Here is a 72,089-nt window from a genome sequence, read left to right as displayed (position 1 = left end):
GTCCGTCCTTATTTTTCTCGGGCACATGGACCAGGCAAATCGTCTACTTGTAGTATTTATACGGACCAAACTCGTGTTGAATTCAGGAAGACTGCTAGTTCAAGAGGAATGGTACATGTGTATAGCTCGTGCCTCGCGAGACTTGTGTTTTGTCTGATCTTCACCAAACTTCTCCTCTCCATTAATCATTGGTCATACGTGCGTATGCAGCACGCATCAGTCCAAGTTCAACTGGAAGTATACAAATAGTCATCGATGGATGTGGCCATTTCCGCGAGGGCAGCGATCATGTGGAGCTAGTTGCGTGCAAGTCCTCAAATATCAATCCATCGAAGCTGGCCAGAACCATTGCTTTCAACCAAGCTGTCTATCACTTGCAGGCTGCAGCGCATGTATATATGGAGCACATTCTTCGGTATGCCGCCACTTGCATTCACCTCCGTGTCGGCACGATCATCAGATCACCAATTAAACAGATTTTCTACACATCTCGCCCCATGTTATGGGTTGATATTTGTATGTCTTGTATGCATATTACGCAATTTTTGGCGGTGTTCAATCAATGAAAGCGAATCTAATCGCAATTTTTGAGTACATGGATCTCCATGAGTATCTATCTAGCAATCTAAATATGAACCAAATACTGGTGGGTGTAAATAAGAAGACCACCACCACAACACCGTTGTCATTGTCAACCATCTTGGAGAATAGGTCGTAGATGTACATCGAATTCATAGACGAAATAGTCCTCTCCAAAAATCTAACTAACCCTCTCCGGTGCTAAATCTTAAGGAAAAAAGAATTAGAGGCATGTTCTTCCGAAGGCTGTGCACGCGATCACCGTGAAGGGGGGCCCTTGAAGTAGCACAACAACAAAAAATGGCAAACGCGAAAGAGGCAAAGAGCGATTGCTCGAAGTCGTGGACCAGTCTGTTTCGTTCTCTCTGATGCATGACGACATACGAGAACAAACGTGGTGCAATAAGAGGGCACGTGTCAAGGATTCACATGCCTATTTGACACGCGCACAAGCGCACCAAACAAAGAAAAAAACATTTAATCTTCAACACAAAGTAGGTTGTAATTTGAACTCGATTGACGAAGCTCGATCCTCATGCGATGCGTCGCAAGATGGGGCGACTGGGAGTGTTCATGAACTTGCTACTTTTTTTTAATTCACTTGGTAAATGTAGAAGACATGCCTTTATAAACTCTTTCTCCGTTAACTGAATGTATTAGCTCTTAGATTTTCTAGGATTCATTAGACTAAATGAGCTTCAACCCATATGTATTAGCTATCCATTAACCGATCATGGTGAATGATGCAGTGATAAAACCACGTGGGCACCGGGCACGTGGCATGCGAGCTCGCTCCGATCTAGCACCAGTGCGGTGCATATGCACCGTCCCATGACCTCACCTACCCCGCCGGCCGAAGGTGCTGTTGGCCTGTGATCCGTGAAGCTACTGTTGCTGTTGCTGTTCTGCGGTTTATGCCCAAGATTCGGAACTTGGACTGCGTTGCAACGGGGACGCCGCGTCAGCTCCAAATAGACTATAGTCTCTGCAAACCTGATTTTTTTTTTCCTACCTTGACAATTGGATCTAGTACTGTCAATGGCCAGATGTCACGCTTCTCCACGCCAGCGCACACAATATACGCAGAAAACGCCCTGGAGGCCAGATACAATTTACGAAGTCCGATGAAGAACAAGTCGCACTGATTGTCAAAAAAAAAAAGAACAAGTCGCACTGAGCAATGATAATTCGTACGGAAATCCCCACTGATTTTGACTATTTCGAGCAGGCACATGCATCGAATCCGATGAACAAGCAAACAGTGAACTTTCTTTTTTTATATAATCACCAACAAAAATTACATCGTTTTTAAACATAAGGCATTACGCCCAGCCTTAAATTAATAAAGCCACACACGGCTAGAATTACATGGTGTTGAGAAGAACAACAACAACAAAAAACCAGAACCATTACAGGGTACCATAAAAAGAAACAAGATACACAGCCTGCAAACGCCTAGCTCTTCAGATGTCGAAACAAACGCTGATCAAGGTAGAGGAAGCGAAGCGAAGGAGGAGGACGCCACACCAACGGAAGAGAATGCCTTCATCTGCTCCAAACACGGACACATTGCATCACGGGAAAACCCGTCCATTGCCGAAGAGGGCCCCTGCCCCCTCGCCCAGGTTCGAGGGCGCCGTACTGTCAGATGATGGAACGCTCACCCTAGAGCTCGAGTTGTAGCCGATAGCCAGGCAACCGAGAAAGAAGAGATTCCGAGCCTTCTCTCCATGGGGGAGACCGCCATTCCGAAAGCCACTCAGTCGAATCCAAAGAACCACACCGCAACCACCGAGTTGACATGGACCGGTGGCTCCAAGGCAGCGCCTTCAAGAAGGAAGCGAGCGCCAAGGCGTCGTCGCCGCTACTGTCCGGCGAACCGGACTAAGGATTTTCACCCGGAGCCAATGGTGGAGGAGCACCATCCTCAATGACGCCTCCAAGGAGGGCCTCGGCGCTCAAGAGCGTCGACGTCACCGGCACCGACATCGTCGGGCGGGGCTTTCGCCCGAATAGCGACCACCGTCCCACGGAATACGCCAAGATCTGGGAAGGAGCAAGAGAAGCTCCTGCACCACGAAAGCCTCCCACGCGAACCATCCCGCTGCCCACATAGCCGAGACTGCCGACCAACACCCGCACAAAGGCACCCACCGCAGGCGCCGCCGTGCCCACCATAAGGAGCCGCCGCTCGGAATTCCAAAGAGCCAACCTAGCCCGTCTCCCTCTGGAGAACGAACCGCACAAGCGCAGTCGGCCGACCCCACTGCCGCACAAACGCACCACCGGCACCTGCCGCCCCCAACACCACCCTCCAAACTTTAGCGAGTCGAGCTCCGCACAGATCTGCATGAACAAGAGAGTCCACGCCCAACAAACTAGCTCGGAGGTCAAGAATCATGGCCGCAGATCGACCCCCTGGTCAGATCTGGCCGCGGAGCTGACCCGAGGTCGAGAACCGGCGGCTTGCCGCCTACCGAGGCCCAAGCCAACGAGAGGAAGGCCCAACTCACGGGCTCCGGCGTCGGAGATGGCACCACCGGGACGAATCCCGACCTCCAGCACCACCATGGAGCACGGATTGAAGGTCGATTCGGCTGCAGTTGGGAGGAGAGGTGAGGAGAGGGGAAGCAGGCTGGAGGCTGAAGGAGGCGAAGGAGGCCCGCCGCCACCGCAGGCCGGCCGCCGCCGGCGGCGGCGAGGAAGGGGCGCAGGGAGGAGGCGGCGCTGGTGAGGGAACCCTAATCGCCTCCCGTGTCGCCCGAGCGAGGACGACGCGGGGGCGTGCGAAACTTTTTTTTGACACTGTTTTCACAAAAATTACATCGTTCACCAGAGTGTTTAATAAAAAAAAACTAGGGGATACAACCTCCTAACTACAAGAACTCTCAAACTCAAAACTATCTTTTATCTAACCATGGGCTACGTGATTTGTTTCCATCTGAACAAAAAAATACTTTCTATCCCTATAAGCGAATTAAGACATATCCATGCAGTCTGCAAAAATCACCGCTGATTTATTATTCCACTAGATCGTTTCGCCCGTGCATGCCTGAATAGTCTCTGAAAATTCCAATTAAGCAACGTTCTTTTCACGTAAAACGGGATGTATCTCTTATTCAAGATGAAGGGTTGATTGAAGGCCATGAGCAACTCAAATCTTACATTACAAATTATTATAAAGGCTTGTTTGGTCCTCCGGATGAAAGTTCATTTTCTCTAAATGAGGACTTAACAGCCGACATACCCCAAGTTTCTATAGAAGAAAATGGCTTACTAACTGCACCTTATTCCGAGGAAGAAGTGCAGAAGGCTGTTTTCCAAATGGAATGCAACAAAGCACCGGGTCCTGATGGTTTTCCAGCGGAGTTTTATCAAACTTTCTGGGATACTATTAAAGTGGATCTTCTAGATTTGTTCAGTGCTCTGCATATGGGACAACTAGAATTATTTCGTCTAAATTTTGGTGAAGTAATCTTGTTACCGAAAGTTAATGAGGCGAGAAAGGATTCAACAATATAGACCTATTTGCCTTTTAAACGTAAGTTTCAAGATTTTCACGAAAGTGGCCACCATTAGACTTAATACGGTTGCGGATCATGTCGTTCAGCCATCACAAACCGCTTTCATGCAAGGAAGAAATATTCTTGATGGAGTGGCGGTTTTGCATGAGACGGTACATGAGATGCATACTAAGAAATTAAATGGGGTTATTTTGAAATTAGATTTTGAAAAGGCTTATGACAAGGTCAAATGGTCTTTCCTACAACAGACACTCAGGATGAAAGGTTTTTCTCCGGAATGGTGCGCTTTAATAAATGATTTTGTGTATGGAGGTAGTGTGGCAATTCGGGTTAATGATGACACCGGCCATTATTTCCAAACACGAAAAGGGTTACGCCAAGGGGATCCGTTATCACCTATGTTATTCAACATTGTGGCGGATATGCTGGCTATACTCATAGAGCGGGCCAAGTCTGATGGTCAAATTGAAGGAGTGATTCCACATCTGGTTGATGGTGGTCTATCTATCCTTCAATATGCCGATGACACAATTCTATTTATGGATCATGATCTCGAAAAAGCTCATAACCTGAAATTAATTTTGGTGGCTTTTGAGCAGTTGTCGGGATTGAAAATCAATTTCCATAAAAGTGAATTGTTCTGTTTCGGTGATGCCCAAGATGATACAGCTCTCTATACGAGTTGTTTGGTTGTGGGCAAGGCCAATTTCCTATTCGCTATTTGGGGATTCCGATTCATTACCGGAGACTCACGATTCTTGAATGGAAATTAGTAGAAGAAAGATTACGAAACGCCTTAGTAGTTGGAAAGGCAAATTGCTTGTCCCTGGGAGGAAGATTGGTACTCATTAATTCGGTGTCGACAAATATGGTGCTTGTATATGTTATCATTCTTCCTTTTGCCAAAAGGAATTCTGCATAAACTCGATTATTATCGATCCAGATTCTTTTGGCAAGGGGATAGCGAGAAAAAGAAATATCGACTGGTTAAATGGAGTGTAGTTTGTAGTCCCAAAGATCAAGGTGGGCTTGGAGTTCATGACCTGGAGGTCAAGAATTCAGCTCTGCTGGGTAAATGGCTTTTTAAGCTCCTTACCGAGGATGGGATTTGGCAAACTATTCTTCGGAGAAAGTATATCGGCTCCAAGACATTATCTCAAGTGGTTTGGAAACACGGGGATTCACACTTACGGGCTGGTCTAATGGCGACAAAAAATGTCTTTTTTCGTCATGGTACTTTCTCAATTAAGAATGGAACACGGATACGGTTACGGGAAGATGCTTGGTTAGACAATGCACCTCTAAGTGAGCGGTATCCTGCGTTGTATAGTATCGTTCGTCGCAAAGGAGTTACCATTGCCACAGTAATGGCTACCTCTCCACCGAATGTGACGTTCCGACGAGTTTTGCTAGGACAAAGGCTAGTGGCATGGAATGCTCTAATTCATAGGTTGGGGGATGTTAACCTATCACCTGAACCAGATGAATTTAGGTGGAATTTACATGTAGATGGCTCTTTCTCGGTAAAATCTTTATACAGTGCCATACTTCATTCTGATTTACCGGTTGATAATAATAGGAAAATTTGGAAGATGAAGATACCATTAAAAATTAAAATATTTGGATGGTATCTTCGTCGAGGAGTCATCCTCACCAAAGACAATCTTGTTAAGCGGAATTGGCACGGAAGTACTCGATGTGTTTTTTGTCATCATGATGAAACTATTAAACACCTATTCTTCGGTGCCGGTTTGCGAGATCTATTTGATCTGTCATCCAAGTAGCGTCTACCTTGTATCCTCCGACTAGTGTGGCCAATATCTTTGGTAATTGGCTTCATGGTATAGATTCAAGGTTCAAGTTGCTTCTTAGGGTGGGGGCGCTAGCAGTTATCTGGGCGCTTTGGCTAAGTAGAAACGACAAGATTTTTAATGACAAAAATTCCTCTTTGTTGCGGAGTTATCTACGGATGTACGGGGATTCTTCGTTCGTGGTTACCTCTTCGAGCGCATGGAGAACCGAGACCTATTTACGGAGGTCTGTACACGGTTGGAGGCTACGGCGAGGGATACTTTTTCCCTACATGGGTGGCAGCATAGTCTACGGATTGAAGCCCCACCCACATCTTAGGCGTTATATGATTCATCGTTCCGATATGTATTTCGCCTAGTTATTTTTTAGTTTGGCATCTTTTTTGGACTTGGGACTCGTAAACGGCTGTGTGCATCCTGGTTATGCAGAGGCTGGATGTAATTGCTTTCTCAAAAAGTAATAAAGCATCCTTTATCGAAAAATTAAGCAGAAATGGTTACATGGCGGTCTAGGTCAAACGACTGCAGAACACAATAAGGTTCCGAACCTAGCCAAACAAAAGTTTGAGCTTCTGGCTCCCGTAAAATTTGCAAGACAATGACTATTAACCTGCGAGCGTTCTGCTATTATAAATAAGGGATTTCTATTTTCGTGCCCCTGCTTCGTTAGTTGTACTCAGTTTTCCCCAGCCGCTTAACTTTTTCTCAGTTTTCTCCTCCCTCTAGTTTGAAACCCCTCGAAGGCGCTCGGACGGGAGGGTTGCCGTCTGGTCAGAGGCCTTGACCGTTACCGGTGACGGATAGGGAGCCGTGAATTTACCGTTGCTTTCGAACTGTGTTGACTGTTGACTGGAGGAGCTAACACACCGCCCCTCCGCCCGAGACCTGGAGGAGCTCACACACCGCCCCTCCGCCGCCACGCCGTCTCGCCCACCTAACTTATGGCGTCGTCCGCCGCCGAGCCGCCCCCTCCCCCACCACCACCCCCGGGAGGCGGAGAGGGATCCGCCTCCACCAGATCTAGATCTACCCCTGTCGCGGTAGAGTTTGTATATCCGTCTGGTGTGCCGCCTCTTCCCGTCAGCCACGGAGAAGATTGGGAATCGGAGGGATCTAACGCATGGATTCCATGCGGGTAAGCATCGTACGCCTTGTGAATTAACGAGTAGGCGGTTTTTGAGCGCGAATCGTTGTTGCTCAACTAACTGCGTTGCTTTTCGAATAGGATTGATCCAGCGCTGGCTTTTCGGCTGGTGGTTAGGCTGGATTCTAGCTTTACGCATGATTCTAAACGCAATATCAATGGGTTTAACTTCCCTGCGGTGGTTGCAACCACCATCTCGTTGAGGGATTTGAAAGCTAACATCTGCGATAAGTACCCCTGGAGCCCTCGCGAAGCAGTTCATTCCGAATATTTCAACAGCACGGAGCGAAGATTTGTTCCACTAATTTCCGATGACGATCTGGGAATTCTTTTTGCTTTGAATGCTTCTTGCCATTTCGGTAAAATTCGTATCCATGTGGACAGGGGCCAGACATCATGTGGTGTTGGGGCATCATCAGGTGGTCGGGCATCATGTCTCTCTACTGCTGCTGCCTCTGCTAATAGTGTGCGCCACGGCGCTCCTTGTAGGTCCACAGCAGCACCATCTGTCCCCAGTGCGAGTGGTAGCTAGATCGTTTCTGTGGTCAATGTGGAGGACGATGCGAGAGATTGGGGATCAATCTCTCGAAGATGATGAGGATGAGTTAATGTTTCCTGAATTGGTAGATCGATGCGAAGCGGGCAATGGAGGATCAATACATGGAAGATATTGCTTTTGGTGCCGGATTTGATGAGGCTGATGATGAAGAGAAGAATGAGAACGATGACAGACCTCGTTTTAGCCGATTACGAAGGTGAACACTTGCCAACAATTGAGTGGAACGGGGAGGATCCTCGGCTTGCAAAAGGCATCGTGTTTCAAACGATGATGGACTTGCCGTAATGCAATTACTACATATCACATTCTCACTAAGAATAATTATGAGGTTATTAAAAGTGAGCCGGGTAGGTTCACAATTAAATGCCCATACCCAAGGTGTAGGTTTAGGCTGCATGCATCCACAATGCGCGAAGCGGCTTGGTTCAGGTACTACGCCAACCAGTTGTGTATTTAGATCACGGTGTAAAATTTGTTATCTATTACTGACATCCCTTATCATTATGTTTCAGATAAAGAATAATAAGGAGATCCATAGGTGTCCACCTCTAGGGGGAGAGCCAGAGCTGAAAACAAAGCTAGCCAAGACTAGGTGGTTGGCAGATATAATCCTAGATTGGCTGAGAGAAACTCCTTCACTTGGTCCAACAGCACTCCGGAAAAAGGTGGCTGAGAAGTATAAAGGGATGAAAGTACCTTACATGAGGATGTTCTATGCAAAGGAAATGGCTCTTGACAAGATCAATGGTCCATGGAATGAAAGCTTTCGGTTGCTTTACACTTTCAAAGCTGAAGTGGAGATGGCTAGTCCGAGCAGGTGTTGTAGCAATAGACAAGCATACGAGTTCCCTACAAATTGAAAAGCGGGAAGGTAATGCACAAGGAATGTTTTAGAAGGGCTTTTGTTTGTTTCAAAGCTTGCTTGGAAAGGCTTTTTGGACGGTTGCGAGGCCTTATTTGGCCGTGGATGCATCAGCTCTTCATGGCAGGTTTAAAGGACAGCTAGTTCTTGCTCTGCAGATTGATGGACATAATTGGATGTTCCACTGTTGCTTATGGAGTTTTGGAGGTTGAGTCGGAGGAAAGTTGGACTTGGTTTCGCAGAATTTGCGCGACCTTATAGGTCATCCACCGGGACTTGTTATCCACACAAACGCTTGCAAAGGTTTGGAGAGTGCGGTAGAAGCGGTATTCCCCGGAGTGGAGCATAGGGAATGTATGCGACACTTGGTACGAGAATTTTACAAAGAAATTCAAGGGTAAAGTTTTACTCGACAACCTATGGCCAGCTTCATACACATGCAGCTCTAGGAAGCATATGTTTCATTTGGATGTGTTGTATAAACAAAAACCTGGGGTGAAGGAGTACTTGGATGAACATCATGGTAGGGTGTGGTCAAGAAGCCAATTCAATGAAATTTGCAAGGTAGACTATGTAACAAGTAACCTTGCGGAGAGTTTCAACTCAAAGGTCAAGTCATTGAAAGGGCTTATGCTTTGTGGCAAATATTTGATAAGATTAGAGCGAGATGATCATGATAAAGATCGATGCTGCGTCAAAGAATTGCATCCACAAAATATGTTGGCCATCTCATGCTCCCATCTTTGATTAAGTCTTTGCATGACAGGGCAAAACAATTGAGGATGCAATGCGTCGGAAAAGGAATGGAGGTTGAGGTAACCTACAGCGACGGTAAAAACATGCGGTGGAGGTATCCGGTGAGTTTGGTTGATAGGAAATGCCATTGTAGGGGATGGCGGATCCGTGGGATACCCTGCATACACGCATTGTTTTTCATGAGTGTTATAGGGGTGAAGATGGTGAAGTTGATCGGTATGTGTCGAGTATTTCTCTGTTGCCAAATTTAGGGCTGCATATGCTATGAATGTTCCTACCTTGTTGGGAAAAGACCAATGGATGAAAGTCGATCCGGGCTTCAAACTGTACTCTCCGAGTATTGACTAGATCGGCGAGGTAGGCCGAGGAAGAATAGGATCGGAGCTAGTGCGAGAGGGTGGTGCACCGATTCGAAAACGTAAGTGCAAACGTTGTGGAATCCCTGAACACATTGCTAGGCTTTGTAAAAATGATGTTGACCCAGCTTTTGGAATGGAAGATCAGGCGGGAGCAGCAAATGCAGAGGAGAATGAAGCAGCAATTCAACTTGAGGAGATTGAAGCAGCAGTTCAACATGAGGATATTGAAGCAGCAGTTCAACATGAGGAGATTGAAGCAGCAGTTCAACATGAGGAGATTGAAGCAGCAATTGAACATGAGGAGATTGAAGCAGCAATTGAACATGAGGAGATTGAACCGATGGATCGAGAGCAGAGGGAACAGATGGATGTAGAATGGCTTCGACCGATGAGTCCAGAGGAGAAGGAACAGTATGATCGAGATTGCTACGACAGTACCTTTGCCCAGATTGCTGCTAACTTCGAAGAGCATATTCAAGAAGAAAAAGCACAAGCTTCGCAGAAGAAGAAGAAGAACAAGAAAGAGGGCAAAAGGAAGGTAGACACCGGTAATATCCCTGGTAGGGTTACCCAGAGTAAGGTGGTGGCCCCAGCAAGTCACACCAGGAGCAAGAGAAAGATTTTATTCTGAACAACTAATTTGTATTTGTATGAACAATTTGTATTGGGGTTCCCTTTGTATTGGGGTTCCCTTTGTGTTGAACAATTTGTATTGGGGTTCCCTTTGTATTGGGGATGCCTTTGTGTTGAAAAATTTGAATCTGTATGAACAATTTGAATTTGAATAAGGGTTCCCTTTGTATTGGGGATGCCTTTGTGTTCAACAATTTGAATTTGTATGAACAATTTGTATGCCACATTTAAGCCAAATTTATCATTTTCTCTAGGGTTTAGGGTTTTAGGGTTTAAGGGTTTTAGGGTTTAGGGTTTTATTCAAAATAATTCAAAACATGGTGGAACCTTCCCATGGAGTCTTGTTATGTTACCTACAACCTAGAGAAATAATAATGGAAAAGGAAATATAGAGATATGAAGTTTTTATGCCAAAAGCTTCAAAACCACTTCCTAGTCCATGAGCTACTAGCTATGAAGATGTAGGGCTTTCTGCTTAATACACCTCCCAAATACCCACTATGCTTACAAACTTCGTCCAAATGAGTCCAAATTCGTCACACTTGTGTATCTTTGTATTGCAAACAATATCACGTCGGCCAAAATGTAATATATTGTTCAAATAACACAATTTTACAATTTTTATGCCAAAAGCTTCAATTTCCCTTAGTCCCTTTATTATTTGGGTGCCCTTTTTTTACTTAGTGTTACTCAGTTTTCCCCCTCCGGGCCCACTTGTTTTACTCAGTCCTACTCAGTTTTGCCCTTCCGATAAACATTTCCTCACTTTTCCCCCTCTTAGTTCTACTCGGTTTTCCTCACTTGTACTCACTTTGGATGATCTCCGATTGGTCGAGATGTATGTCACACGGATCTTGGTTGGTTGAAAGCTCAACGAACGCTTGCACCGTTCGATCATTTATGATCGGACGGCTCGTATATCTCTCTCTACCACGATGGACGCATACGGAGAGAAGAGCAGAGCACATACCTACCAACCCTGGCAGTCGCATATTCCAGTCGCATCTTCCTCTCTCCTATTTCCTCTCTTACTCCGGCGGTCGCGGCGGCGCGGATCTAACCGTGCGTGCGGCGGCGTGCGGCGGCGCGGATCTAACCGTGCGGCGGCGTGGATCTAAGAGTGCCGGTGAGGATCTAACCCTCAGAAATAGTTGAAATGTCTCTCTCTGTCTCACTTTCGTTTCTCTTCTCGAGATCCGTTGAATGATGAAGAGCACCAAGACGGCGGCGGATCATTGAAGCCATCTCCTACAACATCGCTTCGACGGCGCGGATCCAGCATTCAATGTCGGAGCTCGTTGATGTCTCACTTCTGTTGCCCTCCTCAGATCCGTTGCTGATGAAGGACACCAAGACGGCGGTGGTGCCGACAGTGGTCATCGATGCCACGAACATTGAAGCCATCGCCTACAACATCGCTTTGACGGCGCAGATCCAGCATTCAATGTCGGAGCCTGTTGATGTCTCACTTCCGTTGCCCTCCTCGGATCCGTTGCTGATGAAGGACACCAAGACACCGGCGGTTCCGAGAGTGCGAATCGATGCCAAGACGATTGAAGCCATCGTCTACAACCGCGCTGCAAAGCCGCCGATCCAGCCCTCCGCGGATCCGTCGCTGATGAAGTACACCAAGACAGCGGCGGTTCCGACAGTGGTCATCGATGCCACGAACATTGAAGCCATCGCCTACAACATCGCTTCAACGGCGGATGGCGCAGATGAACACCCCTCAGCCGCCCGTCGTCTCGGCCTTTCTTGCCCATCGGTGCGCGGCCGTGTTCGACGCCGCAAATTGGGATAAATTATGATAAATTTGTATTTTTCAATTTCCAATTGGGATAAAATTGTTCGAACTACTACGTCCGTCTCAAAAAGAGCTTCTCCACGTTCTTGATGTGTCCATGTACATCAGTATGTATGATTTGAATTCTATCCCAACTTGATTGGGAAGATTTTGATATGTATTTGATTCGAGAAGCTGGTACATGCTTTCACTTTTGGGATTGTACGCCAAAATACAGTGGTTAGAGCCATCTACATGATTTGAATTGTACGCCAAAATACAGTGCTTAGAGCCACAACAAAATACAGTGGTTAGAGCCACAACAAAATATAGTGGTTAGAGCCATCTACTGAATAACAATTCTATACTAAATCGTCTACCAGAACCACATAACTGCTAGGACAGGGATGACACCTAATAAAACTGCCCAGATGAATCTACTTTTCTCCTCTCCCATCACTTGAAGTTCATGTTCTAGATTTTCTACCACTTGATCAAATACGGCAAGATCTGTCTCAACTCTCAACTTCTCCTTGCGAATAAGCTCTGAATTCTTCTTTTCTTCCTCCACAGTACGCTTCAGCTCGAATATCATCAGGTTTTTACGGGCCAATTCATCACCTAAATTGGCCACCTTCTCCTCCAAATACATCCTCTGGCTACACCACTGGGTTGATTCATCTTGGTATGTGATGTCTACGGGTGCTTCTATTCTTGTAGACAGTGTTGGGTCTCCAAGAGCAGAGGTTTGTAGAACAGCAGCAAGTTTTCCCTTAAGTGGATCACCCAAGGTTTATCGAACTCAGGGAGGAAGAGGTCAAAGATATCCCTCTCAAGCAACCACTGCAATCACGATACAAGAAGTCTCTTGTGTCCCCAACACACCTAATACACTTGTCGGATGTATAGGTGCACTAGTTCGGCGAAGAGATAGTGAAATACAAGTAGTATGGATGTATATGAGTGGTAATAGTAATCTGAATAAAATATGGCAGCGAGTAAACATGCAACAAAACAGTAAATAAACGGAGATTCGATGTGTGGAAATAAGGCCTAGGGATCATACTTTCACTAGTGGACACTCTCAACATTGATCACATAATAAATAATAACTTCTCTCATTTGTGCTACATACACTCTTGTTTGATAATGAACACCATTCATTGCGTAGGATTACACGAACCCTCAATGCCGGAGTTAACAAGCTCCACAACATTCGATATACATGTTTAAGTAACCTTAGAGCATAATAGATCTTTGCAAAATAAACCGAGTACTAACATAGCATACACACTGTCACCTTTACACTATGAAGGGGGAATAAATCACATCAATACTATCATAGCGATAATCAACTCCATAACCTACAAGAGATTATGATCATAATCTACGACAAGAACTACACGATGCACACACTTGTCACCATTACACCATGCGGGAGGAATAGACTACTTTAATAACATCACATGAGTAGCACATAGACTAGTAGCGATACAAAGCACATTGCAATCATAAAGGGATATAAATAAGCACTTCACTATGCCATTCATAACGGTGAATAAGTATTCTGTGAAATATAGCCTAAGAGACCCACACGGTGCACACACTCGTCACCTTTACACACGTGGGACAAGGAGTCTCCGGAGATCACATAAGTAAAATCCACTTGACTAGCATAATGACATCTAGATTACAAGCATCATCATATGAATCTCAATCATGTAAGGCAGCTCATGAGATTATTGTATTGGAGTACATAGGAGAGAGATGAACCACATAGCTACCGGTACAGCCCCGAGCCTCGATGGAGAACTACTCCCTCCTCATGGGAGACAGCAGAGGTGATGAAGATGGCGGTGGTGTCGATGGAGGAGCCTTCCGGGGGCACTTCCCCGTCCCGGCGGCGTGCCGGAACAGAGACTCCTGTCCCCCAGATCTTGGCTTCGTGATGGCGGCGGCTCTGGAACTTTTCTCGTACCGTGGCTTATTCGTCTCGGGGTTTTAGGTCAGGGAGCTTATATAGGCGAACGGGGAGCCTCGGAGGGGCCCTGGTGGGGCCAGACAACAGGCCGGCGCCCCCCCTCAGGCCGCGCCGCCTTAATGTGTGGGGCCCCTGTGGCCCCCCTCTGGTCCCTCTCGGGTGTTCTGGAAGCTTCCGGTGAAAATAGGGTACTGGGCGTTGATTTCGTCCGATTCCGAGAATATTTCCTTACTAGGATTTACTGAAACCAAAAACAGCGAGAAAACGAGAGCCGACACTTCGGCATCTCGTCAATAGGTTACTTCCGGAAAACGCATCAAAACGATATAAAGCGTGAACAAAACATGTAGGTATTGTCATAAAACAAGCATGAAACATCAGAAATTATAGATACGTTGGAGACGTATTAGCATCCCCAAGCTTAGTTCCTACTCGTCCTCGAGTAGGTAAACGATAACACAAATAATTTATGAGGTGACATACTACCATCATAATCTTGATCAACATTATTGTAAAGCATATGACATGAATGGTATGATTCAAAGCAATGATCTATAGTTTGCTAACAAATAGATAACATATAGCAAAACTTTTCATGAATAATACTTTCAAGACAAGCATCAATAAGACTTGCATAACAGTTAACTCATAAAGCAATAAATTCAAAGTAAAGGCATCGAAGCAACACAAAGGAAGATATAAGTTTCAGCAGTTGCTTTCAACTTTCAACATGCATATCTCATGGATAATTGTCTGATGGCGTGTAACTCACACGTTCGTTGGGAACCCCAAGAGGAAGGTATGATGCGCACAGTAGCAAGTTTTCCCTCAGAAAGAAACCAAGGTTTAATCGAACCAGGAGGAGCCAAGAAGCACGTTGAAGGTTGATGGTGGCGAAATATGATGCGGCGCAACAACAGGGATTCCGGCGCCAACGTGGAATCTGCACAACAAAACCAAAGTACTTTGCCCCAACGAAACAGTGAGGTTGTCAATCTCACCGGCTTGCTGTAACAAAGGATTAAACGTATCGAGTGGAAGATGATTGTTTGCAAGAAAACGAGTAAAACACAATTGCGGTAGATTGTATGCTATGTAAAGAATAGGACCGGGGTCCACGGTTCACTAGAGGTGTCTCTCCCATAAGATAAAAGCATGTTGGGTGAACAAATTACAGTCGGGCAATTGACAAAATAGAGAAAGGCATAACAATGCATATACATGATATGATAAATATAGTGAGATTTAATCCGGGCATTACGACAAAGTACATAGACCGCCATCCAACTGCATCTATGCCTAAAAAGTCCACCTTCAGGTTATCATCCGAACCCCATTCGGTATTAAGTTGCAAAGCAACGAGACAATTGCATTAAGTATGGTGCGTAATGTAATCGACAACTACATCCTTAGACATAGAATCAATGTTTTATCCCTAGTGGCAACGAGCACATCACAACCTTAGAACTTTACGTCCATTGTCCCGGGTGTCAATGAAGGCATGAACCCACTATCGAGCATAAATACTCTCTCTTGGAGTTAAGAGTACAAACTTGGCCGAGCCTCTACTAATAACGGAGGGCATGCAAGATCATAAACAACACATAAACAATAGATTGATAATCACCATAACATAGTATTCTCTATCCATCGGATCCCGACAAACACAACATATAGAATTACATATAGATGATCTTGATCATGTTAGGCTGCTCACAAGATCCAACAATGAAGCACAACAAGGAGAAGACGACCATCTAGCTATCGCTATGGACCCATGGTCCGGGGGTGAACTACTCACTCATCACTCCGGAGGCGATCATGGCGATGAAGAGTCCTCCGGGAGATGAATCCCCTCTCCGGCGGGGGTGCCGGAGGCGATCTCCTGAATCCCCAGAGATGGGATTCGCGGCGGCGGCGTCTGCGGAAGGTTTTCCGTAGCGTGGCTCTCGGTGCTGGGGTTTTCGCGACGGAGGCTTTAAGTAGGCGGAAGGGTAGGTCGGGGGCTGACGAGGGCCCACACCATAGGGCGGCGCGGGCCCCCTCCGGCCGCGCGGCCCTATGGTGGCGGCGCCTCGTCGCCCCACTTCGTTATCTCTTCGGTCTTCGGAAGCTCCGTGCAAAAATAGGACCACAGGCGTTGATTTCGTCCAATTTCGAGAATATTTCCTTACTAGGATTTACGAAACCAAAAACAGCGAAAACGACAAGCGGCTCTTCGGCATCTTGTTAATAGGTTAGTTCCAGAAAATGCATAAATATGACATATAATGTGCATAAAACATGTAGGTATCATCAATAAAGTAGCATGGAACATAAGAAATTATCGATACGTTGGAGACGTATCATTGTCAACATAGAGTAATATGATGAATGCAAATAAGCAAGTATGTAAGAATCAATGCACAGTTGACACAAGTGTTTGCTTCTAAGATGGAAGGAAGTAGGTAAACTGACTCAACATAAAGTAAAAGATAGGCCCTTCGCGAGAGGAAGCGGGGATTAAATCATGTGCTAGAGCTTTTCAAGTTTTTAAATCATATAGAGAGCATAAAAGTAAAATTATGAGAGGTGTTTGTTGTTGTCAACGAATGGTAATGGGCACTCTAACTACCTTATCAACCAGACTTTCAAGAGCGGCTCCCATGAAGGACGTTATCTCTACCAGCAAGGTAGATCATCCCTCTTCTCTTTTGTTTACACATGTACTTTAGTTTTATTTATTAGATGACACTCCCCCAACCTTTTCTTACACAAGCCATGGCTAACCGAATCCTCGGGTGCCTTCCAACATTCACATACCATGGAGGAGTGTCTATTTGCAAAATTAAGTTGCTTACTGATAGATCGAGCAAAACATGTGAAGAGAATTATTAATGCAAGTTAATTAATTGGGACTGGGAACCCCATTGCCAGCTCTTTTTGCAAAATTATTGGATAAGCGGATGAGCCACTAGTCCATTGTGAAAGTCACGTCGAAGTAAATGACAAGATCGAAAGATAAAACACCACATACTTCCTCATGAGCTATAAAACATTGACACAAATAAGAGATAATAACTTTTGAATTGTTTAAAGGTAGCACATGAAGTATTTACTTGGAATGGCAGGAAATACCACATAGTAGGTAGATATGGTGGACACAAATGGCATGGGTTTTGGCTCAAGGTTTTGGATGCACGAGAAGTATTTCCTCTCAGTACAAGGCTTTGGCTAGCAAGGTTGTTTGAAGCAAACACAAGTATGAACCGGTACAGCAAAACTTACATAAGAAAATATTGCAAGCATTATAAAACTCTACACTGTCTTCCTTGTTGCTCAAACACTCTTACCAGAAAATATCTAGACCTTAGAGAGACCAATCATGCAAACCAAATTTCAACAAGCTCTACGGTAGTTCTCCACTACTAGATTTAACTACATGATGCAAGAGCTTAAACATGATATATGAGAGCTCAAAACAATTGCCAAGTATCAAATTATTCAAGACCATATGAAGCATTTTCTGATTCCAACAAAATATCAACAAGTGAAGCGATCAACTTTCGCCCTTGAACATTAAAAGCATGAATGAAGAACACTAGTGTTCACATGAAAAAGCGGAGCGTGTCTCTCTCCCACACAAGGATGAATTTATTCAGAGAACTAAGATAACAAAACAAAAATAAAAGCACATAGACGCTCCAAGTAAAGTACATAAGATGTGATCGAATAAAAATATAGTTTCAATAGAAGAAACCTGATAAGTTGATGAAGAAGGGGATGCCTTGGGCATCCCCAAGCTTAGACGCTTGAGTCTTCTTGAAATATGCGAGGATGAACCACGAGGGCATCCCCAAGCTTAGACTTTTCACTCTTCTTGATCATATATCATCCTCCTCTCTTGACCCTTGAAAACTTCTGCCATACCAAACTTCAAGCAAACTCATTAGAGGGTTAGTGCATAATCAAAATTCACATGTTCAGAGGTGACACAATCATTCTTAACACTTCTGGACATTGCACAAAACTTCTGAAAGTTAATGGAACAAAGAAACCCATTCAACATAGCAAAAGCGGCAATGCGAAATAAAAGGCAGAATCTGTCAAAAACAGAACAGTCCGTAAAGACGAATCTGGAAGGGGCACTTAACTTGCTCAAACGGAAAAACTCAAAAATAATGAAAGTTGCGTACATATCTGAGGATCACACACGTAAATTTGCAGATTTTTTTGATTTTTTGACAGAGATTTCTGCTCAAATTCGTGACAGACAGCAAATCTGTTTCTGCGCAGCAATCCAAATCTAGCATCAACTTTACCATAGAGACTTTACTTGGCACAAAAACATGATAAGGAGAGCTTGCTACAGTGGTAAACAACTTCCAAGACTCAACAAAACAAAAATTGCTGTAGTAAAATAAACACATGGGTTATCTCCCAAGAAGTTCTTTCGTTATAGCCATTAAGATGGGCTCATCAATTTTAATGATACTCTCGCAAGAAATAAGAGTTGAAGCAAAAGAGAGCATAAAGAAGCAAATTCAAAATACATTTAAGCCTAACCCACTTCCTATGAAAAGGAATCTTGTACACAAATAAATTCATGAAGAACAAAGTGGCAAGCATAGAAAAGCAACACAAGCGCAATTTCAAGATTCTCAACATAAAGAGGGAAACTTAATATTATTAAGATGCATATAACCATGTTTCCCTCTCTCATAATAACTTTCAGTAGCATCATGAACAAACTCAACAATATAACTATCACATACAACATTCTTGTCATGAGCCACATGCATAAAATTATTACTCTCCACATAAGCATAATCAATTTTATTAGTTGTAGTGGGAGCAAATTCAACAAAGTAGCTATCATTATTATTCTCATCAAGTGGAGGAGGCATAGTATAATCATAATAAAATTTACTCTCCATAGTAGGCGGCACCAAAAGACCACTATCATTATAATCATCATAAATAGGAGGCAAAGTATCATCAAAGAAAATTTTCTCCTCAATGCTTGGGGGACTAAAAATATCATGCTCATCAAAACCAGCTTCCCCAAGCTTAGAATTTTCCATATCATTAACAACAATGGTGTTCAAAGCGTTCATACTAATATCATTGCTACTAGCATGCAAATAAGATTCCATAGGTTTTTTAATTTTCGCAGCAAACAATCCATGTCTTAACTCGGGAAATAGAATAAGAAGCTCATTGTTACTTTCCATTATGCCTAACTAGTGTAAACAAGAAACCAAAAGATGCAATTGCGGGATCTAAAGGAAATAGCTTCGAGTACTTACAACGGCGCCGGAAAATAGCTTAGTAGCCGAGATCCGGAGTGTGAGTACCTTTTACCTTTCCTCCCCGACAACGGCGCCGGAAAATAGCTTGATGTCTACGGGTGCTTCTATTCTTGTAGACAGTGTTGGGCCTCCAAGAGCGAGAGGTTTGTAGAACAGCAGCAAGTTTTCCCTTAAGTGGATCACCCAAGGTTTATCGAACTCGGGGAGGAAGAGGTCAAAGATATCCCTCTCAAGCAACCCCGCAATCACGATACAAGAAGTCTCTTGTGTCCCCAACACACCTAATACACTTGTCAGATGTATAGGTGCACTAGTTCGGCGAAGAGATAGTGAAATACAAGTAGTATGGATGTATATGAGTGGTAATAGTAATCTGAATAAAATATGGCAGCGAGTAAACATGCAACAAAACAGTAAATAAACGGAGATTCGATGTGTGGAAATAAGGCCTAGGGATCATACTTTCACTAGTGGACACTCTCAACATTGATCGCATAATAAATAATAACTTCTCTCATTTGTGCTACATACACTCTTGTTTGATAATGAACACCATTCGTTGCGTAGGATTACACGAACCCTCAATGCCGAAGTTAACAAGCTCCACAACATTCGATATTCATGTTTAAGTAACCTTAGAGCATAATAGATCTTTGCAAAATACCGAGTACTAACATAGCATACACACTGTCACCTTTACACTATGAAGGGGGAATAAATCACATCAATACTATCATAGCGATAATCAACTCCATAACCTACAAGAGATTATGATCATAATCTACGACAAGAACTACACGATGCACACACTTGTCACCATTACACCATGCAGGAGGAATAGACTACTTTAATAACATCACATGAGTAGCACATAGACTAGTAGCGATACAAAGCACATTGCAATCATAAAGGGATATAAATAAGCACTTCACTATGCCATTCATAACGAGTGAATAAGTATTCTGTGAAATATAGCCTAAGAGACCCACACGGTGCACACACTTGTCACCTTTACACACGTGGGACAAGGAGTCTCCGGAGATCACATAAGTAAAATCCACTTGACTAGCATAATGACATCTAGATTACAAGCATCATCATATGAATCTCAATCATGTAAGGCAGCTCATGAGATTATTGTATTGAAGTACATAGGAGAGAGATGAACCACATAGCTACCGAGTACAGCCCCGAGCCTCGATGGAGAACTACTCCCTCCTCATGGGAGACAACGAGCGGTGCTGAAGATGGCGGTGGTGTCGATGGAGGAGCCTTCCGGGGCACTTCCCCGTCCCGGCGGCGTGCCGGAACGAGACTCCTGCCCCCGGATCTTGGCTTCGCGATGGCGGCGGCTCGGAACTTTTCTCGTACCGTGGCTTATTCGTCTCGGGGTTTTAGGTCGGGGAGCTTATATAGGCGAAAGGGGAGCCTCGGAGGGGCCCCGGTGGGGCCGGACAACAGGCGGCGCGCCCCCTCGGGCCGCGCCGCCTTAATGTGTGGGGCCCCGTGGCCCCCTCTCGGTCCCTCTCGGGTGTTCCGGAAGCTTCGGTGAAAATAGGGTACTGGGCGTTGATTTCGTCCGATTCCGAGAATATTTCCTTACTAGGATTTCGAAACCAAAAACAGCGAGAAAACGAGAACCGGCACTTCGGCATCTCGTCAATAGGTTAGTTCCGGAAAACGCATCAAAACGATATAAAGTGTGAACAAAACATGTAGGTATTGTCATAAAACAAGCATGGAACATCAGAAATTATAGATACGTTGGAGACGTATCAGTATGCAATGTACCATGGATCATCTGCTTGCCTGGCTAACTGTAACAATAATGGAAAAAAGAACAACTGAAATCACTCCAACAGGCCATGGCGGCACTTCAAAATCAATGTTAGTACAGAGAGCTGAAGCTAGATACCTGCACTTCGACGAGGTAGGAGAAGCGAGAACGTGGCCACGACATGGTCGAATCCCCACCCTCGCCGGTGTACCCGCTACGACCGGACATTGAGGACTATTTCGCACCTGCAAACTCCAATAAATTACGGGAACCGAATCGATTAGGGGCGGGGAGGCGAAGCGGAGAGTCTTACCAAGCTATACTACCAATTGGTGCGCGGAACAAATCCCGGTCGTCGTGGGCGGCGGATCTGCTTGCGGCGGACTTTCCTGCGGTGGGTACAATGCGTGCGGACGAAACAAGTGCTGGAGCCTTGGTTGACTTGCGGCGTCGCAGTCCGTCCGACGCTGCCGGGGGACAGAGCCGGCGGGGCGACGAGGCGCCGGCGATGGCTGCTCCGTCCGACGGTGGGGAACGAGCTCCGGCGATGGCTGCTCCGTCCGACGGTGGGGAACGCGCTGCCAGCGGTTCTCCGGTGACTAATGATGGGTCTAGCTTATAAGAATAATTAATTAGCGAACTTGTTGCTTCTCTCTATGATATTCTCTAAATAAATAGACGACCCCACTGGTCATTGGCTGCGGCAGCCCACGAGCGGCAATATATGTCTTTTCCTGAAAAATAGACGACCCCACCGGTCATTGGCTGCGGAGGCCCCACCGAGCGGCAATATATGATTTTCTCTAAATAAATAGATGACCCCACTGGTCATTGGCTGCGGCAGCCCTACGGAGCGGCAATATATGTCTTTTCTCGAAAAATAGACGACCCCACCGGTCATTGGCTGCGGAGGCCCCACCGAGCTGCAATATATGCTTTTCTCTAAATAAATAGACGACCCCACTTGGTCATTGGCTGCGGCAGCCCACGAAGCGGCAATATATGTATTTTCCTGAAAAATAGACGACCCCACTGGTCATTGGCTGCGGAGGCCCCACCGAGCTACAATATATGATTTTCTCTAAATAAATAGACGACCCCACTGGTCATTGGCTGCGACAGCCCCACAGAGCGGCAATATATGTCTTTTCCTGAAAAATATACGACCCCACCGGTCATTGGCTGCGGCAGCCCTATAGAGCGGCCCCATTTGTCATTGGCAGCACCGCGTATAAAATCATGAAATAAAACGGCCCACACGTCAGCGATAGATGGATGGCTGCTCTGACGTGTCTCCTGACCCTACCGGTCAGCACGAGACGGTCAGGGAGGAGCTGCCCCTCTGCGGCCCCACCCGGTCAGACTAACGGTCAAGGCCTCTGACCTGACGGCTACCGGCCGTTCCAGCACTTGTGCGTCTTCCAAACTAGAGGAGGGGAAAACTGAGGAAAAACTAAGGGGCTGGGGAAAACTGAGTACAACTAAGGACTTGAGGGCACGAAAATAGAAATCCCTATAAATAAAATAATCCTATTACCATTAAACATCGACTTAATAATCTCCTTTGAAAGATGCATGATGGGGCTACTCGATTGTAGCTCTCACCTCTACTAGTTCCCCTAGGAGATGCAATGGGAGATTTGATAGTGTTTAAGTTATCACCTTCCACGGGTTTCGTAGAGGAGGGTAATGCCGAAGTACCTCCCTCTTCTAACACACCCGTGTCCTTTACCTCTAAGGCGGGAGCCCTAGGAGGGACCGGAGTCAAAAGCTCGGAAATCAATTTTCTCATGCTTTCCATTTGAGCATCCATGGAGGATCTCAACGAATTGATGTCCTCCATGGTGACCATCTTACCGGCCTCTTCCAAAGACCCCTCGTCCGAGCATACTCTTAGGCGGTTAAGCCCGAAATAAGAGCCGAGGCTCGATACCAATTGAAAGGATCGTATGCCGCACCTAGAGGGGGGTGAATAGGTGCTAACCAATTTTTAGTTCTTTTTCAATTTAGGTTTGACACAAAGGTAAATTCTCTAGATATGCAACTAAGTGAATTTACCTATATGACAAGGTTATCAACTAAGCAAGATATAGCTACGCAATATATAGGAGATAGAGTGGGTAGAGGTAACCGAGAGTGGAGCACGCGATGACACGGAGATGATTCCCGTAGTTCCCTTCCTTTGCAAGAAGGTACGTCTACGTTTGGAGGAGTGTGGTTGCTACGCAAGCCAAACCAACAGCCACGAAGGCTTCACGCAGATCTCCTGTGAGCAACGCCACGAAGGCCTACCCCACTTCCACGAAGGGATTTCCTCGAGGCGGAAACCGGGCCTTTACAAGGTTCTTGGGGCACACATCCACAACCGAATTGGAGGCTCCCAAATCTGTAACAATACAACAATCAACAACAACACATCAACACAAATCAACTAGGGAACCAAATAGGAACACTAGCATGAGATCCCTCAAACAAATGAGGGGGAAATGAAAACGCTTCGGTGAGGATGTAGATCTGTGGCTTCTCCTTCGAATCTCCAAAGATCAAGAGCTTTGGTTGGGGGAGGAAGGAGATCTTGCAAATCTTGTGTTTCTTGAGGTGGCTCTAATGGTGGTGAAGCTTGGCAGATTTCTTGTGCAATGATTGAGCAACTTGTCCCTTTGGAGGAGAGAGCTATTTATATGATTGGAGCTCTCAGATCTGACCGTTTGAACCATTTCTCGTAACACCGGAAGTTCCGGCCAGGAGGGTCGGAAGTTCCGGCGGGCACCGGAAGTACCGGCCAAGAGAGCCGGAACTTCCGCCAGGAAAATTCTTCGTCAGGCAACCTGTCAGAAAAGATTGGGGCGGAACTTCCGGCGACCGGAAGTTCCGGCCAAGTTCCGGCCAAGTTTCGAAATAGCGCGAAAACCATACTGGATGTTACTGAGCCACAATCGCTGACTTTCGGAACTTGTCCGGAAGTTGGGCGGAAGTTCCGCTGACCGGAACTTCCGGCCAGCTTCACCGGAACTTCCGGCCAGAGATGAAAAACTGCAATCAGAACAATGCTGAAGGGCTACTGCAGGAAGTGCCAGGGCGGAACTTCCGCCTGCTGGGGCCGGAACTTCCGCCAGAACCAAAAAGGCCTTCAGAACTCCAGAACTGCCATACCATTTCACCGATCGAATATGTTTATCGAAAACTTGTACCTGTCTACATCAACACACATAAATATATAACTAGTGTTGACATCAAACACGCAAAACCCAAAAGGGCGGAAAATGTTCTTTCAATCTCCCCCTTTTTGGTGTTTGATGACAACACAAGTATTTGCAAGGAATGAAAAATGTAAACCAACAATGTGGAAGATATAGAGGAGCTCCCCCTAGATATGAGCATTGGTACATACGAAGCTCCCCCTAAATCTTGCACACGTCTTCCATGGGTTAGCAATATAACATAGTGATAATCATATGGATAAAAGGATCATGCACACATAGATAACCATGGAAGACTCACATACGGAGTTTACCATCCACATAGATAAGGTTCCAAACACATAGATAGAGTTTACAAGCCAAATAAACTAAGAACATAGTTCAACCACATAGATAAATGACGACACCACAAGGATAAATGAAGTCACAAGCGATAAAAATCAAAGCCAACACGAGCTTGTGACTTCCCCATGCAAATACCCAACGGAGAGCAACCTAATAAGGTCTCACTCTCCCCCTTTGGAACCAAGGCACCAAAAAGGGATAGGAGAAACTACACGCCCCAAGGGTCGGCGTTAGCCCAGCCGGGAGGAAGATCCGATGGAGCGTCGGGGTAGGGTTGAGTGTGAGGAGGAGACTCGATCTCAAGCCCATCCGGAGGAAGAGGAACACCATGCTGAGAAATCCATTCAGCCTCCGGAGTGATATTCTCCTCGGATCCGGGAGGAGACACTTCCACCGCAAGAGCCCTCATGATGCTCTTTTGACGAACCCGAGACTTCTTGGCTTCTGCATGCTGCTGATACTGACGGTGGTTGACTGCAGCGGTGAGGCAAAAAATCTGTCTCATGCGGCGAGCAAGCTTAGAAGCCCAGCTAGGTGGCTTCTCATCCATGGGGGGAACATCTTCTATGGGGGAGTTGTGGCGCTTGGTCCTCAGAACCTTCACTTCATGCATTGTGATGTTGAGAGGAATAGAGTGAATAAGGGAGGTCTTACAAGAATCAATCCAAGTGTCCTCAATGAGCTTCATAATGTACGGAGCATACGAGGGAAGCTTCTTCTCCATCACACATGACCACATCTCATTGTAGATGTAGTCCATCACATCAAGCTTCTCACCGGTGCCCTTCTTAGCAAAGGAGTTTGCCATAAGATCGACTTCATATAAATGCAACTCATCAAGGTTGCCACCCTTTGGTCCAATGGTTTCCCGGTAGACTCTAAGCATAATGTCCCAAGTAGGGAGAAGATCAGCACTCTTGCCCGGGACACCCCAACCTTTGATGTAGAGGTTCTCCAAGACTTCCCTTGGTTGAGAAAATGACCTATATATCATGGCACCTCCAACCATTTTCATCTACGCCCGGGAGGCGAGGGTATCCAAGGGCACTTCCAAACTTTGCCAAGTTAGACTCAAGGAGTCTTTCATGAGACATCCACCGGAAAGTTTTAGCTTCATCTGAATCAAAGTGGACGGTGGCATAGAATTGGTGGATCAACCCGACATCATAATCCTTGTTGAGCTCCATAATGGGATAGAGCCCAAACTCACCACCCATAGCATAGGCCTCTGCAAAGTACCTAGAAGCGGCCATCTTGCCGGTGTCAATAGCATGTTGAGGGGCTACCCCCTTCTTGAATGGCACATACACCTCATAGAAGTTCTCCTATTGAGTCTTGTTGTGGAAGCGCTTATCCGTAACCCGATTGTTCCGAGGAGTGAGGTAAGGGTTCAAGTCACGGATCTCCTTGTACTCAAGATACTGCATGTTCTTCACGGATACATGGATATTCTTGCCACGAACATCGGGTGTCTTTTGCCTTTGAGAAGATTGCTGACGAGCGGTGAGCTTGGAAGGCCTAGTTTGCTCAAGTTCTTCCTCAATCTCGTCCACCGGAGTTTTGTTCCTCTTCTTGGAAGTACCTGGGATGGAATCAACAGGATAGGAATGATAAATGAGTGCACACAAGAAAGGAAGCCAAGAACCAGAGCCTACACAGGATATAGAGTAACAGCAGAAAAATTTGCCAGGCCGGAAGTTCCGGTGAGAACCGGCGGAAGTTCCGCCCCGGGGTGGAAGTTCCGGCGTGTAGGGCCGGAACTTCCGGCTGTTCGAAAACAGCGGCAGTTTCTCACCAGATCTGCGGCAATGGCTCGTTTAACCGCAATACCACAACATCCTATGAAAGATCTAGTAAGGGAAAGGCATCTAGAGATGTTCTACCATAGCTTTGCCTAGAGTATGCCCTATAGTTCATCTAGTGAGGTCTACCCACACATAGAGAGGGAGAGGGCACAAACCGGGGGGAGCCATGGAGGAGAAGAAGGAGGGGATGCCGATTCACGGAGCCGATCCGGTGGGGGTCGCCGGAGAAGAGAGATCCGACCGGAGGAAGCTGCAGTCGCCTTACGGGAGAGAGAGAGAGAAACTAGATCTTGGATGGAGAGAAGTGGGAGGCAGAAACTGCCCCCTCCCCGTCCCCGGAAAGATAAGGGAAAAAGTCGTAAGGGCGGAAGTTCCGCTCGTTGGAGCCGGAACTTCCGGGCCCCCAAAATTTTCACCAAAAGGAACAGCGATAGCAGACAGGTGCTGGCCAGAAGGATCGGGCCGGAACTTCTGGTCGGAACGGCCGGAACTTCCGATCGGACTGAAAACAGGGCCAGAACACAATTTTTGACAGAGAATGTGGTGCACTTGGAGAGGGAAGAGGATATGGCTTAGATGAGATAGGCTTAGGACAGATGCGCCAAACTGTGAGATGGTACATGATCACTCATTTTTGCAAAAAATGCAAATGAAGGCCTAAAATGAGTGATTTCCCATAAAAACAAGGAGATGACAAATAAAATCATTTAAGATCCAAATACCTCCAACTCTTCACAAAGAAGAGTGTGGTGGCCTAGGCCACCATATATGAGTGTTATGGCATGGCACCGCGAAGATATATCTTGGGCCCAAAACCACTACTCATCATTGAAGCTCACATATCATTATATGATATAAAGAGAATGATTTCTTTTAATGTTGGCATTATGGGGGGAGTGATAGCTCAATAGTTTAAACCGCACTCCCCTATCTCCATGCCCACATCTAAACCAAGCAAAGTTTTGAGACAAAAGGTGTGTTTGCAAGATGGTCAAGCTATACTCCTTGAATCAATGATATTTAGCTCATTCCTCAAATAAGAGAACCTTGCTTCATCAAGAGGCTTCGTGAATATATCGGCAAGTTGATCTTTGGTAGGAACATAGATAAGCTCAATATCACCACGGGCAACATGATCCCTAATGAAATGATTCCGGATCTCAATATGCTTCGTTCTTGAATGTTGCACCGGATTATAGGCAATCTTGATAGCACTTTCATTGTCACATAATAGAGGCACTTTGTCACAAATGACACCGTATTCCTTTAAAGTTTGCCTCATCCATAACAATTGAGTGCATCCACTTGCGGCGGCAACATATTCGGCTTCGGCGGTGGAGAGAGATATACAATTTTGCTTCTTAGAAGACCAACACACCAAGGACCTACCAAGAAATTGGCAAGCCCCGGAAGTTGATTTCCTATCATCCTTGTCCCCCGCCCAATCCGCATCGGTGTATCCATTGAGAATAAAACTTGAGCCTTTGGGGTACCAAATACCATATCTTGGGGTATCAACCAAATATCGAAAGATTCTTTTGAGAGCCATCATGTGACTCTCTTTAGGAGATGCTTGATACCTTGCACACACACCAACACTCAACACTATGTCCGGTCTAGATGCACAAAGGTAAAGCAAGGATCCAATCATGGAGCGATATACCTTTTGATCCACCTCTTTACCATTGGGATCTAGTGCAAGATGACATTTGGTAACCATAGGAGTGGCTACACCCTTCAACTCGGTCATCTTGAACCTCTTGAGCATGTCTTGGAGATATTTTGCTTGATTGATGAAGGTTCCTTCTCTCAATTGCTTGATCTCAAAACCAAGGAAGAACTTCATCTCTCCCATCATAGACATCTCAAACCTAACGGTCATAAGCTTTGAAAATTCATCATTGAAAGCTTTGTTAGTAGAGCCAAAGATAATATCATCAACATATAATTGGCAAACGAAAAGCTCCCCATTAACCCTCTGAGTAAAAAGAGTGGGATCGATTAGCCCAACATCAAACCCACGGTCTACCAACAATTCTTTAAGGTGCTCGTACCAAGCTCTAGGAGCTTGTTTGAGACCATAAAGTGCTTTATCAAGCTTGTAGACATGGTTAGGAAAGTTGAGATCCTCAAACCCCGGGGGTTGCTTAACATAAACCTCTTCATGAAAAGGACCATTAAGAAATGCACTTTTAACATCCATTTGTTGTAACTTAAAGTTATGATGCGATGCATAAGCAAGAAGGATACGGATGGACTCAAGACGAGCCACGGGAGCATAGGTCTCTCCAAAGTCAATTCCTTCAACTTGAGAGAAACCTTGAGCCACCAATCTTGCCTTGTTCCTCACAATATTTACAAACTCATCTTGCTTGTTCTTGAATATCCATTTAGTGCCTATAACATTGCGGCACTCCTTTGGCTTCTCTACTAAGGTCCACACTTTGTTGCGCTTGAAGTTGTTGAGTTCCTCGTGCATGGCTTCCACCCAATCCGAATCTTCAAGGGCTTCAAATACTTTCTTGGGTTCCACTACGGATATATAAGCATGATGATTGTTAAAGTTAGCCAATTGCCTTCTTGTGGAGACCTTTGCTCGAACATCACCAAGGACCTTGTCATGAGTGTGTCCATGAATTTCAAGGATCCTATCTCTTCTTGCTAGACGACGGGCCTCGATCTCCTCCTTGGTTCTTTTAGGCCTTGGAGGTGTCACTTGATCAACTTGATCATTTGGGTCCCCGTCTTGACCTTCAATTTGAGCTTCCTCAATTTCTTGAGAATGCTCATCCTCATGTGCTTGATCTTGGACAATATTTGGTGAAGCGCAAATATCAAATGGATACTCATCGGAGCAATCATGAATTCTTGGTTGATCTTGTCCTTGATCTTGTTCATGAGAGGGAGGGTTTTCTTCATGTTCTTGGGTTGGTGCATCATTAGCTTCAAGGAATGGGGTTTGTTGATGTTGAGAGGGTGAGGGCTCCACCGTGGTAGAGCATAGTTCTTCCCGAGACGCCACACCGTGTCCCTCAATGGGGTGGAAAAATCCCACACCCATTCTTACTATGGCATCTTGAGGTATTTCATCACCTGCACATACATCAACTTGCCCCACTTGGGAGCTATCATTTTCTTCGAACCTCACACTACAAGATTCGATGATAATCCCGGAGGCTATATCAAAGACTCTATAAGTGTGAGATTCGGCACCGTAACCAACAAATATACCCTCCAAAGCTTTAGGAGCGAATTTAGACAAACGAACTCCTTTGATTTTGTAGAAACACTTACAACCGAACACCTTGAAGTATGAGATATTAGGCTTGTTGCCGGTGAGTATTTCATATGGAGTCTTGTTCAATCCCTTGCGGAGATAGAGCCGGTTAGAAGAGTGGCAAGCGGTGGAGATGGCTTCGGCCCAAAAGTAATAGCGGGATTTATACTCCGCCATCATAGATCTTGCCATATCCATAAGAGTTCGGTTCTTCCTCTCCGCAACACCATTTTGTTGAGGGGTGTAAGCAGCGGAATATTGATGACGAATCCCCTCATCACTAAGAAAATCATTGAGTGTATAGTTCTTGAACTCGGAGCCGTTGTCACTTCTTATTGCCATAATGAGGAGGTTGTGTTGGCGTTGCACCTCGGTAGCAAAGTCAATGAATATTTGTTGAGTCTCATCTTTCGTCTCTAGAAAGTAGACCCAAGTGTATCTTGAGTAACCATCAACAATCACCAAGCAATGTTTCTTCGCACCAAGACTTGCATGAGTAACGGGACCAAAGAGATCCACATGAAGGAGCTCCAATATCCTCTTGGAAGAGATGATAGTCTTGCTTGGATGCGGAGAGTCATGCATTTTGCCTTCAACACAAGCCCTACAAACATGATCTTTGGCAAAAGAAACATTTTCCATTAGTCCTACAATATGGTTCCCCTTGTGAAGACTTTGCAAAGTTCTCATGTTGACATGGGCTAAGCGGCGATGCCACAACCAACCCACACCCGCCTTTCCGAATAGGCACATCGCACTTGAAGTGGTGGTCCCCGAAAATTCCACCACATACAAGTTATGTTCGCGATACCCAACGAAAGCGACTTTTAGAGTCTTGCTCCACAAGAGGACCACAATATCATTATCAATAAAGACGGCGAAACCCATCTTGCCAAGGGCGGAAACGGAAAGCAAATTGTAACCAAGGGTTTTGACAAGCATGACATCCACAAGTGTTATGTTGTGTGCAACCACAACCTTGCCAAAACCCAATACCTCGGATGTAGAATTATCGCCAAAGGAGACGGTGATATCATGTATATTGGGCCTCAACTCCTTGACGAGGTTCTTGCCGCCGGTCATATGACTTGTACATCCACTATCAAGTACCCATTTTGAACCTCCGGCGGCATAGTCCTACACGAGATCAATTCTTGGATTTAGGTACCCATTTCTCAATGGATCCTCTTTAGTTAGCAACAAGGGTCTTTGGGACCCAAATAGACCAAGCAACATAACCATCATAAGGGCCAACATATTTAGCATAAACATCACCATAATAATCTTTAAATAGAACATAGTTAGGGTTAGCATTTCCCGCATCATCATTATTAATGGTGTTTCCCTTAGGAGCTTCACCATTGGTGATAGCTTTCTTCTTCTCTTGTGCGGGCTTGGCTTTTTTGCTTGTTTGCCTTCTTTGCCTTGGCATTATAACCTAGGCCCTCCTTCCCATTGTTTGATCTTTGCTTACTCAAAAGATCATTCAAAGAAAGTTTACTTTGGGGAGAGGAGGCCTTAGCAAGTCCATCCTTCAACCTAGCATTTTCCTCAATAATATTTGCATGATCACATGAAGGGGTAGAGGAACTAGGCACATCATATGAAGCAAGCCTAATTTGAAGTTGCTCATTTGACTTGGATAGGAGAGTGTATTCACTCTTCAAAGCTTTGTGAGCTTTGTCTAGTTCATCTAGATCCTTCACAAGTTTCTCATGATCAACACCAAATTGGGCCATTTCCTTTTTAAGCAATTTAGTCTTAGCCCTAGCATGATCTCTAGCTTTAGTGAGCTTGTTAATTTCATCTTGAGGCTCTTCAAGATTTTCTAGCCTCTCCTCAAGAGAAGCTATGGTTTCTTGACTTTCCTCAAGAGCATTTTTAAGAGCATGGATTTCAAGAGAGTCTTCTCTCTCTATTTGACCCTTTTTCACAAGAGTATCATTTTGTTGAGCTAAACGAGCCATGAGATTTGAAACATGCTTTTTGTTGTTACCTTGTAGGTTAAAAATGAATTCATCAAACTCTAGCATTTCTTGTTTCACTTTTAGACTAGCATCATCAACCCCTAGATCACTTGATATGTTAGGCATAGAGGGGCTAGGAGATGATACCTCGGAGGATTTGGCCATGAGACAACTTTCTTCCTCCACATGAATGATCTCATTGGGGGATTCACTTGGTGATGAAGAGTTAGTGGAGAGGGAGGCAAGAGCGACCAATCCATTAGAGGTTGCATCTTCTTCATCATCAACATCATCATCTCCGGAGGTATATTCTTCTTGAGTTGATAGCACAATAGATGTGTCCAAGGAGGATTTTGCCATGAAGCAATGTGCATTCTTGATATGAGGATTCTCATTGGGGGATTCAAAGAGAGATGAAGAGGGAATGTTGGTAGTGACAATGGCGGCCACTTCCTTTGAGCTTTCTCCTTCATTATCACTAGAGCTTTCAACTTCATCGGTAGAATACTCTTCCCTAGTCACTAGCACAACTCTTGGAGGCCTCTTGCCCTTCTTGGTCTTGTTGTTGTAGAATTTCTTGTTGGGGGCTTTTGAATATTTGCCCTTTGTGTCTTTGCTCTTGTCCTTGGGAATGAGCCTTCCATTATGAAGCTCTCTATTCTCATAGGGGCATTCGGCAATGAAGTGGCGCTTGTCATCACAATTGTAGCATGACCTTGTCTTTGGACCAAAGCTAGTGAACCCACTTTTGTGGTTTCTCTTGATGTTGTCTTCCTTGGCCTTGGAGGGATCAACCCAAAATGACTTAGCATGGAAGGCCATGTGATCATGATAGTGGCATTCCAAATCTTCCGGATAGGACATACTCCAAGATGCCCTATATTGTTCTTGAGGGTACACTTCTTCTACGGGGTTGACCATCAAGGCAAGATTGTTCCCTTTTGACATACCAATGGCACGATTGCGAGAATCATGAGAGTTTTGCTCGAGCACCTTGAGGGCTTGCATCTCGTGCACGACATCTTGAGATGAGAGAGGGGAATAGCATTCTCTCCCAACAAGGGTCTTGACATCAATGGGTACAAACGGCATCATGCATTCAATGTACTTCTCCTTGATCCAAGAGTCATTGATGTGGGTGGCACCACTAAGCCGGAAGGCATCGGCAACGATGAGAAGTCTTCCATACATGACTTGATGATTTTCATCCGGTAGCCTCATGAATCCTTCGGCTTGATTCCGAAGAGCATTATACTTGTTCCTTCTCGTGCTCTCACTTCCAATGCAACTAGCGGCCAACCCATCCCAAGCTTCCTTGGCGGTGGTGTAGTTCCGAACACGAGGCAACTCTTGTGTCCCCACACTAGTTTGAATCATGTGCAAGGCGGTGTTGTTGAGTTGACTATCAACCGCTTCTCTTCTAGTCAACTTGTCGGGGTTGTAGGGCTTGAAGCCTTCCAAGATGATTGTCCAAAGTTCATTGGAGGCACTGCAAACATGAGAGCGAAACTCAAATTGCCAAGTATCGAAATTATCAACGGAAAACTTAGGTGGGTCGCCTCGGATGTTCAAATGGGGATGGGGAACCGGTATATCGGGAGATAGAAAAGGTGGGGCTAGTCGATTGTAGCTCTCACCTCCACTAGTTCCCCTAGGAGATGCAATGGGAGATTTGATAGTGTTTAAGTTATCACCTTCCACGGGTTTCGTAGAGGAGGGTAATGCCGAAGTACCTCCCTCTTCTAACACACCCGTGTCCTTTACCTCTAAGGCGGGAGCCCTAGGAGGGACCGGAGTCAAAAGCTCGGAAATCAATTTTCTCATGCTTTCCATTTGAGCGTCCATGGAGGATCTCAACGAATTGATGTCCTCCATGGTGACCATCTTACCGGCCTCTTCCAAAGACCCCTCGTCCGGCATACTCTTAGGCGGTTAAGCCCGAAATAAGAGCCGAGGCTCTGATACCAATTGAAAGGATCGTATGCCGCACCTAGAGGGGGGGTGAATAGGTGCTAACCAATTTTTAGTTCTTTTTCAATTTAGGTTTGACACAAAGGTAAATTCTCTAGATATGCAACTAAGTGAATTTACCTATATGACAAGGTTATCAACTAAGCAAGATATAGCTATGCAATATATAGGAGATAGAGTGGGATAGAGGTAACCGAGAGTGGAGCACGCGATGACACGGAGATGATTCCCGTAGTTCCCTTCCTTTGCAAGAAGGTACGTCTACGTTTGGAGGAGTGTGGTTGCTACGCAAGCCAAACCAACAGCCACGAAGGCTTCACCTAGATCTCCTATGAGCAACGCCACGAAGGCCTAGCCCACTTCCACTAAGGGATTTCCTCGAGGCGGAAACCGGGCCTTTACAAGGTTCTTGGGGCACACATCCACAACCGAATTGGAGGCTCCCAAATCTGTAACAATACAACAATCAACAACAACACATCAACACAAATCAACTAGGGAACCAAATAGGAACACTAGCATGAGATCCCTCAAACAAATGAGGGGGAAATGAAAAGCGCTTCGGTGAGGATGTAGATCGGTGGCTTCTCCTTCGAATCTCCAAAGATCAAGAGCTTTGGTTGGGGGAGGAAGGAGATCTTGCAAATCTTGTGTTTCTTGAGGTGGCTCTAATGGTGGTGAAGCTTGGCAGATTTCTTGTGCAATGATTGAGCAACTTGTCCCTTTGGAGGAGAGAGCTATTTATATGATTGGAGCTCTCAGATCTGACCGTTTGAACCATTTCTCGTAACACCGGAAGTTCCGGCCAGGAGGGCCGGAAGTTCCGGCTGGCACCGGAAGTACCGGCCAAGAGAGCCGGAAGTTCCGGCCAGGAGGGCCGGAAGTTCCGGCTGGCACCGGAAGTACCGGCCAAGAGAGCCGGAACTTCCGCCAGGAAAATTCTTCGTCAGGCAACCTGTCAGAAAAGATTGGGGTGGAACTAGGGCGGAACTTCCGGTGACCGGAAGTTCCGGCCAAGTTCCGAAATAGCGCGAAAACCATACTGGATGTTACTGAGCCACAATCGCTGACTTTCAGAACTTGTCCGGAAGTTGGGCGGAAGTTCCGCTGACCGGAACTTCCGGCCAGCTTCACCGGAACTTCCGGCCAGAGATGAAAAACTGCAATCAGAACAACGCTGAAGGGCTACTGCATGAAGTGCCAGGGCGGAACTTCCGCCTGCTGGGGCCGGAACTTCCGCCATAACCAAAAAGGCCTTCAGAACTCCAGAACTGCCATACCATTTCACCGATCGAATATGTTTATCAAAAACTTGTACCTGTCTACATCAACACACATAAATATATAACTAGTGTTGACATCAAACACGCAAAACCCAAAAGGGCGGGAAATGTTCTTTCAGATACACCGGTCCACATGGCCATCCTGCAGACCGACGCTGACATCGTAATCGTCGACTTCGAAGACGAATAGGTTCATTGCAAGGGTTAGACCAGTTTAGTTTAAATTCAAACTAAATTTATATTCTAGTGTAATATAGCCAAAACATTGAATGAAATTTGGCCTTTAAATTTGGGTGTTAAAAACCAAAATGGTGGCGTTGCTAGGCCAGGCGCCGCCATCAATCAGAACATGTGTTCTCGGGCGCCCCCCTAGATGACACAATTTGGGGTGATCCGGACACATTATGATGACTGTTGAAGACGCTCTTAGATATATATCCTCGTGCATCTTGCTCGCGGCATCGCCTTGCTATATTCTTCATGAACATGGGAGAAACAAAAAGGGACAAGAGAGGTAGGGACAATTATTGATGGTAGAACAATTATGAACACATAAGCATTGAAAACATTTCCAATAGTAAGATACCATCCAACGCTATACCACCCCCTTGTTGTAAGGCATCAATATCTCATCCAACGGGTCCAAGCTCTCGCTGGCAATCATGTTACTGGAATGCAACATGCCACGTCCCACACCGCAATAAAGACCTCCTCTCCCAACTACCCACCGACACAAACAACCGTGACGTCTCCTGATGACAATCATGTCGAGTGGCTTCTCGTGCCCCATGAGGCACCACGCAATGTCTTCCACCGCCCCTAGAATACCTCATCTCCCAACTACCCACCAACACAAACAACATTGACGTCCAATAGATCCAAACTCCTAACGACACTCGTGTCTAGTGCCTTCTAATGCCCCATGAGGCACCACACAACGTCTTCCACCGCCCATAGAATACCTCATCTCACAAGTACTTATCGACACAAACAACAGTGATGTCTAATAGATACAAACTCCCGATGACACTCGTGTCTAGTGGCTTCCCATGCCCCATGAGGCACGACGCCACATCTTCAACCGCTAATGGAATATCTCATCTCCCAACTACCCACTGCCACAAACAACAGTGACGTCCAATAGATCCAAAGCTCCCGATGGCGCTCATGTCTAGTGGTTTCTCGTGCCCCATGAGGCGCCACACAATGTGTCTTCCACCGCCCATAGAATACCTCTGAACTCGCCTCGACTCAAACAGTTTTTTAGTTCCAACGGGATCCAAGCTCCCGCTGGCACTCCCATGATGCACCATGTCACGTCTTCCACCACCCATAAACACCTTGTCTCCCAGTTCCCCGCTACACAAACAATGACGAGGTCCATCAAATCACGATATTGCAAGCCTCATTATTTGACCCGAGACCCTTCAGCCGAAATGTACCATCATTTGCAAGGTTTGCGACGTGAGTAAATGTCTTTGCGAACCGCGTCTTAAGCTTCGTTGTTAGGTTGGCCACGGAGATCTACTCCGTTGAACAAGAGAAGGCCATCCAAACTAACGGAGGAGGCCCTATGCCCAAAGAGCACGAGATGAAATCTCAATGAGAGGACATATGTTGTTTTAAAACAAAAGTGGCAGCAACCAGAAAAGAAAACAAAACATGTAGTCGCGACTCTATCAATGAATTCATTAGTATTTTTTTGAGGTAAATGAATTCATTAGTTGTTTTCGATCAACTAATATGTCCCATATGACAAAGACACTAAATAATACTAAGATAATATAAATCATATTTGGTACATATCTTGATTTGGTACTCAAAGTAGGGCACCAAATCTTTACTATTAAATTGCAGTTGGGGATGGTGTCCACTTTGACATCAAACATTCGACAAATCTCAGCCGTCAATCACAAATACAGAGCACATACAGAAGAAACCGCACAGAAGGAAATACAATTAAAGACACCGGTCGCAAACACGGAAGGAAATTGGTATACTGGGTCAATCAAGAAAATACACTTACCGATCGCATCACATCCAGGGCAAACACGGAACAGAATTGATATACTGCCTCAATCAAGGAAATACACTTAAACGATATACTGCCTCAATCAAGGAAATACACTTAAACACACAAGGAAATTGGTATTCAACTCCAGCGCAAACACATCTTTACTATTATATTCGATTTCGTACGTCGTCAAAAATGTTTGATGTCAAAGATTCAAAGTATCTGAACCGTCTAATTGTACTAAACATTTCCCGTTTGATATCTAGCCATCCGATGCGATCCACCCTCCTCAAAATCTCTTAAGCATGGATCACTTTCCAAAGAGAACGCCAGGATGAGTAAAACTATCCTACCAAAGCAGGAAGTAAATAGGAAATATTAAATGCGGGATGACCACAATCTCGGGATGACCACAATCTCGGGATGACCAGAATCAAGTAATCGCTACAGTCAATTAGGAGATTGAGTAATCTCGGGATGACCACAATCATGGAATCAGCTCCTTTCCTAATTTCTCTCACGCATGGCTCCTATTACCAAAATTGCGATGGAGGCGGGCGACCACCATTGGTCCCCGCACACTTCCGCGCCTCCACGGGCGATCCCGCTCCTCTGCAAGAGAGCACGCGATGGCCGGAGGGCAGCCGCTGCCATAGGTCGGCGGCGGGCGGTGGCTGAACCGTGGCGCCTCCCCTCTCCTTCCATCTGCTATCTGCCATTGATCTATCTCTATCTGATTTCATGGCTATACGATCTAGGTGCTACCACGGATTGACTGCAAGTGGATTAGCGTAGAGCGGGAGGCGTGGATGGAATTCGTTCAGAACCACCTCAGTCATCAGGACTCAGCCACGAGGCTGTTACCGCGGGTCTCCTCCTCCAAGACTACAATGAACTTTCTATCTATTGTGTTGCTCCAGGACCAACGTGAGGATCAATTCCATGTTCTTATCTTTTTCTTTTTTGATTAATCGGAGATATTTGCATGGCCATGGCCAGTCCGCAACCCTTGCGTGTTCCAAGAGACACCCCTGGCAGCAATAGATTCATGTACACGGTATAAACTGAACGGGTGGTTCAGGTTAATGAATCAGAGATGATTGCTTTAATTTGTATATGGAAGTGGCTTCCAATGAAGTTTCCTGCCAATTTATTTTTTGTTTGGTTTCTTGACAATTTTGACACACTTTCTTGACAGCTTCAACTTGCTTGTGCAGACGAAAATAAGGACAGATAGTATAACGTTTTAGAGATCATATCAACCTGTTAAGCTTCATGCACTAGCCACTTGAACCAAAAGTCCGAACTGATGGAAAGGGCTAGGCAATCTACTTTATACACTTCACAACACCCCCACTCGCGTGTGACGGAAGAAGAGAAAGTCAACACGTGAAATAAGAAGAGCACACCGAAACAGCGGTGGCTAAAGAGGGGGGCAACAGCAATTTTTAGGCTTAATTGCGAAAACCATGTAAGAGGGGGGCAACAGCAATTTTTAGGCTTAATTGCGAAAACCATGTGAAAGCTAGGATTTGAACTCGAGACCTGAGGCTCTGATACCATATTGAATTGCATGCACTAACCAACTATTCCAAAAGCCCGAGCTGATGGAAAGATGTAGGCAATTTATTTCAACACTTATTGAATTGCATGCACTAACCAACTATTCCAAAAGCCCGAGCTGATGGAAAGATGTAGGCAATTTATTTCAACACTCACCCTACGACTTTGCCCTTTGGCCTATTGTGACGCATGTTTTGGGGAGCCGCAATATTTCTTTTTAATTCTTGCGTTGGTCAGGATTTGATCCTAGGACCTCCTGCTCTGATACCATGTTAAGCTTCATGCACTAGCCACTTGAACCAAAAATCCGAACTGATGGAAAGAGCTAGGCAATCTACTTTATACACTTCACAACACAACCATATACTTGAAGAAAAGAACTACTGGAGGCTCTATGATTCATCTCGCTTAAATAAGGAACAAGCAGTTTCGTTGTTTATCTTACTGCATGGATGTAAAGCCAGGCCAGCCGACCGGGTTTCATTTGGTTTTTTCATTTTCCAGATTGGTAAGTAAATTGTAAATATAGGAAAGAGAAAGAGCTTGTTTGGTTTTGAGGGCAATGGAATGCCTTTGTGGCAGCACGCGTTATTTACTTTGCAAGCTGCAGAATAGTTGTACGATATTTACTTCAATTCCATATTGCCATCAATAAACAATGACAAAGAAATGAAGATTTTAGGCATATCAATTTATTATTCATGTGATAACTCAACGGACATGAGGTAAAAGGAATTTTGTCAATAGAATTTCTTTGTTAAGATAAGCCAAATCAATTTTACATGATGTCTGCAATATCTGAGGACAATCCAAATGTAAGGAAATGGTAAATTGTCTTTTTTTGGTTCTTTTAAGCTTTTGATCTAAATGTAAAAAAAATCCTTAAATATTCTTTTTGGATCCTTCACACTTCGGTGTTATAGAATTGCCAGACCATCTTATTATTATTTTATATTTGAATTACAACATTATAAATTCTTTACAATATGTTTTGTTTTCGGCAAATAACTTTAATTTTCTATATCGATGCATGTATTTTTGACTTTAGTGAATGACATTCGGGGACAATGAATATTGGCAAAAGAAGTAATAAAAAGAAGACCTATGTCCCATTTTCATTTCTCGGGCTTAGCCCGTGGAATATTTGTAACTTGCAAAACATCACGGTTGCACAACGCCTTACACATTCCTCGTGACTGCGTGCTAAACATTTATCTCATTGGCAACGTAAATGCCCATTAATATTCTGTATTGGACTATCCCATGTAGGTTTCAGTTCCTTAGTGTTGAATTTACGTTAGCATGTTATAGGATATATGAGTATGCTTTCATGTATGGACGAGTGTAATGATATGCAGATTTAATTTGTTTTTTTGTTGTCCCGATCATGATTCGCCAAGCCACATAATTTAGATGTTCTTTTCCTGAGGATATGCACTTGATATTTTTTCTAGGAGGCTTGCTATTTTCAAGGTAATTTAGGTGAAACCCATATATTTTTTTTTGCCCTACTTCCAGGACTATCACTTTGGAGTGGAGAAGTTATTTTGGTCTATAGGATTGTTCCATCCTCGGATTATACTGAGGACAATGAGAGTTCATACTATTGAAACAAAAAATTAGTAGGTCTCACATGCACGATTAAGTGAATGGTTTACCATTTTTCTGTTTGCTATATATCTGGAAGCTGCAAGATCAGTATTATGTTTGGCTACGGATTTTAAATGTATATTGAAAGAATAGAGCGATCTATCTTTCATGAAATTAACCTGTTATTTAATGATTTACCACTTTTGTATGATGTTGAATCAAGATATACACGTAGTTTAATTGTGAGATATGTTCCTCTCGAAGCTCAAATGGTACACATCGTAGCGAGCATTGCACGTGTGTGGGTATTTCTCTCTATGAAAATGATCTTGAATTATCGATGTTTGTTGAATTGCATTTCAGGTAAAGTATAATCTTAATATTTTAAAATATTACATGGCTCTTTTTTATACATGGAAATTTTATCTCTATTATATCTACATTTATGACATGCAAACAATTAAATAGGCCGTGGCAACGCACGGGCATTCAACTAGTTAAGAAATTAAAAACCCTCCACGAAACAACCATGTATGGAAGTAGTAATCACTAATGATGACTACCCAAAAAAAGAAAAGGAAATGGATCTCAAACGGCTTGCAAACCAGGTTAGGTTTGGAGTAACAAATCAGGCCATTTTCACACTTCCAAGAAACACCCCGGCGCCAGCCCAGCGAGCCGCCGACTGACTGACCAACTCCGGCCGTCGCCATCACACGGCGGCCGCACCCCCTAGTCAAACCCACACCGGCGAGCCATCTGAGCCGTAGATCGCGCATCCGACGGTCCAGATCGCCCCGCTCGGCACCGCACCGCGTCGTCCACCGGCCCATAAATACCTCCTCCCCGGACTCTGACACGCACCTCACCGCCCCCCTACCGACACAAACTGCGGCGAGGTCCCTGAGCCCGAGGTCCGCTCCTACACGGCGGCCCCCCAGAGTTACTCGGCGATCCGACCAGGTCCCCGGAGATGGCGTCGGAGCTGACCTACCGCGGCGGCGCGTCCCCGTCCGCCGGCGCCGGCGCTGCCGCCGCCTACGACGCGCCCAAGCCCGCCAGCGCCAAGCCGCTCGCGTGGCTGCCCCGCGCCGCCCGCTACGCCGCGGCCGAGCACCGCCCGGTCTTCGCCCTCGCCGGGATGCTCTTCGCCGCCGCCGTCTTCTGCTTCGCCGCCCCCTCCAGCCCCGCCACCGCCGGCGCCACCGGCGCCGGCGCCTACTCCTCCGGCGGCGTCTCCAGCTCGCTCGCCCGCTTCTCCGTCGACCCGGCGGCGCACAACCCCGCGCGCCACTTCGTGGGCGGCAAGGTGCCCCTGGGCCTCAAGCGCAAGGGCCTCCGCGTCCTCGTCACCGGCGGCGCCGGCTTCGTCGGCAGCCACCTCGTCGACCGCCTCGTCGCGCGCGGCGACAGCGTCATCGTCGTCGACAACCTCTTCACGGGACGCAAGGAGAACGTCATGCACCACTTCGGCAACCCAAACTTCGAGATGATCCGCCACGACGTCGTCGAGCCCATCCTCCTCGAGGTCGACCAGATCTACCACCTCGCCTGCCCCGCGTCGCCCGTACACTACAAGTACAACCCCGTCAAGACAATCATATCCTTTCCACATCTGATTCAGTCGTTTCATCTTACCTGCTCTTTCCATATGCTTGGATCTTGATCGTTTGTGCGCAGCTGATCGCTAAGAATTACATTTTTCATTTTTTATGCTTGCGGTAAGAGGGATTTGTTCTTTTGCGTAGCTCTGCCGCTCGTTTGCACATCTGGGTAAAAGTCTACGGCCTAAATTTCTGAATCTGGGTTTGCAAGGGGAATTTTTTCGGTGCGTGGAGCTCGGGATTTGCGCCACGTTTCCCTGTGGATTTTTGGAGCTTTCTGCGTGGTAGTACGCGCATAGTGGTGTCGAAACAGAGCTTGATCTAAATTACCATTTCCGCCCACAAACACTAGTACTATGTCCTGCATTATGCGAATGACTGAACTAGCATCTAGTTCAATCATACACAGTAGCCTTTAGATTTTCTTTCATATCGAAATATATCATTTGCATAAAGCTGATTAGAATCTGGAGTGCTTGATAGGCCAAAGAGCAAAAGCTGATCCTATCATCGGAATTTCTAGATGTAGCATATTTAGATCAAAGACTGTTTCTGCACTCCAGTTTAGTTTACTTTGTGATCTGGTAATGGGGAGGAAGGAGAAGAAAAGGCAAAAGCAGACCCACGTTGCGCCTGGATCTGGCTGAGCTGTGGAGTTAGCTTAACTCTGACATAAAGTAGGCCAAAGAACGTGAGATCCAAGTGGCGACTGTCCCTTTCCCTGCTAAGCAGCTTTGCTTACTGTTCACTTCACATGAATTTCCTTGTGCGTGCTTCCGCAACAAACCTTTTGGAGGTTGTAGTGTAACAACCAAGTTATTATGCAATGTTGCGTGTTCTTTGGAAATGGTTTGTGTGATCCTTGACCTTTGAGCTGGCACAAGACCAATGTGGTTGGTACACTCAACATGCTCGGATTGGCAAAGAGGATCGGAGCGAGGTTCCTCCTCACCAGCACCAGTGAGGTCTATGGTGATCCCCTGCAGCACCCTCAGGTGGAGACCTACTGGGGCAATGTCAACCCCATTGGTAAGAACTCTTCTCCTACATACTCCGTCAGCTCATTTTCTTTCGTAAGCGTGATAGTGTTGACAGTGCTTGGTTCCTCATGGTGTTGATCGTTTATTGTTACATGAGGTTAGGAAAAAAAGTAGATCTGAGTTGTAGCATGCATAGTAGAAGCTGCCCAATCTTTGCGTGGCAGGAACTGTTGGGTACCAAACAAATGATGTTTATGTGCTTCTGGCCTCACATTCATTACGTTTCATACTTCTGTATGATATGGAGAGTAGGTGTACTGAACATGGATTTTGTGTTGTCCTAGTTTTACTCAGTAGTAGTTGTGGAGGTAGTTTTGAGTGATTTGATAGTGGGGGTGAATTGAGAATAAAAAAAAGGTATGCCAGTTGGATTATTCTGCTGAAGAAAGCAAAGGGAAGCCGGCCGAGGTGAGCTGTTAAAAAAAAAGACATGTTCTTGACTTGATTAGATGGTTACTGTTGTATCGGAGAAAGTGGCGTTGGAATCTTACTGGCTGTAGATGCTGGCCGTGGAATCTAGATTAGTTGCCTCCTGCATCCTTTGATTCTTTCTGTTGGAAAGGGACAATTCTGGTTGGTGAAATGTGCTCCTGGAGGGCCAACTTGGTGGATCCCTTCTTAGTAAAGGAAGAAGGGGGGCAAAACTATGTTTGCACTTGACCAAACATCTACCAACCAAGCACTTATATCATTTGGGAGCAAACAGAAAAAGGAGGAAAGTGTGTTGAGCTGCTCCACTTTTTCCCTTTTCTAGAACTCGCAGGAGATCTGCAAGTCTATATAGTAAGACAGAGAGAGTTTGTCATAAATGTATTTTTTGTGTACTGTTTAAATTGATTACATATAAAATGTATGCTTGCTCCAGAAAAAAATAAATGTATTTTTCGCGTACTATTTAAATTGATTACATATAAAATGTATGTTTGCTCCAGAGAAGTTTGACTGATGTATACATGTCTTTCTCTTCACTTCAGGTGTCAGGAGCTGCTACGATGAGGGCAAGCGTACAGCTGAAACATTGACCATGGACTACCACCGAGGTGCCAACCTTGAGGTATACTGCTACTTACATTGTTGCAAGCACTAAAATTTCCATTTCATTTGTATGAAAATTTATTTTCTTGTGTAGTGATCATTGATGTTTGTCCAATTCAGGTTAGGATTGCTCGGATCTTCAACACATATGGCCCACGTATGTGCATTGACGATGGCCGTGTTGTCAGCAACTTTGTTGCTCAGGTAAACACGCTGCTGCTCTGCTAGTTGCGAAATATTATGTGTTTTTTTACCATTTCTCAATTATACTTAAATGCTCCATGTGTAATTATGGTGGCAGGCTCTAAGGAAGGAGCCTTTGACGGTTTATGGTGATGGCAAGCAGACCAGGAGTTTCCAATACGTTTCTGATCTGGTAAATCTTCTCTAACCATGAATGAAATAACTATAGCATTGCTATCCGAAATCAACCTTCCAGTAGCTTTAGCCCTATGACATAACTTAGAAACAAGAATTCTTGTAACAGGGATGCAGCCATCCAATATGACATGGCATTTGCATTCCTTGTACTTATTTTTTTCTTGTTCCAGGTTGAGGGGTTGATGAAGCTGATGGAAGGGGAGCAGATTGGGCCATTCAACTTGGGTAACCCTGGTGAGTTCACCATGCTGGAGCTGGCCAAGGTTGTCCAGGACACCATCGACCCAAATGCGCGGATTGAGTTCCGTGAGAACACTCAGGACGACCCGCACAAGCGCAAGCCAGACATCACCAAAGCCAAGGAGCTCCTCGGGTGGGAGCCAAAGATCGCCCTCCGTGACGGTCTTCCCCTCATGGTCACTGACTTCCGCAAGCGGATCTTCGGCGACCAAGATAGTGCCGTCACCGCCACTGGAGGCCAATAAGCGTAGAGCGGAATACAATACTTCAAAATTTTGGTGGCCTGCTTCTAGCTTCTTGGTTAATCCTCTTACTGACAAAGCTGTTGCCACGTAGTTCTCGAGGGTTTTACTAAATACCTTGGTTGTTGGTGTAATGTGTCATTCTTTTTGTTGTCGTTTTTTCTGTCAGTCTCAACTATACCGGATGTTCCAGTTAAATTGTCGGATATAAACCTGGATCTTCTAATTCTTTGTTGAGATGATAGCATTATATATGGTATAAATTACATGTTCTCTCAGGAATGTGCATCTGTTCAGCTGCCTCAGGAAGCTAATATTTCTCCAGAACAGCAGAAAATTAGTCGGTAACGAAAACCATCAGTTCCAGCTGAGAACGCCAGATTTTATTCAGTTTATTGAGCATTCGTGCAGCACTCTATTTACATCTTTTCACCTGCTGCTCTTTTCCACACGTATAGCTCTGGATGAATTGTTTCTATGTTTACATTCTACATTGCCCACAGGGGAAGCAGCCTCGCCGCTGACCCTGAGACTGGCTGCGTATCAAAGTGCTGTTGCTGTCAACGTTGATGAACTCATTGGACGGCCGTCGGTAAGTTGCAGGTTCTGATGGAGCTCTTACCCGACCGTCCTGGCTACGCTCCTTGAGCCAGGCGACGATGTCAGCAAAGACCAGCTCCACATTCTCGTCAGGCTCACCGGCGGTGAGGCCGTGCCACATTCCTGGATACAGTTTGATAGTCTTGTCTGCGCTGGCGGCACGCTCGTACAATGCCTGGCTCACCTCCGGGTCGGTCACCGTGTCAGCTTTGCCGTGCAGGATGAAGAAGGGCATCTTCACCTGTCGAACAACATATTCAGAGGTGTGTAGGCCGAGACGTCGAGTCATGGAGAATTCTGGAAGACAGTAGCAGGCTGAAGATTCAGTACCTCCGACAAGCTGTCTTCGACATCCATGCTGGTTCTCAGCAGCTCCAGCGCCGTCTTGAGCCGCGGCTTGTCCTGGTAGATGAGCTTGTTCTTCCTGATCTGTTATCAGTGCAGAAGGGATGGTTGTTATTTAGGCAAGAAGAAGCTACCAGATATACTGAAACCAATAGAGAGTTTCGCCAAACCTTTTCGCGCTTGACAGGATCCTTGAATGCCGAGTCGATGACGTCTTTCGTCGGCACGATCTTCCACGTCGGGATGAGCTCCTCCACCTGCGTCAGGAGGGTGACCACCACAGGATGCGGTTTCACCTTCTCCGATATCTGCACCATCGTGCCAAAAAACACAACTTGCACTTGAGTCAGGCAGGCAGTTGCAGCAAAATTTTCAGTTCAGGCTGATCTGCACCTTGCACATTGGGGCCGCAAGGACGGCGCCGTCCCAGAAGGTCGGGTCCTTCCTGTGCAGCAGCAGAGCAACGGCGCCGCCCATGGACTCACCGTACAGGAACCGGCTTTTCCTTCTGTACTCCTCCATGTCTGCAAACAGAATGCTGCACTTCCATCATTCATCTTAGCCGATAAACCCAATTCCATACATTTACAGAGGTATGTTTTCTTACCGCAGATGGACTTGAAGAAACGGTCGCAGTCTGCGACAAGGTGGTCGAACTTCTGGATGTAGCATCTGGCACCAGTGGACTTGCCATGGCCTTCATAGTCGATGCCGAACACACCGAACCCCGCCGCGGCCAACTTGACCCCACATGCTGACAGGAAATAACAGTGTTCCCACTATAAGATAAGAGTGTACCTACCAACTTAATGAGCCAAGTCAAATGTAGTATGTATTATCCCATGCAACATCGTCTAGTCTAGTGATAATTTGCAGGACGAATAGAACAGTTTCATCCCAATTACCATCAAACTAAAACTTGCAGGACAAAGTAGTTAGCTGCATCAGAGCAACAAAATGTAGGAACTAGATCTTTTTCTGTGATCGTAAGCAAAACAGCGATAGCGATGTACCAGGCATGAGAAAGTAGTTAGTTGCATCATCAGGGCCAGTCTGGAATCTGAAGTTTCTGAAGTTGACACTAGGAAGAAAAGGACCACTTCTACAATCATAAAAGTCATGCCTGTTTATTCAAGTGGTCATATAGATAATGTATTGCTGGTAGTCAAATCTTTTATTTCCTTTCTTCTGGGCAGGAAAGTGACTTGCACTGGAATTATGCGGAGCAGGTTTCAGCGTAAAATTAGGACTCTGATGCATGCAAAGCTTACCCAGCACACAATGCATAAAGAATTAGATAAGATGCAACAAAGATAGCCCAGCACGGAGAAGGATGGCCCATACGCCGATCTGAAAATCTTTGTACTATCTGCTTGTGGAATATAACAAAGATGAAGTATAAAGAGAAAAAAGGTGGCTGAAGTCAAATCAGAACCAATTTTTCTAGAATTCCATGTTATCTACTACCTCCGTCCCAAGGAATAAGGCGCACGCGTATTCCAAGACGAACTTTGACCATAAAAATTGAGCAACATAATCTTGATTATATTATATGGAATTAGTATCGTTGGATTCGTATTGAAAAGCACTTTCTAACGATGCTAATTTTATACAAACAATCTTTATATATTTGAAGTAATTCTTGGTCAAACAAAAAGCACGTAAAACGAGGGCGCCTTATTCCTTGAATCGGAGGTAGTATATAGATTTGTCATACTAAAAGCAAATATCAATTGATTGAACTTGAGTAGTAGTGCGTTGCCATCATCCTCCCTCTTTATCAAAAGCATATATTTTGCTTGCAGCCAAACAAAAGGACCCCATCACAACAAGTGAGAAGAGTGTTATCAATTACCACCTAAATTATAAAACTTTGCTTGATCTCTATGGAAAGAGTAGACATGGAAAATAGAAGGAGATCTGATACATTTTTGTCTGGCAAAAATTTACTCAGGCGGCAGGAGTCTGCATTGGAAACTACCCAACAATGGCCATAACACTCCGTCCAAAAGCAAATGGCTAATACAAGCAAGGGTACAGTAGCAGTTCTTGTCTGGCATGTGCTAAGTGCTAACTCCTTTCTACATCAAGGTTTTCTAGACAGCGAAGCTTAGAGAGTAGCTGTACAGTTTTTTCTTGTCTGCCTTTGCTGTCTCACTGTTTTTCCTTTTCTCTTTGGTTTGTACTTTGCGGGTGTCGACGATCTCTTCTAATACAAATGATACACATTTAATTGGAGAAAAAAGGTTTTCTAGACAAAATTGATGCTGAAACATGCGCATTGCAGCAGCCCCTGAAAGCCGCTTTATTTCTTTTGGAAAAAGTGGTAAAGTATCTATCACCAGCAAGTAGTTCCCTATCAGCATCTATAACCCTTTCTTTAGAGTGCACGGCAATGATCTCTGTTCTCCAATTTTCTATTCGTGTCCTACAGATCTTTCCTATCTACAATCTTCCTCCGTAGATAAGCGAGGCTTCATGGTGCAAATACCACATAGACAATAAAACCATTTGACCTGAATAGCATGTACGGAATAGCTTAGAGAAGAGGATCTACTAGAGGCTAAATTGCTAGTTATAGGAAGGAACAAGAAATCACCTGGAGATGCACAAAGCCAACATTAGACAACATTTTCTCTGATTTTCCATAGAATGTAATGTAATGCAAAATTGTTTAACTGTATCAGTAACTATGTAATGTAATAGTCCGCAGCGCTCTTTCTATTTTAAGACAGAGTTGTTAAATCTTTGGACGGATCAAAGTTTGCCAGAATGACAGGAGAATGCCCCTGGCATGGCAAGCACCAGGGAGGAAATAAAGGGCGGTTGTCTCTCCCATGCCCTCCTAACAACCAAGCTGACGCATGCATCTAGAAGGATCAATGACACTAACATATATAAAGCCTAGATCCATCCACAATGCGCAAGCATGTGAAGTCATGGATGATGTGAGTGAGATATATTCAATAAAATGCATGGTAGGCCTATATGCATTTAATAAATAGGCTTATATGACGTACGCAGACCGAGAAAATAATAAGTGAAACATTATCTTGTAGCTAGGCATCCATACCCCAATCGTGAAACTTTTTAAGTTTCTCTGAAACTATGTCTAAAACAAAAGGGGAAATGAACGGAGATAGGCATCAAGAATCATGAAGGTTCAAGTACCTTTCATGAAGACACTCTGCATTCCATTCCATACCCTGAAGCAAATGAACACACATGGAAGCAAAAGAAAAGGGGTCAATATATATAAAATGATCGATCAAGACACAAAACTGCTTGTAAGTACTGCTCATATCTGGGAATTACTCGTTACTAAAGCATTGAAATATGCAAGGTTTGGGATGGTCGAATCGCAAACTGATGAAGTAGTAGAGAGCAGTGATGGAGTTTGATTAGCAGCGGTAGCGGTACCATGGCAAAGGAAGACGAGCGCCTTGGGCGAGGACGAAGCGGGCAGCCATCCGCACGTGAAGAGCTGCACCCCCCTGGGATTCATCACATATTCCTGCAGGATCATGCAACCATCAAAATGACTCTTTTTAGAAACAAAAACTCATCGTAAATCCGATCGTGCGTGCACGATCGTTATTTATATATGCAACCAATCCAAAGATCAAGCATGGATTGACTTTTGAGGCTCACCTCGTGGTATTCCACATCCATCTTCCTGATCCACGCGCAAGAATTAAGCAGATGGGATCACGATAATTAATGGTGGAGATTCTGGAGGATGAGAGATAGAAACGGAAGGGGCAGAGAGAGAGAGAGAGAGAATGAGAGAGAGAGAGGATAGGATTCTAGAGAGGGATAGAGGAGGTTGATCAGGGGGGCTAGCAGGAGGAAGAAGGGAGGGGGGAGACGGAGGGAACACGTGCCATGCGAACGCACGTCTCTGTATAGGAAGAGGGGAAGGAGGATGGAGACGATCGGTTAATTGGACCTGGATTTTCTGTGGGCTGGAGCCGTTTTGGGGAACAGCCTGCAACGTTATACCAGATCGACTGGTGTTTTTGCCCAATTTTGCAAAGATGAATACTTCCTCTATTCCATTGAGTAAGGCGTCCATGTTTTTTATTTAACTAAAAAATATTTTAAATTTATAAAAAATGTTGGTATAAAATTAGCATCATTTGATGCTGTTTTCAAATACGAATCTAACGATACGAATTACGTATAATATAATCAAGAGTTTGTTGCTTAATTTCTCCAGTTAAAATTCATCTTTATGTACATGTGGCCTATTCATCAAAAAGAAGGTAGTATATGATAGATGTGTCGTGGATGGAAAAAAGAGGAGAAACCGACATTGGTTGAGTGTGAATCCAGTCAATTGTACACTAAGTCACAAAGGCGGATCTATGAGGTGGACATGACCATGGCTGAAAATATATGATAGTGAAAAATGTGACTAGCGTGGATAAATGTAAGGAGAGCTAGATGCAACCCTTTAAAAAATATCAAAACTAATCTTAATAAGTTTCAAAAAATTCTATTAAAAAATACTAGATGTTGCCAACTGTATGCTACAAACGTGCCAAATCTCAATATAAACTGCTTTTTAGGGCCGTTTGATTCGAAGAATTTTAAAAGCATAGAAGTAGGAAAAACATAGAAACCGTATGACATGGCATGTGAAATTCTAAGGGAACAAAGCACGCAACAATTTATTACATAAGTCGTTTGGTTGCACCACATGAAAATGGAAGAAGTTTCTATAGAGATTAAGTACATGAACTGGAATTTTCGGCTCTCGAGTGCGAGCGCACCCTATATGTGACAAACAATTTAGTAATTTCAAATAAAGTTGTAAAAAATCCATTTTGGGGGGGGGGGAATCAAAGATGATCAAGTATTGTCCTCATATAAAGATATTTGACCAAGAAACGATTTCCGCTCCCTCTGTAAAAAAAATTATGACGGATACAGCGGGAATAGTACTTGTATAAGGCACTTCATGTCTGTTTCTTTGACCTAAGAAACGTAAAAGGTTATTCCTTGGCGAATCTTCCTATACAAGTACAATATATAATCATCTTTGATTCCGAAATAGATTTGTAATTTCTTGACTTCTTTTAAATTAGTGGGTTTTTTTTTACATGTATAGGGTGCGCTGGCACCCATGTGCAATGATATATTTTTCCCTAAGTACATGTCATAGACACGTAGAAAATTTTCTAAGAGGTCTAACCTCTTCCAAGAAATCCTTTATATGAAACATGTCTTTATATTTTAAGGAATTCATAGAAATTTTAGAGGATTCAATGCTTTAAATCAAATGGCCCCTACAAAAAATTCCTATGGATAAAAAACCTACACTATTCCTTTGAAAATCCTTTGAATCAAACAAGCCTTTATATTTTAAGCTACACAATTTTTTTTAGGAAATTATATGATTTTAAAATATGCATTATTCTCTATACTTAGATCCACATTTTTATCATTTTTGTGTACCCTAGAATGAAGTATTTTGTATTGAGATTTTGCATGCTTGTAGTATACATAATACGTCATTAGCCACATCTAGAATTTTTTTTTCATCTTTTTAAAGCTTGTAATTATGAATTTTAAATTTTTAAAAAATAAAGAGCTACATGTAGCTCGATCCTTATTCGGAGTTTTTAAAAAATTGATCCGCTGCCCTCGAGTCTTTTTTTTCAATCTGTAGATTGGTTTTCTTTTTGCTCCGCCGGTCGCTCGACCGGCGTTTTCTTTTTGGTTTTACCGATCATAGATCGGATTGAGTCGCCCATCGCCGTCGTCCGCCTCTACTCCGACAACGACATCGACCTGCGCCGGCCATCAACCGCACGGCACAGCCGAACGTGCTGCACACGGGGCGCCACTACGTGCGACGCAGCAGGCTGTCTCGCTCGTGCGGTCTCCATCACCGGCTCGTCTCCACCGTCATCGCCCGGGACATCGTCGACAACGTCGCAATCGGCTCCGATCTGCGCGTTGTCCACGCCATGGCGCGTATCGCGCCGCTGTCGGTCTGATCAACCGACCCCGCGCACGACTACGTCAAGCACGTCCCCGAGCAAGGGTGCCGCTGCGTCGCCCCTTCGGGCCGCAGCGCTGCCGCCTTTGGTCCTAGCTACCGGCCTCCGACGCGCCTTCCGAGGCGTGTACGTCGCTGGTGGTCTCCCACCGCTGCACCGACTCGCGCCCGGCAGCTACGCCGGTGTAGGATAACGTAGCATAGAAAACAAAAATTTTCGTACGGCGAACACGCAATCCAAGCCAAGATGCAATCTAGAAGACGGTAGCAACGAGGGGATTATCGAGTCTCACCCTTGAAGAGATTCCAAAGCCTACAAGAGGAGGCTCTTGTTGCTGCGGTAGACGTTCACTTGCCGCTTGCAAAAGCGCGTAGAAGATCTTGATCACGATCGGTTCCGGCGCCACGAACGGGCAGCACCTCCGTACTCGGTCACACGTTCGGTTGTTGATGAAGACGACGTCCACCTCCCCGTTCCAGCGGGCAGCGGAAGTAGTAGCTCCTCTTGAATCCGACAGCACGACGGCATGGTGTCGGTGGCGGTGGAGAAATCCGGCGGAGCTTCGCTAAGCGTGCGGGATATGGTGGAGGAGCGGGGCGCTAGGGTTTGGGGAGAGGGGGTGGCCGGCCACTATAGGGGGCGGCCAAGCTTGTGGCTTTGGTGTGGCCGCCCCCTCCCCTTGGCCCTCTATATATAGGTGGAAGCCCCAAGTGTTGGACTACAAGTCTTCGAATAAGATCCGAACCCAAAACCTTCCATATGGTGGGAAACCTTCCCAAGCTAGGATTCCCACTAGAGGTGGGAATTCCACCTACCATAGGGGGGTGGCCGGCCCCTTATGGGGAGTCCACTTGGGACTCCACCCCACTAGGGTTGGCCGGCCATGGTGGTGGAGTCCCATGTGGACTCCACCTTCCTAGGTGGGTTCTTCCGGACTTTTCTAGAACCTTCTAGAACCTTCCATAGAACCTTCCGCATCATTTTAATTCACATAAAATGACATCCTATATATGAATCTTATTCTCCGGACCATTCCGAACTCCTCGTGATGTCCGGGATCTCATCCGGGACTCCGAACAAATATTCGAACTCCATTCCATATTCAAGTTCTACCATTTCAACATCCAACTTTAAGTGTGTCACCCTACGGTTCGCGAACTATGCGGACATGGTTGAGTACTCACTCCGACCAATAACCAATAGCGGGATCCGGAGATCCATAATGGCTCCCACATATTCAACGATGACTTTAGTGATCGAATGAACCATTCACATACGATACCAATTCCCTTTGTCACGCGATATTTTACTTGTCCGAGGTTTGATCATCGGTATCACACTATACCTTGTTCAACCTCGTCTCCTGACAAGTACTCTTTACTCGTACCGTGGTATGTGGTCTCTTATGAACTTATTCATATGCTTGCAAGACATTAGACGACATTCCACCGAGAGGGCCCGAGTATATCTATCCGTCATCGGGATGGACAAATCCCACTGTTGATCCATATGCCTCAACTCATACTTTCCGGATACTTAATCCCACCTTTATAACCACCCATTTACGCGAGTGGCGTTTGATGTAATCAAAGTACCTTTCCGGTATAAGTGATTTACATGATCTCATGGTCATAAGGACTAGGTAACTATGTAACGAAAGCTTATAGCAAATAACTTAATGACGTGATCTTATGCTACGCTTAATTGGGTGTGTCCATTACATCATTCATATAATGATATAATCTTGTTATTAATAACATCCAATGTTCATGATTATGAAACTAATCATCTATTAATCAACAAGCTAGTTAAGAGGCTTACTAGGGACTCTTTGTTGTTTACATATCACACATGTATCAATGTTTCGGTTAATACAATTATAGCATGGTATATAAACATTTATCATAAACATAAAGATATATAATAACCACTTTTATTATTGCCTCTTGGGCATATCTCCAACGAGTCTCCCACTTGCACTAGAGTCAATAATCTAGATTACATTGTAAGGTACCTAACACCCATGGCATTCCGGTGTTGGTCATGCTTTGCCCTAGGGAGAGCTTTAGTCAACGGATCTGCTACATTCAGATCAGTGTGTACTTTGCAAATCTTTACTTCTCCATCTTCGATGTACTCGCGAATCGAATGATAACGCAGCTTGATATGCTTCAGCCTCTTGTGTGACCTTGGTTCATGTGCATTGGCGATGGCACCCATGTTGTCACAATATATGACTAGTGGGTCCAATGCACTAGGAACCACACCGAGCTCTACAATGAACCTCTTCGTCCATACCGCTTCTGATGAAGCCTCTGAAGCTGCTATGTACTCCGATTCTGTTGAGGATTTCGCCACCGTGCACTGCTTCGAGCTTGCCCAGCTTACTGCAGCACCATTCAATATAAACACGTACCCGGATCGTGACTTAGAGTCATCGGGATCGGTGTTCCAACTTGCATCGGTGTAACTTGTTACAACGAGCTCTTGGTCACCTCCATAACAAAGAAACATATCCTTAGTTCTTTTCAAGTACTTCAGGATATTCTTGACCGCTGTCCGGTGTTCCATTCCTGGATCACTTTGATATCTCGCTAGTCAAACTAACGAGCATGTGCTATATCCGGTCTTGTACATAGCATGACATACATGATAGAGCCTACTGCCGAGGCATAGGGGATCTTACTCATCCTTTCTCTTTCTTCTGCCGTAGCCGGTCCTTGAGTCTTACTCAAGACCTTGCCTGGTAACATAGGTAAGAATCCTTTCTTACTTTCGTCCATTCTAAACTTCTTTAGAATCTTGTCCAGGTATGTACTCTGTGATAGCCCTATTAGACGTCTTGATCTATCTCTATAAATCTTGATGCCTAATATATATGATGCTTCACCAAGGTCTTTCATTGAAAAACTATTATTCAAATAACCCTTTACACTGGCTTAATAGTTCTATATCATTCCCAATCAATAATATGTCATCTACATATAATATTAGGAACGCTACTGAGCTCCCACTCACTTTCTTGTAAATACGAGGCCTCTCCATGACACTCGTATAAACCCGAAGTCTTTGATCACCTTATCAAAGCGTCGGTTCCAACTTCTCGATGCTTGCTTCGAGTCCATAAATTGAACGCTGAAGTTTGCATACTTTCTCAGCATTTTTAGGATCGACAAAACCTTTGGGTTGTACCATATACAACTCTTCCTCAATGTCTCCATTAAGGAACGCTGTTTTGACATCCATCTCGCCAAATCTCATAATCGAAAAATGCAGCTATTGCTAACAAAATCCTCACAGATTTTAGCTTCGCTACAGGTGAGAAAGTCTCATCGTAGTCAACACCTTGAATTTGTCGGAAACCCTTTGCGACAAGTCGAGCTTTATAGACAGTAATATTACCATCAGCATCTGTTTTTCTTTTGAAGATCCATTTATTCTCGACAGCCTTTCGGCTATCAGGTAAGTCTACCAAAGTCCATACTTTGTTATCATACATGGATCCCATTTCGGATTTCATGGCTTCTTGCCATTTGTTGGAATCCGGGCTCATCATCGCTTCTTCATACGTCGCGGGGTCTTCATCATTGTTATCCACAATCATGACATTTAGACAAGGATCATACCAATCTGGAGTGGCATGTTCCCTTGTCGATCTGCGAGGTTCGATAGCTATCTCATTTGAAGTTTCATGATCATTATCATTAGCTTCCTCTGTTGCCGGTGTAGGCGGCACAGGAACATCTTCCGGTATTGCGCTACTCTGATCAACGAGTAGAGATTCTTCAATCTCATCGAGTTCTACTTTTCTTCCAGTCACTTCTTGAGTGAGAAATTCTTTCTCAAGAAAGATTCCGTTCTTAGCAACAAAAATCTTGCCTTCGGATCTGTGATAGAAAGTGTACCCTATAGTTTCCTTAGGGTATCCTATGAAGATGCATTTCTCCGCTTTGGGTTCTAGCTTGTCTGGTTGTAACTTTTTTACATAGGCTTCGCAACCCCAAACTTTAAGGAACGACAGCCTTAGGTTTCTTATTAAACCATAATTCATACGGTGTCGTTTCAACGGATTTTGATGGTGCTCTATTTAAAGTGAATGCGGCTGTCTCTAATGCATAACTCCAAAATGATAACGGTAAATCAGTAAGAGACATCATAGGACGAACCATATCTAAGAGAGTTCGATTACGACGTTCGGACACACCGTTTCGTTGTGGTGTTCCCGGCGGTGTCAATTGTGAAAGTATTCCGCATTTCTTTAAATGCATGCCAAACTCATAACTCAGATATTCACCTCCGCGATCAGATCGTAGAAATTTAATCTTCTTGTTACTTTGATTTTCTACTTCACTTTGGAATTCCTTAAACTTCTCGAAAGTTTCGGATTTATGTTTCATTAAATAGATATACCCATATCTACTTAAATCATCTGTGAAGGTTAGAACATAACGATAACCACCGCGCGATTCTACACTCATTGGTCCGCACACATCTGTATGTATGATTTCCAATAAGTCAGTAGCTCGCTCCATCATACCCGAGAATGGAGTCTTAGTCATTTTTCCCATCAGACATGCTTCACATCTATCAAGTGACTCAAAGTCAAGTGATTCAAGTAATCCATCGGTATGGAGTTTCTTCATGCGTTTCACTCCAATATGACCAAGACGACGAGTGCCACATATAAGTAGAATTATCATTCAATTTAATTCGCTTAGCATCAATGTTATGTATATGTGTATCACTACTATCGAGATCTAACGAAATAAGCCATTCTTTTCTCGGTGCTCGACCATAAAAGATATTATTTATAAAAATAGAACAACCATTATTCTCGGACTTGAATGAATAACCGTCTTGCATTAAACAAGATCCAGATATAATGTTCATGCTCAACGCGGGTACAAAATAGCAATTATTTAGGCTTAAAACTAATCCCGAAGGTAGATGTAGAGGAAGTGTGCCGACAGCGATCACATCGACTTTGGATCCATTTCCAACGCGCATTGTCACTTCATCTTTCAGTAGTCTTCGTTTATTCTTTAGTTCCTGTTTCGAGTTACAAATATGAGCAACCGAACCGGTATCAAATACCCAGGTACTAGTACGAGAACCGAGTGAGATAAACATCTATAACATGTATATCGGATATACCTTCTTTCTTTTTCTTGACAAGGCCGCTCTTCGGATCCGCCAAATACTTGGAGAAATTACGCTTCCGAGTGTCCCTTCTCCTTGCAGTAATAACACTCAGCATCGGGCTTAGGGCCGGTCTTAGGTTTCACGAGAGGCGTGGCAGCTTTCTTGCCACTCTTCTTGTTCTTGCCTTTAGACTTGCCCCGTTTCTTGAAGCTGGTGGTCTTGTTGACCATCAACACTTGGTGCTCTTTCTTAATTTCAATCTCAGCAGATTTTAGCATGGCGAAGAGTTCAGGTAACTCTTTGTTCATGTTCTGCATATTGTAATTCATCACAAAGTTCTTATAACTAGGTGGCGGTGATTGAAGGACACGATTAATCCCCGATCCGTTAGGAATCACTATTCCCAAGTCACTGAGTTTCTTCGCATGCCCGGTCATGGCGAGCATGTGCTCACTAACGGAGCTGCCTTCTTCCATCATGCAGCTGAAGAAGTGTTTCGATGCTTCATAGCATTCCATGGCCGCATGAGTCTCAAAGATAGTCTTTAACTCATTGATTAACTCATGTGGATCGTGGTGCTCAAAACGTTTTTGAAGATCGGCTTCCAGATCGCACTGAGATGGCACACCGAACTTGAGAGTACCGAGTTTTCCGAGTCGCGTAAACATTCTTTACTTCATCGGTTTCGGTTTCGCAGGAGGGTCACCTAGCGGTGCATCAAGCACATATTGCAGGTTTCCGCCATTGAGGAAGATCCTCACATGACGGAACCAGTCGGTGAAGTTGCTACCGTTGCTCTTAAGCTTTTCTTTCTCTAGGAACTGGTTAAAATTGATTGAGGACGCCATATCTACAACATATTTGCAATAGTTTAGACTAATGTTTATGACAAATTGAGTTCAAATTTTAATTTAACAAAATTAAAAACTAGGTGAACTCCCACTCAAAACAATATCCCTCGCATTGTTTTAGTGATCACATGAACCAAATCCATCACACCTATGCCCGATCATCACGAGACAAGATGTAATTTCAATGGCGAACACTCAAAGTGTTCATCATATCAATCATATGATTCATGCTCTACCTTTCGGTATCACGTGTTCCGAGACCATGTCTGTACATGCTAGGCTCGTCAAGGCCACCTTAGTATCCGCATGTGCAAAACCGACTTGCACCCGTTGTATGCACTTGTTGATTCTATCACACCCGATCATCACGAGATGCTTCGAAACGACAAGTCTTGGCAACGGTGCTACTAAGGATGAACACTTTATTATCTTGATATTTTAGTGAGAGGGATCATCTTATAATGCTACCGCCGCGATCTAAGCAAAATAAGATGCATAAAAGGATTAACATCACATGCAGTTCATATGTGATATGATATGGCCCTTTTGTCTTTGCGCCTTTGATCTTCATCTTCAAAGCACGAACATGATCTCCATCATCAACGGGCATGATCTCCATCATCGTCGGCGTAGCACCAAGGTCAATGGCACCGTCTTCATGATCGTCCTCCATGTAGCAACTATTACAACTACTTTGAAATACTACTCAACATGAAAATTTAAAGACAACCATAAGGCTCCTGCCGGTTGCCACAATACAATAATGATCATCTCATACATAGTCATTATCACATTATGGCCATATCACATCACCAAACCCTGCAAAAACAAGTTAGACGTTCTCTAATTTGGTTTGCATATTTTACGTGGTTTAGGGTTTTCGAGTAAGATCCAATCTACCTACGAACATCAACCACAACGGTGATACTAGTGTTGTCAATAGAAGAGTAAATTGAATCTTCACTATAGTAGGAGAGACGAGACACCCGCAAAGCCACTTATGCAATACAAGTTGCATGTCAAGCGTGGAGCAAATCTCATGAACGCGGTCATGTAAAGTTAGCCCGAGCCGCTTCATCCCACTATGCCACAAAGATGCAAAGTACTCAACTAAAGATAACAAGAGCATCAACGCCCACAAACTATTGTGTTCTACTCGTGCAACCATCTATGCATAGACCTGGCTCTGATACCACTGTAGGATAACGTAGCATAGAAAACAAAAATTTTCCTACGGCGAACACGCAATCCAAGCCAAGATGCAATCTAGAAGACGGTAGCAACGAGGGGATTATCGAGTCTCACCCTTGAAGAGATTCCAAAGCCTACAAGAGGAGGCTCTTGTTGCTGCGGTAGACGTTCACTTGCCGCTTGCAAAAGCGCGTAGAAGATCTTGATCACGATCGGTTCCGGCGCCACGAACGGGCAGCACCTCCGTACTCGGTCACACGTTCGGTTGTTGATGAAGACGACGTCCACCTCCCCGTTCCAACGGGCAGCGGAAGTAGTAGCTCCTCTTGAATCTGACAGCACGACGGCATGGTGTCGGTGGCGGTGGAGAAATCCGGCGGAGCTTCGCTAAGCGTGCGGGATATGGTGGAGGAGCGGGGCGCTAGGGTTTGGGGAGAGGGGGTGGCCGGCCACTATAGGGGGCGGCCAAGCTTGTGGCTTTGGTGTGGCCGCCCCTCCCCTTGGCCCTCTATATATAGGTGGAAGCCCCAAGTGTTGGACTACAAGTCTTCGAATAAGACCCGAACCCAAAACCTTCCATATGGTGGGAAACCTTCCCAAGCTAGGATTCCCACTAGAGGTGGGAATTCCACCTACCATAAGGGGGGTGGCCGGCCCCTTATGGGGGAGTCCACTTGGGACTCCACCCCACTAGGGTTGGCCGGCCATGGTGGTGGAGTCCCATGTGGACTCCACCTTCCTAGGTGGGTTCTTCCGGACTTTTCTAGAACCTTCTAGAACCTTCCATAGAACCTTCCGCATCATTTTAATTCACATAAAATGACATCCTATATATGAATCTTATTCTCCGGACCATTCCGGAACTCCTCGTGATGTCCGGGATCTCATCCGGGACTCCGAACAAATATTCGAACTCCATTCCATATTCAAGTTCTACCATTTCAACATCCAACTTTAAGTGTGTCATCCTACGGTTCGCGAACTATGCGGACATGGTTGAGTACTCACTCCGACCAATAACCAATAGCGGGATCTGGAGATCCATAATGGCTCCCACATATTCAACGATGACTTTAGTGATCGAATGAACCATTCACATACGATACCAATTCCCTTTGTCACGCGATATTTTACTTGTCCGAGGTTTGATCATCGGTATCACACTATACCTTGTTCAACCTCGTCTCCTGACAAGTACTCTTTACTCGTACCGTGGTATGTGGTCTCTTATGAAGTTATTCATATGCTTGCAAGACATTAGACGACATTCCACCGAGAGGGCCCAGAGTATATCTATCCGTCATCGGGATGGACAAATCCCACTGTTGATCCATATGCCTCAACTCATACTTTCCGGATACTTAATCCCACCTTTATAACCACCCATTTACGCAAGTGGCGTTTGATGTAATCAAAGTACCTTTCCGGTATAAGTGATTTACATGATCTCATGGTCATAAGGACTAGGTAACTATGTAACGAAAGCTTATAGCAAATAACTTAATGACGTGATCTTATGCTACGCTTAATTGGGTGTCCATTACATCATTCATATAATGATATAATCTTGTTATTAATAACATCCAATGTTCATGATTATGAAACTAATCATCTATTAATCAACAAGCTAGTTAAGAGGCTTACTAGGGACTCTTTGTTGTTTACATATCACACATGTATCAATGTTTCGGTTAATACAATTATAGTATGGTATATAAACATTTATCATAAACATAAAGATATATAATAACCACTTTTATTATTGCCTCTTGGGCATATCTCCAACAGCCGGCCCCTCGGGCCGTGGCGTCGCTGCACGCGGTCACCTTCGCCGTCCCCGCGCATCGATGTCCGAGGCCACCACAGCGCCACCCCTTCGGCGCGGGTCGCCTCCGTCTGCGCATGGTCTTCGTCACGCTGCCGGGTCTTCCTCGCCAACTTAACGCTGCTGCGCCTCCACCCCAGGTCGCCGCTGGGCTCGCCAACCACTTCAGGTCGCGCTGGGCTCGCCGATCACCGCAACGCCCCTCTAGGCGTCCAGCATGACCACCCCAGGTCACCGCTGGGTTAGCCACCTTCTACGTCTTCGTACACTACAGCTTTGCCGCCAGCGTCCTCGCCTCTTCCCCGACTACGCCACCTGCTTCTCTACTCCGACACCCGTCGTCGAGACTCGCCTCTTCCCCGACTACTCCACCTGCTCTTCTACACCGACACCCGTCGTCGAGACCTCCTCTACTAGTCTACTCCAACATGGCGCGCACTTTGTAATGTTCCCTACCTCCGCACGTCCGGTACTGGTAACACCGGTACGTGCCTTCGTCCCCGACGCGTCCCCGAGCCTGGCAAGCTCGGTCCGGCGCCTCGTCCTCATCCGCTTCGACAACGTCTTCCCCGACATCGACTCTTCTACGACTGCCTCGACATCGTCACCGAATTCTTCTATGCATACTCGGTTCTGGCAAAACTGAAGTATGCCATCGTCCCCGACGTGCGCCATGGTTCTGGCAAAACTAGGGCTGCACCTCGTCCTCGACGGCTCCGACTGCATCGACTTCGGCATCGACACCCTCTCCACGACTGCCTCGACGAGTCTCCGTCACTCTCCTCGCGCACTACGCGCTTGCGGCTTCATGTGCGGCTACCTCGACACCGGCACCCGACCACGACATCGACCTCGACACCCCCTTTGCGTGGCTCCCTCGACCAAGGCTGCAGCACCCACGCTCTCGGCTACCTCGACATCGGCATAAAGGGCTACCACCTCGCCTGCGCCTCACCAGCTTCTTCTACAGTCCAAGCATCCGCGACGCGACTCCGTCCACGACGCTCCCACTGTGACCGCGGAGGAGTGTCAGCCCGTTGGTTCCTACCTTCGGCTTCTCTCCAGTCTGACCGTCCGCGACGCTACTGTTGTTCACGTCACTACCGCTACGACTACGGGGGAGTGTTAGAGATATATTTGGTATATGTATATTAGGTAGTCTAGGATTTGTAATCTCTACCTACCATATCTATAGGAGAGCTATCTTAGCCTCCAAGTCTGTACCATTATATATACTCGTCCATGAGGCGCAATACAACATCCATCATGTTCCGCATATCTCTCTATCCTTTTACAGTCTTCCCCTAAAAAAATCGTTTAAGTCTGATGGATGCACACACACACACAAGGCCGTGCATGGGCACAGTCGAGGCCTCTGCTCTTGTGGAACGGCGGCCGCGGCGGCCCGGCTGAATTGAGGTGAGTGTACTACGGTATGGCGCGGAGGGTGATGAGCAGACGGTGGTGCGATAGAGGGCTCTAGGTCAACTGTGTGCCATGGCACGGCTCGATGGCATCGATCGGAAGAGGAAACACGATTAGAAGGTTATTAAAGCGGATGCGAATATGGGCGGAGATCAGTGCGCCGGGCTGTATCGTTGAGCTATATCCGTTCTTAAATATACAACATAGCTTTATTTTTTATGACAAATTTTGATTAATAATTGGGTCAACCAAATGTAAGTTGCTTGTCACTCAAAACTATATAGTTGGATGCACATTTAAATGTACTTTCCAATGATATATTTTTAAATGACATATAACTTATATTTTTAAATGACACGAAAAATGATGTGACCTTGTATTTATGGATAGAGAGTTTTTTTTTTGCAAAAGTAAGTACACAAGCACTCATAAATATGTTAATTTTCTTTTATCTTGTTTAGATGGTTAATTTTTTGTTACCACTTTATCCGATTCATAAGTTGTAACACTTGATACTTGATATTATGCAATAAAAACACCGGCGTGTGCATCCCGCTTCGATGCATAGCCCGGGCGTGGCTTCCATTTAAAAAAAAAAATCTGTCTAGAGCATGCATGGACTGCATCAACGTGGGCACTATCCTGGGAAAATTGCTCTCTGTGTTTTCGAATGGATTACGAATTTCTGATCCAACTGAAGACCACAATTTACACGAGAAAGCTACCTACTATTCATAGCACCCCACTGCAAAAGGAAAAGAAAAAAAAGCCGAGAAACGCAAGAGGGGAGCGAAGAAGCAACGCTTGTCCCATCCATCAGATCGACGGTCAGGTCCCCCGGGAATCGCTCGCGCCCGTCCGGCCGTCCACCCTTTCCATGCATCGATCTCCAGTTGCGTGCGTGCGTGCGTCGGAACAAGAAGTGATTGACAGCAGTACGTAGCACACTGCTCACTATGCAAACAATAAATCATTCGCAACGCATGCATGCTACTAGCTCCATCACAATATAGCATTGCCGCTGCAGTGACAGTCGTTCTGCACTGCACCTCACTACTCAGTCTGCGTTGCATGCAAGGTCGTCGATCTCCAGTTCTCCACGCACACAAAAATAAATGGATCAAATCAGATGTCACCATCTCATTGCGTTTAGACCCATAGCTGCTGCTGCAGCTGCTGCAAAGCCACCAGCCAGCCCCGGCCCGGCCGGCCTACCTGTTCTAGCTCGATCGGGGACGCAAGCGATAGTTGGATGAATGCATATGCAGACATGCATGTTGCCCATGCCATGCATTGTAGAGCATAGATGATAAATTCAGTCAGCACTACTAAGTTGACTTATGAACTGGAGCTGGTGATTAGTTGTCCATTTTGCATATGAGTTTTTTTCCCACAGACCTTTCTTTTTGGAGGTTGGTTCTTAGGTACACCAATAACCAATTGGTCGATCAGTGCGTAGTTAGGTGCATATACACTTGCTTAAAAATGACGATTCCCCGTCTCTTTGTACAACCCACAGAATGGAATGAAAAAGAAGATGTCCCAGGTAGCTACTGTTTAACAGAAATGTGGATCGGCAAGTACAAGCTTAGATACTGCATGATTGTAATAAGCTTACACTTTAAACTCTTCTTTTAATAAAAGACATGGCTGTGTGCATCTGTTGATGCAGAGGCCGGAGCTATGCTCCCATATCGAAAAAAAAAGTATAAACACAAGATATCTAGAGCTGATTACATGAGTGATGGACGTCCTCACTGACGTACCTACAACTCATGTTAGTCATTTTCTCTTCATCTTTTACTTTCGTCTCCCGGGCATCTGCATGCGGCTGCTTCACACACCCCTCATTCCTAGCTAGCTGGCCCCTGTGTCAACAAGTCTGTTAGTAAAATCAAGTAGATGTACAGATGGATATAACGACGATAGACGACTGCTACGAAACAATGATAGATGCTGGATGTATGGAAACAATGTGGTCATGTGCTGGAGCTAGTCAGCTAGATGCATAGCACACAATGCCAGTTCGAATCTGTTGCCAGAGGCAGACCCCGGCGGTGCCGACGAGCTGAAGCGAGGAAGACGAAGGCTAGGTGAGAAGGCCATGGTGGAGAAGGGGAGCGCGTGCAGTACAACGATCCATGCATGCATGCAGCGTGCTCCGATCTCAGTTTGCACGTGCCCTGCTTCTCCAACAAGGACCTCCTCGCCAATTTGATACGCACAAGAAGTGAGAGAGCAAGAAGAAGAGCAGGAAGTGAAGAGTGAACTGGCTAGCTAGCTAGGTGAAGAATTGGATGCAGGAGGAGGAAGAAGAAGAAGAAGAAGAAGGCGCGAATGCACAAGTGGAGAACAATGCCTTACTGCTGGGTTTATATAGCCGGGCACGGCCCACGGCAAGGCGCCCTCGGCCATACTGATCGATGGCACCATGACATCACGAGAGGGGTTGAGTCTTGAAGTGGGTTTGCCCTACGGGAGGGAGGAAGCGTGTGGTGCGTCCGTCGAGTGTGGTGCAAACGAGAGTAGCTAGCTAGCTAGGGGGTCTCTCCCTCTTTGACATGACAGTGGTTTCTTTATGATCGCACCGAAAGATCATGGTCGGTAAGCTAGCTCTAACTATATGTGTCAGAGCAGTTGTTTGCTCGGTGTTACCGTACGTGTACCTTTCCTTAATATTCAACTGGAGATTTAAGCCTAAACATCCAGTCGAACATTATTTCTACTATATTGTAGATTTGAAGGCTAAACGAACATACACATTGAGGAAACACACTAGCAGCCTAGCAGGTAGCAGCTCGTGTAGAAGAACTAACAAAAAAAATGTCGAAGGCTCTAAATGTGGTACATGCATGCTCCAAAAAGTGAGATGGAAGATAGGCAATCAGTGCAAGTTCAAATTTAGAGATTTGTACCTGCAACTTAGATCATCGCTAGGGGGTGGTTGCCTTAAGTTTTTTGTAAAGAAATAATAATCAAAGTTCCTCTGCAAGTGAAAATCTCCATCTAGTTAATTCTTGAGAATTGCATTTTGATTTTCTTACCACAATTTGATTCAGAGGGGCTACACACTAGTACAGACAGAACATGGATTTTTTTTTGAAAGGAATACGGTAGGGGAATCCTCTACAGTGATTTTGTTTTTAAATAATAAGAACCCAAATTCGCGTTCTGGATGACTGGAACTGGATGGCTGGGTTGTACACCCACTTCCCTAACTAAGCTCACTTCTTGATCGAACGTGCATGGCTGCTAAGATGGCTCATCTCACACATTTTACAGAACCGTCACAACACATGGGTAGGAGATGGACCTCCACATCCCACACGGCTAAATTAATAAATAGTGTTCGAAAGTATAACTTTCACAAGAGATTCGACGACTAGCCACACCATTTGTGAATGAGAGGGCCTTCACAAGTTCACAAATGATTTTTTATACTCGATGGTCAGCGGGATCGAAAGATCGTAAACGATGAACGTTAAACTAGACGCATGTGCTAAACTCATTTTGCACACGTTCGGTTTAACAAGACGTATGCTAATTTCAATCATTGCACACGTTTATACTATGCACCAACTAGCAGTATCAGCAGAACCATGTAGAATCCGTAAAAAAAAAAAAAACAGAACCATGTAGAAGATGTGTGCCCAGTTGTACCAGCAACTTATAACTTAACATTGGATGCAAATAAACTAAATTTCTTTTGATTGTACATTTCATCAACCACATGTATACATGTATTTTGACAAAGATGAAATTGCTATCTATACGAATGAGATCCACAAAAAGATTTCTTGGTTACGTTGTTGTCTCCTTGACAGGTTCTGTTGGCATGATCTGCCACAGTTTCCGTATGGAAGATAGAAAACATATCTAGAACACTATGGAGAATTATCTCCCAATTGATTTACTTAAGATTAACCTCTCTTTTAAATCAGTTGCAATTTGTATCCATCTTATTTTTGGATTTAGAATAAGAAGAAAACAATTTTGCATCTTTAGCACAATTTATATTTTTGTGAAATGGATCATAATAAAATGGATTTAAGGTATCTTTATGTGCCCTCTCCACTCTCAGGGCTTGTCTCAGATGTGATTTTGTGTGCTTTCGTCCTTACTAGGACGGCCGGCAATGTTAATGATCAAGCCAGCGGCTGGATTAACCCTTTTACTCCATCTTTATACGTACACTGGTGATCTCTGGGGTAGTGACGTACAGTTTGTTAGACAATGTTTCAAACAACATTAGTGACCATTCTTCAGTAATCTACAGTTTTATTAGTTCTACACCTAGGTAGCTAACCTGAAATGAACGCACGACGTGACCTAACCCTCCCCGCGCGGCAGTGCCGCGCCTGGGAGGCCGCCGTCGGCCCTCCCCCTTCCCCTCCTCAAGTCCCCGATCTACCGCCGCCGCCGCCATGTGCGCTGCTGGGCAAAGCCTCGGTGGCGTGGCGGCGGCGGCCTTTACCTCTGCCGGCGATGGAAGGAATCGGCTGCGGCCTCCACTGGTTCCTTCCACTTCATCGACGGCGACGGCGGGGCAACGACGGCCAGGGGCGGCGCGCCGTGGTGGCGGTTCGGCTGGGTTCGACGACGGGTCTCCGATCTGGGCCCAGATGGGCCTAGGTGGGCTTGTGTGTCCGCCCTCGATCCTCCCCGCGGCTGCGCCGTTTTCCTGGGCTTCTCCCGTGTCTTGAGGTGGCCTGGGGAAGCAGCTCCGGGTATGGCGGTGGTGCTCGTCTTCTTCGTCGAAGGCGGGCAGCCAGTTTGGGGCTGTTCGTGGGGATCTTTTGATCTCATGTCCAGTCCCAACAACGAGTTGGGGAGCGTAGCTGCCGGTGAAAACCGTGCTCTGACTTTGATCATGGCGGACGATGGCGACGTCACGCGCAGTTACCTTCTTGAAGGCATCGCCGTCGCAATCTACGACTTCTTACTCATGCTGCTCCGGGAGAAATCCTAGATCCGATCTCGGATCGGGCGATAGCGGCGTACGGCGTCATTCTCCCTCCTGGGGGCATCGTCTATGGAGCAGATCATCCTGAGGTGGGGCGGCGTTTTTATTCCGTGTTGAAGACGGCGAATCTCGGCGGCGTGGTGCAGCGTGGTAGCATCGTCGGATACGTCATGTTCGACGTGCACAGGGTGGTGGAGTTGTCTAGCGTCGTGGTGGCAGCCTCGCAAAGTCATTGCATTGATCTCTCCTGAAGATGGGTATGCGGAAGACGGTGTCGGCGAGGACTTCTGGAGCGTGTATGATGGTATGCGCCGAGGGTCTGCCGGACCGGTTGTGCCACCTTCTCGCTATTGGGCGACTTTTCGTGGCCTTCGGTTTTTTGATGATGCGCGTTGCTGTGATGTCAGGGTGTTGGCTCTGTTCATTGACCCCCCCCCCCCCATCCCCGCTCATCGGTGATGTAGGATTAGCGAGTTTTCGTCAGTTTTGGTGACTTCGGTTCGATCTTTGTAATTCTTCTTGTAAGGTGTTGTGAATAATCTAATAAAAAAACCGTGTGCATCCCTTGGATGCAGAAGCTAGGGTGATATTTCCCCCATTTCGTAAAATAAAGTTTTTGCAGCAAAATTGACTCGTGCTATCGTCCACAAAAACATCCAAGACAAAAGAAGCCATGTAACAAAGCGATAAATCCCAACAATATGATGTAAGTAACACATTCGCGTCGATGTGGTTGGGGGCCTACGGTTGGGAGGTTGTCAATCTGAAGATTTCTCTACATGTGCATTTGACCTTTTTTTATTATTTTTTGCTTTGTGATGTTTTGAATGCAGTAAGACTATATCCTTTCATCTCCCTGACCACCGCCACCCCCGCTCCACCTCTCCACCGAAAGCAGGCGAGCAAAGCAACACTCGGAGGATGGTCGACGGCGGGTCCTCGTCACCCTGGTTGTTCTCATGATATGGTATATCCGGTAGAGAGCTACTCGGCCTAAGGGCTCAGACGTTGGACATTGCTCGCTCAATGATGATCTTGGGTGCAAGCCACGAAGGCCGGGGATTCTATCTGATACGATTGTAACTAATTGTCATAGGGGCCAAGGTATCTCGCTAGGGTTTTCTTTACGACCGTAGATGATCTCGACAATTGTAACCCTAGACAACGTTGTATACAAGGGGTATAGCGGCATGCCAAGCACACTAGTACATAATAGACTACCGCTCGCGTCTGGAATTTGACTAACTGTCGTGGAATTCGACTACCTGTCGCGGGCTCCCACCCGCGACTGGTAACTCGCTAGTGGTAAGGTCCTACTAGTCGCGTGCGTACCCAGCACGTGACTAGTAGGACAGGTACTTGTCGCATGTCGTTCCAGCACGATACCAATAAAGTATTAGTGGCATGCGCTAGTCCGGCCCATTGCCAGTTTTCGTTTTTTTTGCAATTCAAAAAAAGAAAGAATCTTGGACCATCCCCTAGTTCTCCACATGATTTTACACAAAATATCCTAAAAACCAATAAAGAAGAAATCGAGCCCATGGTGCCTCCTTTTTGCGTTGACGAGAGGGGAGGACCAGTAGCAAGTCGTCGGAGCAGGGCGTCGGTGGTGGAAGAACATGGCATGAAAGCAGGTAGTTGAAGCAGAGCGTTGGAGGTGGTCACCGGAGGTGGTGGTCGTCGAAGGGAGGGAGATGGTGGGGTGCGAGAGGGAGAAGGAGAAGAGGAGGTGTGGAGAAGGTGAAGAAGTGAAAGAGGAGGATGGAAAGAAGATGGATGAGAGGAAGAGGAGGAGAGGAGAAGGTTGAGAAGGGAAAGAGGAGAAAGGAGAAGGTTGAGAAGGGAAAGAGGAGAAAGGAGAAGGTGGAGAAGTGGGTAGGTGTAGAAGGGAAAATGAGAAAGGATAGAGAGGATTTTTTTCAGATTTGATTTTTTTGAGACGAAATCTAAAACGTCAGAAAACTCCATTTTCCTTTTTAATTTTAAGGATTCTAAAAAAAAGGTAAACGTCCATAAGCTATTGAAATTGGACATAACTTTTTCTATAGATAAACAACTTTTCATTGGAGGTCGTATGCAAAATACACAACCATTTTACCGAAACATAGCGCTATTTTGCAAAAAATGTCGTGAGCGCTTCTAGTATTATGGCCCCACCCGCACCCCACCGGCAAAATATATTGGAAGCAAGAGAGCAAAGGAACACGCGACCGGTATAAATATAATAGTCGCGTCCCTCCATTGGCGGCCGTTGCGGGAAGTTTCTTGACCGGAGTGCAATTGGGGACCACCTAGTAGTCGTATGCCCTGCTTTCCTCTCTGCTGCCAGTATAAGAACACCAGTTGCGTGCGTGTTTCCAGCCCGCGACAAATAAAAGCAGACACGTGCATTCAAATGGACGTGCAGTTTACACCTATAACGATTTTCCTACTAATGGCTAGAGAGGCATACCACATAGATCCAATCTCACCATCCAGCATAGACGAGCTTGATATATATTTCCTCGAGTTTGTACCTCAGCAGAGAGAGAGATAACCAATCCGCCAAACACGCAGGAAGTAGGGATTTTACCGTGCACTGTAAACCTTCATCTGCCGTATGCTACCATTTGATATTGTTGTATGTGCACCCTGCCAAACAATAAATTTACTTACGGGGAAATACCGCACGCATAAGTTCAAGAAAATAAATCGAAAATAACCTGAAAGAACAATGGGTTGCAGGGGTATCCCAAGCTGATGATTTTGTTAGTTCTGGTTTTCTTCCCCTTCCACATCAATTTATTCATGTTTCACATCAACCTAGAAAATATTTTTATCCATGTGATACTTTTATTGCTCCAGAATGCCTAGTTCTTAAAAAAGAGTGATAATCAAAGTTTAAATTTTTTAAATAGAATTTACACTTAATCCTCCTCTAGTTTTACAGTAGCATTCATGTTAAACAAATCTTTGCTCCATAGAAAAACTTCAATTGGATAAATCAACAAAGCAGAAAGAGGGAACGCTTCAAAAAAAAATTAACAACATAGTATATAAACTCGATTTTATTTACATGGAATTATTTTTGACACAAAAATCTGAAATGATTAGCGAATGTTATAGACAAATAGCGACGAATTTTGTGAAAACTTCAATTTACTAGTACCACACACAAGTAGGAAATGGAAAAAAAGCATTAAGAGCTAGGGTGCAGATTTCAACAAACAAGCAAACAAGATCCCAACTTATTAAGGCAAAGATATTTTTTGGAAAACCATTTTTATTAGAAACAAAGAATATATATGCCAAGAAACATTGTTTATAATTGTTGTATTTAATTTACTAGTAGAAAAAAGGGCTTCCATACCATCTCATTAGTCCCAAACACTTTGACCCGAGACTAATGGGGTATTTAGTCCCGGTTGTGATGGGGAACCGAGACTAATGCTCCGGCCGAGACTAAGGGGTAGGCCTTTAGTCCCGGTTGGTAACCCCAACCGGGACTAAAGGTCTATGGCAGGCTGCAGGCGCCGCATGCCTCTTTAGTCTCGGTTCGTGTCCCCAACCGGGACTAAAGGTTACCCTTTAGTCTCGGTTCATGTCTCCAACCGGGATTAAAGACTTTTCCAGGTTTTTTACTCCCCACGCACCCTTCACCACCCCCCCCTGGATCGCCTTTTTGCACTGTAAAATAGAAGAAAAAAATGATAGAAAATTCAAAAAATAAGATGCTTTCACATTCTTGTATGTTATGAAACCTACTATTCGGTAAAATTAAGAAATTCAAATTTTCACTTTTTTTGCAAAAAAGGTTTGAAAAATGGTAAAACCACATTAACTTTTGCATACGACGTCGGAAAAAAGTATAATATATAAAAATCATAGTGGGAAAAAGTTAATGTTTATTTATTTATTCAATATTATTATTACATCATTACTTTTGTTTATTAAAATAATTATTTGAAATTCAAAAAATAAAGAAATGTGACATCAACCAACATGTTAATAGGATTGATATGATACTAGTATCACATACATGCGCGCGAAGCTCTTGGATGCGGGACGAGATAGAACTCGAAAGTTAAGCATGCTAGTGCTAGAGTAGTGGGATGATGAGTGACGGAGCGGGAAGTTTGACCATGAGTAAGTAATTTGACTACAGATAAGTGTAGTTAGAGATAGAGACTAAACTATGCAAATAATAGAAATTCTGAAAAAATAGAAAAAAATGGAGTGAAAAAATTTAGAATTTTTTTTTAGAAACATTCACCTGGAGACATTTTTCGCCCCGACGAATAGAACCCACATGGATGGACCTTTAGTCCCAGTTTGTAAGCAACCGCGACTAAAGGGGGGGCTTTAGTCTCGATCCTTTAGTCCCGGTTGCACAACCGGGACTAAAGCCTGTTATGAACCGGGACTAAAGGCCCTTTTTCTACTAGTCTCTACTACTTATAAAAGCACGAAGTTGTGTAGGAAAATTAGATCTCAGCCGTTCGCACTTAATCAATAAACGACCTAGATTCGTTTGTTCTCCCTCCGTCTCCTACCATGCCCACGACAGCTAATTAAACACCCTTCCCGCTGATTACTCTTCTCCTTCCTCCTTTGGCAGCGCGATTCATGGAAATTAGGCTCGCAAATTACTAGGCATGTCTCTCTTCTCTCACCACGATCTCCCCTCAAGCCCGCCGCCATCGCCCCTGCGATTGCCTCCTCAAAGTTCGATTCCCTACATCCTGACGCCGCATACCTTCGTCCCGCCGGATCACTCCCCTCCATTGCAGCTTCCTTTAACCGCGTGGAGACGTCGACCTGTACGACGCAGATGGGAGTAAGGGACATCTGGACATGGTCGCGGTCGTCGTGGCCGCCGTGCCCCTACACCTCGCTGCCGCCTTCAGCCTATACCTCACAACGACTGCATTTCCTCTCGATCAGCTATTACCCTCATCTGTTCAGACTACTTTCGGGATCGGAACGGGCCGAGATGGGATGGAACAGGTCAGGTTCCGGCTGCTCCATCGGTGGCAAGACCTCCAGTGTATACCCCACTAACCGCCCGCCGCCGGTCAGAACTCCATCAAGTTGTACCTAGACACACTCTCCACCACGACAAGCCTGCTACACCACACCAGCCC

The 72,089-nt window shown here is 45.2% G+C and overlaps 2 protein-coding genes across 2 annotated transcripts; one reads left to right on the top strand and one right to left on the bottom strand.

Annotated features, from left to right (window-relative positions):
• Window positions 1-41,032: 41,032 nt before the first annotated feature.
• LOC124707739 (UDP-glucuronic acid decarboxylase 2-like) lies at window positions 41,033-44,894 on the top strand. Its single transcript, XM_047239415.1, has 6 exons — window positions 41,033-41,674; window positions 42,560-42,707; window positions 43,693-43,772; window positions 43,874-43,957; window positions 44,055-44,129; window positions 44,305-44,894. Exons 1-6 carry the CDS (start codon window positions 41,048-41,050, stop codon window positions 44,617-44,619), a joined length of 1,329 nt encoding a protein of 442 aa, XP_047095371.1. The 5' UTR covers window positions 41,033-41,047; the 3' UTR covers window positions 44,620-44,894.
• Window positions 44,895-45,097: 203 nt separating this feature from the next.
• Window positions 45,098-49,411, bottom strand: LOC124648764 (caffeoylshikimate esterase-like). The gene is made up of 8 exons (XM_047188472.1): window positions 49,213-49,411; window positions 48,982-49,075; window positions 48,748-48,767; window positions 46,169-46,340; window positions 45,955-46,085; window positions 45,732-45,869; window positions 45,547-45,645; window positions 45,098-45,457 (listed from the first exon to the last, which is right to left on the bottom strand). The coding sequence occupies exons 1-8, from the start codon at window positions 49,231-49,233 to the stop codon at window positions 45,098-45,100; spliced, it is 1,035 nt and encodes a 344-aa protein (XP_047044428.1). The 5' UTR covers window positions 49,234-49,411.
• Between the last annotated feature and the right edge of the window lie 22,678 nt (window positions 49,412-72,089).

Source organism: Lolium rigidum, chromosome 4, assembly GCF_022539505.1.
Source record: "Lolium rigidum isolate FL_2022 chromosome 4, APGP_CSIRO_Lrig_0.1, whole genome shotgun sequence".
Lineage (NCBI taxonomy): Eukaryota > Viridiplantae > Streptophyta > Magnoliopsida > Poales > Poaceae > Lolium > Lolium rigidum.
This window is presented reverse-complemented; position numbering and strand designations above follow the sequence as displayed.

Bases quoted from the DNA above. Each gene is read 5' to 3' on its own strand.
- LOC124648764 (XM_047188472.1), bottom strand. From the start codon at position 49,233: ATGGATGTGGAATACCACGAG. The intron at 45,646-45,731 runs GTTTGGCGAAAC...CACTGATAACAG, and splicing joins ATCCTGTCAAGCGCGAAAAG to ATCAGGAAGAACAAGCTCAT. The intron at 45,458-45,546 runs GTACTGAATCTT...GTTGTTCGACAG, and splicing joins TCGAAGACAGCTTGTCGGAG to GTGAAGATGCCCTTCTTCAT.
- LOC124707739 (XM_047239415.1), top strand. From the start codon at position 41,048: ATGGCGTCGGAGCTGACCTACCGCGGCGGCGCGTCCCCGTCCGCCGGC. The intron at 42,708-43,692 runs GTAAGAACTCTT...TCTTCACTTCAG, and splicing joins GGGCAATGTCAACCCCATTG to GTGTCAGGAGCTGCTACGAT. The intron at 43,958-44,054 runs GTAAACACGCTG...TTATGGTGGCAG, and splicing joins TCAGCAACTTTGTTGCTCAG to GCTCTAAGGAAGGAGCCTTT.